The sequence below is a fragment of the Cervus canadensis genome, chromosome X (assembly GCF_019320065.1).
Source record: "Cervus canadensis isolate Bull #8, Minnesota chromosome X, ASM1932006v1, whole genome shotgun sequence".
NCBI lineage: Eukaryota > Metazoa > Chordata > Mammalia > Artiodactyla > Cervidae > Cervus > Cervus canadensis.
The window spans coordinates 45,398,831-45,470,289 of record NC_057419.1 but is presented as its reverse complement, the minus strand read 5'-3'; the positions used below and the strand labels follow the sequence as shown (position 1 = coordinate 45,470,289).

Below are 71,459 nucleotides of genomic sequence, written 5' to 3'. Positions count from 1 at the left end.
CAGAGAAAATAACCCAAGACTCTCTTCCCTCCAAGCCTCCACTCTCCTTGTTGAAAAGCTGAACTATACTTTCTCAGGCCATGCAGGCTCACAGGCTTCCTCAGCCCTAGAGAATTCCACTGTTGGTGACCCTGTCTGGTCACCCCACAGCATCTTCCACCACTCCCTGCCTCAATTGGCTCATCGAGGGCCTACCCCATTTTCTCCCTATATGTGTGTGCTAGGTTGCTTCAGTCATGTCTGACTCTCTGCAGATCCATGGACCATAGCCCACAAGGCTCCTTTGTCCATGGAATTCTCCAGGCAAGAATACTGGAGTGGGTGGCCATGCCCTCCTCCAGGGGATCTTCCTAACCCAGGGATCGAACTTGCATCTCTTAAGTCTCCTGCATTGGCAGGTGGGTTTTTTTGTTTTTTGTTTTTTGTTTTTTTACCACTAGTGTCACTTGAGAAGCCTTTCCTCCCTGTATGAGTTTCTTATTGCGGCTGTAACAAGTGATGACAAACTTACTGACTTAAAACAACACCCATTTATCATCTTACAGTTTGGAAGGTTAGAAGTCTGGACATCAGGGTGCTGGCTACATTCCTTCAGGAGGCTCTAGAGGAGAATGGATTTCCTTGCCTTTTTCAGCTATAGGCTGCCTACATTCTTTGGCTCATGGCCCCTCCTTCCATCTTCAAAGCCTTGAATGTAGCATCTTTCAATCTCTCTCTCTCCCATCTGAGCAACAAACACTTTCACTTTTCTGCTTCCATCATCTCTGCAGATGGTAATTGCAGCCATGAAATTAAAAGACGCTTGCTCATAGGAAGAAAAGTTATGACCAACCTGACAGCATATTAAAAAGCAGAGACATTACTTTGCCAACAAAGGTCCGTCTAGTCAAAGCTATGGTTTTTCCAGTAGTCATGTATGGATGTGAGAGTTGGACTATAAAGAAAGCTGAGTGCTGAAGAATTGATGCTTTTGAACTGTGGTGTTGGAGAAGACTCTTTGAGAGTCCCTTGGACAGCAAGGAGATCCAACCAGTCCATCCTAAAGGAAATAGTCCTGAATATTCACTGGAAGGACTAATGCTGAAGCTGAAACTCCAATACTTTGGCCAAAGACCCTGATGCTGGGAAAGATTGAAGGTGGGAGGAGAAGGGAACGACAGAGGATGAGATGGTTGGATGGCATCACCGACTCGATGGACATGAGTTTGAGTAAGCTCTGGGAGTTGATGATGGACAGGGAGGCCTGGCGTGCTGCAGTCCATGGGGTCACAAAGAGTCAGATACAACTGAGCGACTGAACTAAACTGAACATCACATATCACCACCTCCAGCTCTGACCCTCTTGCCTCTCTCCTAGAAGGACCCTTGTGATCACACTGGGTCCAGCTGGATAAACTATGCTGATTTCCTCATCACCAGATCCTGAACTTGATGATCATGTCTACAAAGTCCTTTTTGCCACATAAGGTGACATAGTCACAGGTTCTGGGGATTATGATACCTCCCACCAGAATAGCCTACCAACTACAGATAGGAAGCAGAACACAGGGGAGGAAGTAGTGGGTTGTGGCAGAGACCTTGCTAGGTCGTGTTAATATGTTCTGTGGAAAAAGGAGGTGGATCAGGAGCACCTGAGGAAACCTGTTTTACTTCCCAGGAAAACACCAAAGTCTTTCCTTAGACAGATTTGAAGCAGCTTGATTCTTCCTTGCCCTACTCAGCTGCCTGGGAGGTGGGGGAGGGTGGATGGCAGAGAGAGGGGGCCGCCCATAAACTAGGTCATCTTAGCATCCCCCATAAGATGGATGGTTAGCAAGGAAAGCCACTGCTCCTGCACATATCCCTACTCCTGTCCTGCCCTCTGCCCATGCCCCTGTTCTACCTCTGCTTCTAACCTGGAAACTTGCCTGCTCACCTTACTTTCCCATCCTTGGCCCCAATGGCAAGCCCACCCTCTGGCTTCTCCTACTTCAGTAGAAATCTACCATCTTTGGTCCCTGGATGCCAACTGCTGTACCTCATGGAGGTGGACATGTCTCAGAGAACCGTTCCTTTGTTTACCCTGGCCCCTTGCCCACTGGCATTCTGACCAGAAATGCACCACACACACCATCTTCCCTCAACGGAATGTGGATCACTGTGAGTTCAACTTTGCGAATGATTGTGAGGTGGGTTTTTTTTTTTTTTTCAGCTCTACTATCTCAAAAAATGTTTAATGGCTTGCTTCATGTATAATTCATCAAGATCCTGGAATTTAGGGGGAAATGATGATTTGCAATGACATGCAGACAGACTATTTAAAATCAGGATTGTCCAAGAATAGCCAGAACATATGATCAACATCTGGAAAACATCTGCATGAATGGTGTGGCTGCAACAGATACCAGAGATTGGAAATTTTAAGAACTGTACTGAGGGTTTCTGGGTCCTAAGAACAGCAAAATGAAGTCCTTGTAGATTATATAGCAAACTGTTTTTTTTTTTTTTTTTGGCAGTGGGGGATGCACTCTGTGGTGTGCAATACTTCCTTGACCATGTATTGAACCCATGTCCCATGTAGTGGAAGTGTGGAGTTTCAACCACTGGACCACTGGTGAAGTCTGTTTGTTTGTTTTTGAAACTTTTTTTTTTATTAAAAAAATACCCTCTTTATTATAAAATAAAACACAGACACAAGCAAAACAAATGTAAGACTTAATGAATTATTTTAGGCCAAACATCCTTTTAACTACCACCCAGCTCAAGAAACAGAGCTTTGCCAGGCACTCTAGAAACCTTTTCATGTTTCTCATTCAAATCATAGCCTCTTCCCTTGCCCAGAAGTAACCATGATCCTGACTTTTCTGCTAGTCACACACACACACACACCCACACACACACACACACACACACACACACACACACACACCCAAAAAAAAAAACCCAAGAGTTTATCACCTACTTTTGCATCCCTACACAAGGTTAGCTTCCCTTTAAAAAAATTGTTTTTGGAGTGTAGTTGATTTACAATGTTGTATTATTTTCAGGTGTACAGCAAAGCGATTCGGTTGTACATATGTATACACATCTATTCTTTTTCAAATTCTTTTCCCAATCAGGTTGTTACGTAACACTGAGCAGAGTTCCCTGTGCTATACAGTAGGTCCTTGTTTGTTATCCATTTTAAATATAGACTGGAAGTTCTTTTATTTTTTTGGTCACAGTCTTTTACTGCCCCAGGCAGCAAGTTCAGTTCAGTTGCTCAGTCATGTTCGATTCTTTGCGACTCCCATGGACTGCAGCACGCCAGGCTTCCCTGTCCAACACCAACTCCTGGAGTTTGCTCAAACTCATGTCCATCAAGTCGGTGATGCCATCCAACCATTTCATCCTCTGTCATCCCCTTCTCCTCCTACCTTCAATCCTTCCCAGCATCAGGGTCTTTTCCACTGAGTCAGTTTTTCACAGCAGGTGGACAAAGCATTGGAGTTTCAGCCTCAGCATCAGTCCTCCCAATGAATATTCAGGACTGATTTCCTTTAGGATGGACTGGTTTGATCTCCTTGGCCCCAGGCAGCAAAGGGAGGTCCTAACCCAATATTGCCCTGGGACGTGGGCAAGAGGATCCAGCCCTGGGCTCCATGCTTAGGAGGGTGCCATATACCGTGAGATCTCGGAGAATACACATGGTAGAGATTGCCTTGGGATCCAGTGGTCAGTGCCGCCAGAGCCCTGAGCCCAGAGTTCTGCCCTTTGCGGGACAGCCCCTGGTGTGATTCAAGGACTGTTCAGACCCCAGGGAAATAAATCTGTGCTGTAGCTCACACTGTATTTTTAAAACAAAAGGCAACTATTTATGGACACCATGAGGGTTTGTGGGCTGTGCCTCCTCTGCTCTTGGAGAGGCCACTGCTTCAGAGGGCTGGGAGGACTTGAGCTGCAGAAAGTTGAGGTGAAAGAAAAGGCAAATTGACTTGTCACACCCTTTCTTCTAGAGAGCATGAATGCAAGATTCACATATAACCAAGTATCATTTCCCACTGATGCTGCGTGTCCATATTCTTGCTTATCTTCATGGTTCCAGAGGTATCTCATGGTGACTAGGAACACCATGAGACATTACAAAATTTGCATTATTCTTAAATCTATAATACACATGATAGCTACACACACACACACTCTTTTAATGTGAAGGAAGCACAATGTTAGCTCTACTACAGAGCCCAGGATGGGCATGGAACACTAATCATGCAAAAAGTTATGTATTTAATAAATGTATTTACCAAGACTTAAACTTTCAAATTAATAAAATTTCAGCATAATTTAAATCATTTTGACTTTAAATTTTGATGTATACATTTTAAGTAGACATGTGCTATGGGGCCTGTGGTCTTCTTACCTCGGGGCCAGACCTTGTCCTGGCCCCAGGCTACCAGGCAGTTCAGAGGAATATCCCAGCAGCCCTGCTAACTGCAAACTGCTTTCTTTAAAAGTTCAGCACCTGAGCCATTCTCCTTTGAGAATGCTACAGTTTCCTCCCTCTTCCCTTTTTGCTCTATCTCTAATATTTCAATTATGAACACAGATTACTTGATTAATTATGTTCCTGCCACTGCATGTGCTAAGTCACTTCAGTCATGTCCGACTCTTTGCAACCCCATGGACTGTGGCCCACCAGGCTCCTCTGTCCATGGGACTTTCCAGGCAAGAATACTGGAGTGGGTTGCCACTTCCTCCTCCAGGGGATCTTCCCAATCCAGGGATCCAACCCACGTCTCTTAAGTCTCCTGCATTGGCAGGTGGTTTCTTTACCACTATTGCCAAAACCTAAAACCATATGTTTTGTGGTAGCCTGGAGTAGTAAGATATCAGAGAATTTCTTCTCTTCATAACTTTTCTGCTGCTGCCAAATTCTCTACTTTTCTAAACTTTTCACGTTTTCCAAATGACTTTTATCATCTAAAAAAAGAATTATAAAGGGGAAAAAAAAGAGAAACTTCTGTTGTTGAGCAGGATGTAACTCTTCCTGATCAGAAATCTGATTCCAATACACTTTCAGAGAATCAGTTCAGTCATTCAGTGACTGTTGGCTGAGCGCCTACTTTGTGTCAGGCACCATTCTGGAAGCTGGAGAGAGAGCAGAACAGCTTTATTCTTTGGGACAGGGTGGGGGGTGGGTGGGTGGGTGGGTAGGGAAGCCACAGGATGAAGTCAAATGGATGATGGTTGAGAATGAGGAAAGGAAGGAACAGAAGGTAGATTTAACTCTGAATTGGTTTGGGATTAGTTTGTTTCGTCCTCCACCTAAGTCTCCCAACCTATGAAATAATTTCAATACTCTATACATAAGCTTATGCCACACACCCTATTTTATTTATTTTCTTTTCTTCCAGTTTTACTGAGGTATGATTGACACATAGCACTGCATAAGTTTAAGGTGTACAGCATGATGATTTGACTTAAATACTTCATGACATGATTACTATGATAAGTTTAGTGAACATCCATCATGTCATATAGATACAAAATAAAAGAAAAAAATTTTTTTTCCTTGTGATGAGAACTCTTTGGATTTACTCTCTGAACAACTCTCATATATAGCATACAGCAGTGTTAATTATATTAATCATATTGTATGTTACATCCCTAGTATTTACTTATAACTGGAAGTGTTACCTTTTGACTGCCTTCATCCAGTTCCCCCTCCCACCATTCCCCTGGGAACCACAAATCTGTTCAATTTTTTTTCCTATGAGTTTGTTTGGTTTTGAAATATAATCGACCTGCAACACTATGTTAGTTCCTGGTACACAACATAGTGATTCAAAGTTTCTACACATTAGAGAATGACCATCATGGTAAGTCTACTTACCATCTGTCACTATACAAAGATATTCCATAGCTGTTGACTGTATTCCCCGTGCTGTACATTTCATACTGGTGACTCACTGATTTATTTTTATTTATTTATACCTGGCTGTTCTGGGTCTTTGTGCTGCACAGGCTTTTCTCTAGTTGTGGCGAGCAGAGGCTCCTCTCCAGTTGTGATGCACAGGCTTCTCATTGCAGTGGCTTCTCTTGGTGCAGAGCATGGGCTCTAGGCTTCAGTAGGGTACGCAGGTTTCAGTAGTCACGGTTCTCGGGCTCTAGAGCACAGGTTCCATAATTGTGGCACATTGGCTTAGCTGCTCCACAGCATGTAGGATCTTCCTGGACCAGGGATCGAACCAATGTCTCCTGCATTGGCAGGCAGATTCTTTACCACTGAGCCACCAGGGAAGCCACTGCTGACTCATTTATTAACAAACCCTTTTAAAATGGGTGATTAGTCATTATTCCAATGAAATGGAATAATTTTTATATGTTAAATATATTCATTTACATGTTTCTTAATTCTCTGTGTGATAAGTCACTTTAGTCATGTCCATTTCTTTGGGACCCCATGGACTGTAGCCTGCCAGGCTCCTCTGGCCATGGGATTCTCCAGGCAAGAATAGTGGGGTGGGTTGCCGTGCCCTCCTCCAAGGGATCTTCCTGACCCAGGGATCGAACCCAGGTCTCTTATGTCTCCTGCATTGGCAGGCGGGTTCTTTACCACTGTGCCACCTGGGAAGCCCTATTAATTCTCTAGGTTAGAGTAGCTGCCCACTTGCTCCTTTGAAAGACAAGACAGAGACACTGACAGCCACCCAGGGGGATTCAGAGGAGAGCTGGGACCAGAATTGGGGGAGACAGAATTGAATCACTGATGAACTAAGGTGCTCTGCTGAGTCATCTGGGACAATTCCTCTAACCTTTTGAGGTGACTTTGCTAAGCTGTCTTTAGTGTTCTGCCTTACCTTAAACCCCTCAGTTTCCCTCTGTCTCCTGACTTCCTGGGGTTAAATCTGCAGTCTGCAAACCTGAGGTCTGATTCTGCCACGAAACTCTAATTTCCGCCCCCTCAGCTAACTACTCTTCTCAACAACTCTGCTTCTCTCCTTGTGACATCACATAAGTCCTAGGAGTTGTCCTTCCCAGTCACAGAATCTCCGTGTCTGTGGGAATATAAATGCATGACTTTGTTTTGGCCCCAAATTTTATCTGACTGATAGACACAGATGATAGATGCGCTTGTATCCCAGACTTCTCCTTGGAGCTTCAACTGAAATCTCCAGTCACCTGTTAGCCATTTCACCACATCCAGGGGCTCTGCCGCCTCACATGTGTCAAACCAGCCTCCTCACTTTCCCATCCACGTTATTTTTTTTCTTCTGTGTTCTCTCTCTCTTTTAATATTTATTTATTTATTTCTATTTATCTGATTGTGTCACATCTTAGCTGTAGCACATGAGATCTTGGATCTTTGTTGCATCATGCAGGATCTAGGCATGTGGGATCTAGTTTCCTGACCAGGGATCAAACCCAGGCCCCCTGTGTTGTAAGCATGCAGTCTTAGCCACTGGACACCAGGAAAGTTCCTCCTCCTGTGTTCTCTTAACTTACGGCAACTCCATCTAACTAACCTAGTGAGCTCTAAAATGGAATCATTCATTTAATCATTATTTTGGCTGCAGCTTGTGGAATCTTTAGTTGCAGCCTGTGAACGCTTAGTTGGGGCATGTGGGATCTAGTTCCCTGACCAGGGACTGAACCTGGGCCCCTGTGTTGGGAGCACGGAGACCACCAGGGAAGTCCCTGCAGTCATTTTTGAGATTTTTGTGTGTGTATGTGTGACATATGAATGTGCCATGTGTGTGCTTAGACACTCAGTCATGTCCAACTCTTTGTGACCCTACGGACTGGCCTGTCAGGCTCCTCTGTCCATGGGATTCTCCAGGCAACAGTACTGGAGTGGGTTGCCATGCCCTCCTCCAGGGGATCTTCCCAAACCAGGGATCAAATCCAGGTCTCCAGCATTGCAGGCAGATTCTTCACCCATTGAGCCACCAGGGAATCCCAGGGAAGACATATGAATGCTTATGTTTAAAAATTCATGAAAAAAAGCCTCAATGAGAATGCATAATGATGAAAATCAGCCTCTTTAATGGAGTCATGGGGTAGAAGACTAGCAGCTGCCTCCCCAGGTGAGAAGTCGACTACAGATTTTTCTTTGGTTGAAGATTTCAGCTTCTTGCTCAAAGGAATAGGAGAGAGGGTTCTTTTTGTGTGTTTTTAAAAAAATTTATTGAAGTATAGTTGATTTACAATGTTATATTACTTTCTGGTGTATAGCAAGGTGATTCGGATATATATATTCTTTTTCAGATTATTTTCCATTATAGTTGATTGTAAGATATTGAATATAGTTTCCTGTGCTATACAGTAGGACCTTATTGTCTATTTTATATATAGCAGTGTGTATATTGCTAATCAAACTTCTAATTTGTCCCTCCCTTACCCTCCCTTTTCCCCTTTGGTAGCTGTAAGTTTGTTTTCTATGTCTGTGAGTCTGTTTCTGTTTTGTAAGTAAGTTCATTTGTAGCATTTTTTGGATTCCACATGTAAGTGAAATCATATGGTATTCATCTTTCTGTCTGACTTCCTTCGCTTCACATGATAATATCTAGGTCCATTCATGTTGCTGCAAATTGCATTAATTCATTCTTTTTATGGTTGAGTAATATTCCACTGTATATCTATATACCCTATCTTCTTTATCCATTCATCTCTTTATGGACATTTAGGTTGCTTCTATGTCTTGGCTATTGTAAATAATGCTGCTATGAACATTGGGATGCATGTATCTGTTTTGAATTAGAGTTTTCTCTAGATACATGCAGGGGTGGGATTGCTAGATCATATAGTAACTCTATTTTTTTAGAAACCTCTCAACTGTTTTCTGTAGTGGCTGTACCAATTGACACTCCCACCAACAGTGTAGGAGGGTTCCCCTTTGTCCACACTGGAACAACAGAGAAGGTTCTATAACTCCCCAGCCTGGGGGCGGGGCCCTGGTATGATGGGGCATGCCCAGATGAATCTGGGAACTTGCCAACTGCTGAAAAAGGCAGGCAGAATGGGAACCCTCAAGTTAGCTGGAAAGGCAAAGTCCAGGTCTCAAGCCCCTTCCTGGCCCATTGCCAAGCCCCAGAGCCTTGATATTTGAAATTTGAATATTTTGTAAATTGACCTCAAATTGAAGAGAGAAGATTACTTCCATTGGAGGGGGAAAATGGCATCCGTGGGGTTAGGGACTATAGAAGAGGTCCCCACTCTATCCCTACCTGGGGGAGGGAAGGAAACAGGGAAGGCCTCTGTGAGGGGCTTTCTTGTCACCTGTCTTCAGGCTTTGGGTGGATGTGGCCAAACCCCCACTTGCTATTGCCTGGTTGACATTTAACTTTAATCAAACTTTCTACAAAAGCATGGTTGTTTCCTTATGTTTGTAGAATGGGAGAAAAACCTGTCAAACTTACCCTTGCCAAGGGTCCGAATGATTACTTCCTTCTTGAATTCATTTTAATTTGTGGTACTCCCACAGCCAGTACCATCCTTGGATCTAGGGTAGTGGGGCCCCGGCTCTGTGCCCCTCATTTCAGAGAGCCCCATGGCAAGTCATGAAAACACACTTATTAACAAGCACATAAGCACCTCTTGGCTTAGGATCAGCTAGTGGGCACTGGCATAGGCTGGCCTGTGACCTTGAATATCCACTCCCAAGACTGACTGGTGTTTAGGAAACCCGTGGCCTTCAAACAAAAGGAGCCCAGAGGGGAATTCCCTGGTGGTCCAGTGGTTAGGACTCTGTGCTTTCATTGCTGAGGGCCTGGGTTCAAGCCCTGGTCAGGGAACTAAGATACCATAAGCCTCGAGGCCAAAAAATAAAAAGGTGACCAGAGCCATATGCTGTGGAGATTTGTGGGTTGGGCTGCTGAAGACTCCAGAGGTAGAGAGCGTTTCAGAACATGAGGAGGAAGGTTTGAAGGACTGAAGCACTTGGTAAGAGAAAGGACGTTGTCACTGAATATCACATGAGTATAACCCATTGCCCCAGTGATTGAGTGTCCATTTTCTTGCTTCTCTTAGAATCCCAATGCATGGCTCTGGACATACTCATGGAATGAAAGTGATTTTCACAATATAGCAGCTGAGGGACATCATCAGATATTGAACAATATTTTAAGATATAAGTAGTAATAAATAATTTTATTTTAAAATTATTTTTATATTTTAAAACATAATATAAAAAATTTATATTACTCAATTTGTTGTATATGTAGGTCTCAACCTAATGTGTGAAATTTTTTATATTGTTTTATTGTCAAATATGTAGTAATTAACCTTTCAAAAACAAATTAAAATGTCATCTTAAATAATTCAGATAAAAATTTGGTATCTGTTGATTATATTTCCCATTTCTTTAAAAATGTTTTTATTATGGTAAAACACATATAAAATTTACCACCGTAACTAGCTTTAAGTGTAGAGTTCAATAGTATTAAATATATTTATATTGTTTTGCAATCATCATCGATATCCCTCTCCAGAATTCTTTTCATCTTGCAAAACTGAAACTTGGTACCCATTAAACGCTAACTCCCCATTTCCTCCACCCCATCCCTTGGCAACCACTGCCATTGAATTTTAATACACAATTTTGAATATTTTATGAGAAAAATATTTTTGAAACATATAAAAATGTTTAAATATTTTGATTTTTGCTATGTGAAAGTGAAAGTGAAGTCACTCAGTCATGTCCGCCGCTTTGCAACCCCGTGGACTGTAACCTACCAGGCTCCTCCATCCATGGAATTTTCCAGGCAAGAGTACTGGAGTGGGTTGCCATTTCCTTCTCCAGGGTATCTTCCCAATCCAGGGACCGAACCCAGGTCTCCCACATTGTGGTCAGACACTTTACTGTCTGAGCCACCAGGAAAGCCCAATTTAAAAATTTGATGTAAATATATGAAAAATGTATATAATTTTAATGCAATTACATCTTGTGAGATAATAGAAAATACATATATTGGTCTTGGTGTCTGGTTTCTGGCACAAAGTTCCCCAAACGCTTGTCATTTCCTAAGTGATAAGAGCACTAGGAGCATCTTTGTTTCCATTATTTGATCTTTGGCCCCAGTTCCTGACATAGAGCTCTTAAATCTCTTGGAATTTCCTGGATGATACCAGGGTCCTTTGCTCTAATGAGATGTCTCTTGGTGGGGTCCAGAATGGGGACTGGATCACCAGAAAGACCAAAGCATGATTAAAAGCATGGAATTTTCAGTCCCATCCCCCATTCTCCAAAGCAGGGAGAGAGGTTGGAAATGGACCTAGTAATCAACCATGCCTATGTGAGGAAGCCTCCACAAAAATCCCCAAAATACTGGGTTTGGGAGAGTTCTGGGTTGGTGAACATATGGAGATTTGGGGAGAGTGACGCACCCAGACAGGGCTGGAAGCTCCAACCCCCTTCCCACATACTTTGCCCTACACCTCTCTTCCATCTGCCTGTTCATCTGTATCTTTTATCATATCCTTTTATAATAAATTGGTAAGCAGTACATAAACCGTTTCTCTGAGTTATATGAGTCACTCTAGCAAATGAATCAAATTTGAGGAAGGAGTCATGGGAACCTCTAATTTATAGCCAGATGGTCAGAAGTACCGGCAATAACCTGGGCTTGCAATTGGCATCTGAAGTTGAGGGTGGGGCAGTCTTGTGGGACTGAGCCCTTAACTTGTGGGATCTGTAGATGGTGTCAGAATTGAGTTGAATTGTAGGACACCCGCCCAACTGGTGTCACAGAGAATTGCTTGGTAGGGAAACCCTTGGAAGGAGAAATTCAGGTGTCAGAAGTGTTGTGAGTGAGGTAATAGTGTAGGCATCAAAGACACACATAGGAGGGAGACTAAATCTTTTCTAAAACACATCTTCATTAAAATCCTTTAGATAATTACTATCCACAGAATACTAGTTTTGTGAAATTTTTAATTATAGTAGCATAATTTGTGACTTTGTAAACTAAGGCAAAAAAATGAAACTTAAGCTGTATATATTTATGTTAATATATGAATTATGAACACCTTTATTTTATTACTCCCCTAAACTCACAAATGGACATCACCTAAACTCTACTCATGGACGTCACCAGATGGTCAATACCGAAATCAGATTGATTATATTCTTTGCAGCCGAAGACAGAGACGCTCTATACAGTCAGCAAAAACAAGACCGGGAGCTGCCTATGACTCAGATCATGAATTCCTTATTGCCCAATTCAGACTTAAATTGAAGAAAGTAGGGAAAACCACTAGACCATTCAGGTATGACCTAAATCAAATCCCTTATGATTATACAGTGGAAGTGAGAAATAGATTCAAGGGATTAGATCTGATAGACAGAGTGCCTGATGAACTATGGATGGTGTTTCATAACATTGTACAGGAGGCAATGTCATCACCAAGAAAAAGAAATGCAAAAAAGCAAAATGGCTGTCTGAGGAGGCCTTACAAATAAGTGTGAAACAAAGAGAAGCTAAAAGCAAAGGTGAAAAGGAAAGATATACCCATTTGAATGCAGAGTTCCAAAGAAGAGCAAGGAGAGATAAGAGCCTTCCTTAGTGATCAGTGCAAAGAAACAGAGGAAAACAATAGAATGGGAAAGACTAGAGATCTCTTCAAGAAAATCAGAGATACCAAGAGAACATTTCATGCAAAGATGGACGCAATAGAGGACAGAAATGATATGGACCTAACAGTAGCAGAAGATATTAAGAAGAGTGGCAAGAATGCACAGAAGAACTATACAAAAAAGATCTTCACGACCCAGATAATCACAATGGTATGATCACTCACCTAGAGTCAGACATCCTGGAATGTGAAGTCAAGTGCACCTTAGGAAGCATCACTATGAATAAAGCTAGTGGAGGTGATGGAATTCCAGTTGAGCTATTTCAAATCCTAAAAGATGATGCTATGCAAGTGCTACACTCAGTATGCCAGCAAATTTGGAAAACTCAGCAGTGGCCACAGGACTGGAAAAGGTCAGTTTTCGTTCCAATCCCAAAGAAAGCCAATGCCAAAGAATGTTCAAACTACCGCACAATTGCACTCATCTCGCACACTAGTAAAGTAATGCTCAAAATGCTCCAAGCCAGGATTCAACAATATGTGAACCATGAACTTCCAGATGTTCAAGCTGGATTTAGAAAAGGCAGAGGAACCAGAGATCAAATTGCCAACATCCGTTGGATCATCGATAAAGCAAGAGAGTTCCAGAAAAACATCTACTTCTGCTTTATTGACTACACCAAAGCCTTTGACCGTGTGGATCACAACAAACTGGAAAATTCTTAAAGAGATGGGAATACCAGACCGCCTGACCTGCCTCTTGAGAAATCTGTATGCAGGTCAGGAAGCAACAGTTAGAACTGGACATGGAACAATAGACTGGTTTCAGATTGGGAAAGGAATACATCAAGGCTGTATATTACTACCCTGCTTATTTAACTTATATGCAGAGTACATCATGAGAAATGCTGAGCTGGATGAAGCACAAACTGGAATCAAGATTGCTGGGGAAAATATCAATAACTTCAGATATGCAGATGACACCACCCTTATGGCAGAAAGTGAAAAAGAACTAAAGAGTCTCTTGATGAAAGTGAAAGAGGAGAGTGAAAAAGTTGGCTTAAAACTCAGCGTTCAGAAAACTAATATCATGGCATCTGGTCCCATCACTTCATGGCAAATAGATGGGGAAACAGTGGAAACAGTGACAGACTTTATTTTTTGGGGCTCCAAAATCACTGCAGACGGTGACTGCAGCCATGAAATTAAGAGACGCTTACTCCTTGGAAGAAAAGTTATGACCACCTAGACAGCATATTAAAAAGCAGAGACATTACTTTGCCAACAAAGGTCCATCTAGTCAAAGCTATAGTTTTTCAAATAGTCATGTATGGATGTGAGAGTTGGACTATAAAGAAAGCTGAGTGCTGAAGAATTGATGCTTTTGAACTGTGGTGTTAGAGAAGACTCTTGAGAGTCCCTTGGACAGAAAGGAGATCCAACCAGTCCATCCTAAAGGAAATCAGTCCTAAATATTCATTGGAAGGACTGATGCTGAATCTGAAACTCCAATACTTTGGCCACCTGATGTAAAGAACTGACTCATTTGAAAAGACCCTGATGCTGGGAAAGATTGAAGGTGGGAGGAGAAGACGATGAGATGGTTGGATGGCATCACCAACTCAATGGACATGAGTTTGATTAAGCTCTGGGAGTTGGTGATGGACAGGGAAGCCTGGCGTGCTGCAGTCCATGGGGTCGCAAAGAGTTGGATATGACTGAGCGACTGAACTGAACTGAACTGAAACTCAGAAAATACACAGACATACCTAAACATAACTAATTTCAGTAGTTTTTGATATTTTATTGACTTTCATTCATACAAAAAATATCATAGCTTTACATATATATTTATCAACTCTGTCATTGTGAGGGTGTTTTTGTCAAGAGAGGAGAATAGAACATATTTTATTGAACAGTTTGCTAGTTGGGTGTATAACTTAGTCTTTAGACATATAGTGTAGGGGCCTCCTTTTGTACTCTGGTCCTTGGCAGTATACTTGGCCAAATTTAGCAAATAAAAATACAAAAGGCAGTTAAATTTGAATTTCAAATAAACAATGAATAAAGTTTTTAGGATAAGCACATTCTATGAGGTATTTTTTAATTGAAGTATAGTTGATTTATAATATTTCAGGTGTATAGCAAAGTGATTCAGTTATGCATATACATATATATTCTTTTTCAGGTTCTTTTCCACTATATAGGTTATTATAAGATGTTGAATATAGTTCCCCATGTTATACAGTAGATCCTTGTTGGTTATCTACTAATATTTTATATTTAGCAATGTGTACACATTAATCCCAAACACCTAATTTATCCCTCCCTTCCTTTCCCCTTTGGTAACCATAAATTTATGTTTGTGGGTCTGTTTCTGTTTTGTATATAAATTCATTTGTATCATTTTCTTTAGATTTTGCACATAAGTGATATCATATATTTGTCTTTTCCTGTTGACTTATTTCACTTAGTATGATAATTTCTAAGTCCATCCATGTTGCTGCATGAAATATTTGAAATATGCTAAAAAACTATGCACTGTTAACCTGAAATTTAAATTTATTGGGCAGCCGGCCTCTACTTTATCTGACAATTCTACTTGATTTCCTCAAATATAAGGCAGACACTTGGCCACAACCCATTCTAATCTGTGATTTTTTACTATAACTCAACTTTGTGTAACCTGCTAGGGTTTAAAAAAAATCTAGATAGGATTCATTGTGTGTATTGGAAGTCTGTGCTTAAGAGATAAATGAATGGAGGAGAAAAAGAAGAATCTTACCTAATTTGGTGAGCCAACTATTGCTGAACTTGAAGCCAGAAAGTTACATCATTTTTATGTACATGTGAGAATTGCTCCTTTTGCTTTAAATTTAGGTATCATAGGCGTTTAGTTTGTGGGTTTCTGAAGTTTTCAGTCCTAGGAAAAAGGGAATACAAAGTAGCCATCCTCAATTTTCTTGAGCTTCCTTTTATCTTGCCAGTTTTGTGGTTGTTCCATCAGCTCAACTCAGTCCTATAATTATGGTGTCTGTGTGCAGGAAACAAGATTTGGAAAGGAGGCAGGAACAGCTCCTGCTGACTCAGATCAATTTTTTCCAAGTGAAATATCTGTAATTAGGCCAGTAATGATATTTTCCTGGAGAAAGAATTGAGTGAATTTAGGAAGAGTTTCAGAGCCCAACATGCCTGTGGGGGTAGGGGGCAGTTGAAATGCAAAATAAGTGTTCAGTACAATATTCATCCACTCACTTTCTTCAAGAAACAGATTTTTAGTAACACCAATCCTGTCCTTTGAAGAGAGAGATCTCCAAGAATAAAAGAATATAAATGTTTTAGAAAGAAACATGGGTGGTTAAAACAAATATTTTCATTGGGAAAAACCTTTTAAAACAAGTTCCTAAACCCAGAATTCACAAAGCAAAAACTGGTAGTTTTGATCAATGTAAAATTTTAAATGTCTCTGTAAACAAAAATACCATACCTAAAGACAAAAAATAATTTTTGAGAGTTTGATATTGAAACTCCAACTAAAAATCTTAATTTAGCTAAAAAAATAATTTTAATATATAAAGGAACTATAGGTAACTTTGTTCTGTATTTTCCAACTCTCCTATAAATGTGTTATCATACTTTCATAATTTAAAAAAATGAAAAATCTCTTAAAAAGACAAAAAATAATACATACCCCCCAAAATCTTGAAATACACATGGCAGATTATAGGCAGATTTCCTGAATATATAAAGAGCTCTTACTAATCAATGAGAACAAAGACTAGTAACCCAATAGAAAATGAGCAAAGGTCAAGAATAGGTAATTTACAGAAAAAGAAATATCAGTGGCTAATAGGCATGCAATAAGATGCTGAATATAAATCCTAATTAAAGAAATACAAATTAAAATGACAATATTAGCCTATCTAATGGTCAAGGATTTAAAAGTTTGATAGAACCAGGACATGGCAGAAACAGAAATTCTCATTCTCTCTTGATCTGTGTGTAAATTGGCAACTCCTTCAGGAGATAATTTATTAAGATCTAACAATTAGGCAATATTTCTTCCCTGGTGGCTCAGTGGTAAAGAACCCACCTGCCAGTGCAGGGAGATGTGGGTTCAATCCCTGGGTCAGAAAGATGCCCTGGAAATAGAAATGGCAACCCACTCCAGTATTCTTGCCCAGGAAATCCCATGAATGGAGGAGCCTGGTGGGCTATGGTTCGTGGGATCGCAAACGAATCTGAGACGACTTAGTGACTAAACAATAAGCAACAACAACAACAACAAAGTACAGTTTAAAGATGCACAAACTGTTTGAGTCAGCAATTCTCCTTCAAGGAATTTAGCCTACTGATGTACTGAAACAAGTGAGTAAAGATAAATGTGAAAGAACATTTATTGTTGAATGGTTTATATTGCCCAATGAGAGGCATTGGTTAAGACATTTGCAGTACATGTTTACTGTGGTTGAATGAGGTAGATCTGTAGGTCCTGATGTGAAAAGATCTCCGTGGTAGTCACTAAAGATGTTCTGAGGGACTTCCCTCGCAGTTTAGTGGTTAGGTCTCTGCACTCTCACTGCCAAGGGCCTGGGTTTGATCCCTGGTTGGGAAACTTTGCCATGTGGCCAAAAAAAAAAAAAAAAGTTCCCTTCCCCTCACCCCGCTGTACACAGGGTAAGACTGTGACCAATGATATGTAAGCAAAAATGATATATGTCCCTTCTGGTGTGAACACCTTAAGTACTGGTGTATGATATCCCCTCTCCCTGCCCCAGTGATTGTGGACATGTTACTGAGTCCAAGCTCTGCTCGCCACATGACATGGTGTTTAGGCAAGGAGTCTGACTTTATTCAGAAAGCCAGCAGACCAAGAAGATGCCAGAATAATATCTTAACCATCTTATCGGGGTCTGGATGCCAGGTTCTTTTACAGAACAGAGATGCGGGGATGTGAGGAAGTAAAGTAAAATGGCCATTAATGTTGCAAATATCTCCTGGAATGGCGAGCCTCAGGAAGCAGATGTGTTAATTTCTTCCTTCCTGTAGCCATCCACAGGTAGACAGGGTCCTGAACAAAGGCACTTTGGTTTAACATTCAGGCAGAGGGGCAGGGTTCCCCAAGGAAGGCCTTATATATGGACAGTATCCTTTTAGTGAGCAAAAGCAATGGGAAGCAAACGTTAAAGTAACAGATCCAGCATGGAGTCAGAATTGACTCTTCCCTGTAACAGACACAAATGTTGGGATGGGTCTTGGGTCTCTGAGTGACTATGATGAGCATGAATCTCTTATCTCCCCAGCTTAGACATGTAGTAGGAGGGGGAAAATTTAAATCACCGAGATTGTGAATACTTTTCATTACTTCAGCATATTCCAGCACATCATGACTCATACAATCTCCAAGATAATTGTTCATGGAAAAAAAAAAAACAACCCAAGTGCCAAAAGAGTGATCTCATTTGTATGCATAAGTATTTAGATGCTCAAGATATTTCTGAAAGGAGAAACTTAATAAGGCTTACAAAAAAAGCATTGAAAGGAGGCAGAGATGAGAAAGGCAATTTCTGCTTTTCACATTATAACCTGTACTGTTTGGTTTAAAAAAAGAAAAACATGGTAAGTTTACATTTAAAACTAGCTAATGTTTCCACAAAAAGATTCCTACAGGATTGTTCATGGGTGCCTTATTCACAGTAGCCCCAAACTGGAAATAGCCCAGATATCCTCAGAGAATGTATAAACAATTGCAGTATAGTCATACAATGGAATACTCACTATCCCGCAGTGGAAATGAATGAACTACACTGAATGTCATAACATGGATACTTATAAGACCCCGAGCAAAAGAAGCCACACACAAAAGAATAGATACAGTTGATTCTGTTTATAGAAATCAGCAAAACGAATTTATGGTGTTAGAAGTTAGGAGAGTGGCAGGCTTCCCTGGTGGCTCAGTGGTAAAGAATCTGCCTGCCTATGCACGAGACATGGGTTTGATACCTGATCTGGGAAGATCCCACGTGCTGTGGAACAAGTAAGCCTGTGTGCCACAAGTCTTGAGCCTGTGCTCTAGACCCTGGAAGCCACAACTACTGAAGCCTGAGAGCCCCAGAACCTGTGCGTGGTAATAGGAGAAGCCACCCCAATGAGAAGCCTGTGCATTGAAACTAGAGAAAAGCCCTTGCAGCATGAAAGACCCAATAGAGCCAAAAATCAATAAAATAAAATAAAACCTGATTGGAAAAAAAAAAAAGAAATTAGGAAAGTAGCTAATCCTGCAAGATTTACTGCCTGAGGATGGCTGGGGGTGGGGGGTGGGGGGCCCAGGCTTCTGGGGTAAGGGCTGCAGGGCTGTGCTCAGTTTGTGGAAATGCATGAAACTGTATCTTATCATAGGTGTACTTTCCCATATCCAGGCTATACTTCAATAAAAAGTACAAAATCACATCTACTTGATATAAAAGAAGAAACCAATAGAAAAAAGGCAGCTTTGGGCAGGCAGTGCTGGCCAGAGGTACCCTGTTGACAGTGTGGTGTGCAAGCCCGAGCATGCCTGTGTACTGCATCCCTGAGAGACAAGGGCTTTGGTGTGAGCCCCCCCAAAAAACCTGAGCAGGCTGCACCCTTCCCCCCATGCATGACCTCGGCCCCAGCCAGTTAGCATGGCATTAAAAAACCCTGCATGGACATCTGCTGGAGCCAATGTGGTGATCAGGGTTTTCCAGCTGGGACAGCGTGTCCTTGGCAACCAGGGCAGGAGCCTCCGTTCTGTTGCAGGAAAGATGCAGAAACACAAGCTCAAACGGGAGCTGCGGGCCTCTTGGCAGCGATGGCTTAATTATTAATTGCTTCCTGCAGGAGACTTGGTTTTTAACATAAAAAAATATCTAATTGAAGCAGTTTTATTGAACAAGGAATCTTACCATTTAATCCATTCCTATATAGCGCAGTACAGGAATCCCACCTGTTTAAATAAAACTACTTTCATAATAATACTAAGGCATTGTTTGCATTTGTCACTGTTATTCTCTCCCTAAAGTACAGCAGCATTTTCCAAGCGATATGTTTGCTAACACAAAAGAGTGAAGGGAGAAGTGCTTGGAGAATCCACTGTCCTCTATGCAATAGCTGAGAGATTTGCAAACATGTAAAACAATGCCACTCCTCTGGTTAATTTTGTTTGTTTGTTTTGGAAAATATAGTTTTTTTCATAAAAGAATACGATTTATGTTAATACGTAATAGGTTTCTTATTTTAAATGAATTGATGGATACTTTTTTTTCATGTTTATTTATTTATTTGGCTGCATCAGGACTTAGCTGCGGCACTCAGGTCCTGCAGGATCTTTCCTTTGTGGCTTGGGTGGGATCTTAATTCCCCCACCAGGGATCAAATCTGTGTCCCCTGCATTGCAAGGCAGATTCTAAACTACTGGACCACCAGGGAAGTCCCATGAATATTTATTTTTAAATTTTCTGTTTTAATTTCTATACAGTAAATATTGATAGATATAACCCACACACACACAAAAAAAAACCCACACAAGCCACAGCTCTTTGGGGGTCCTCAATAAATGTTAAGAGTGTAAAGGCATCCCGAGACCAAAACATTTGCGAACTGTTGCTAGCTCTATAGTTTTTCCAAAAACTATTTTTTCTTTTGAGATAAATTTAGATTTACAGAAAAGTTGTAAAGCTGGTATAGAATTCCCATGTACCCCTCACCAAGTTTGCCCTAACGTTAGCATCTTCCATAATGTACATGGTACCTTAGGAACCAACAACATTGGCACATTACTTTTGTGTGTGTTCGTGTGGCTGTGCTAAGATTGTGGGATCTTAGTTTCCCGACCAGAGATGGAACCTGTACCCCCTGCAGTGGATGCACAGAGTCTTCACCTCTGGACTGTCAGGGAAGTCCAAGTACATTACTATTAACTGAACTACAGATTTGGTTTGGATTTCCCCAGTTTTTTTGCTGTCATTTTTTGTTCCGGGATCCAATCTGAGATAGTATCAGTACATTCAGTGCATGTAATTTATTTTTAATTGGAGGATAATTGCTTTACAATATTATTAGTTTCTGCCATACATCAACATGAATCAGTCATTGGTATACATGTGTCCCCTCCCTCTTGAGCCTCCCTCCCACCTCCCACCCCATCCCACCTATCTAGGTTGTCACAGAGTACTGGTGTGAGCTCCCTGAGTCATATAGCAAATTCACACTGGCTATCTATTTTAAATATGGTAATGTATATGTTTCAGTGTTACTCTTTCAAATTGTCCCTCCCTCTCCTTCCCCCACTGTGTCCACAAGTCTCTTCGCTATGTCTGCGTCTCCGTTGCTGCCCTGCAGATAGGTTCATCAGTACCATCTTTCTAGATTCCATATATATGCGTTAATATACAATGTTTGTTTTTCTCTTTCTGACTTACTTCACTCTGTATAATAGGTTCTAGGTTCATCCACCTCATTAGAACTGACTCAAATGTGTTCCTTTTATGGCTGAGTAACATTCCATTGTATATATGTACCACAACTTCTTTATCCGTTGATCTGTTGATGGACATCAAAACAACCTAGTGCATGTAGTTTTTCCTAATTTTTCAAATTTCAGTAATGGTCTTTTTATACTTTTAAAATTTATGCTGGTGAAAGCATAATATAAACCCAGCTTTGTACTTAATATATTATAAAAAGCTCGTAAATCATAAGTGCAGAGGTGGAAGAATATTCACAAACAGCATCTAGAACAAGAAACAGAACATGACCGTAGCCCCAGAAGCCCCCTTCATGCCCTATTTCAGATACTACCTCCCCAGAGATAATCACCGTCCTGATTGCTAACAGTGTAAGAGTTTTGCCTGATTTTGTACCTTATGTAAATGGAATCAACCAACTACAGTGTGTGCTCTTTTGGGTCTTGTTTTTTTTTTTTTTGCTCAACAGTCTGTGAGATTCATTCGTTGTGTGTACTTGCAGTTCATTCCCATTGCTATAGAGCCAAATTTTTCTGTGTAGGGGCAGAGAGTAAATAAAGATTTTAAGCCTGTGAGCCATATATTAATAATTTCTATCACAACTACTCAACTCTGCTGATAAGAAAAGCCTTAGACAGAATATAAACAAATGAGCATGGCTGTGTCCAGGTAAAATTTTATTTACAAAAACAGGCAGCAGGCTGGATTTGACTTGCAGGTTATAGATTGCAGATCCCTACATATAGTATCCCATTGTGTGAATATCCACAACTTACGGATCCATTGTATTCCTGAGGTGTGTTCTAATAGTTTGCAGTTTGGTCTTGTTAGGAATGATGCTGCTCTGAACATTCTAGTATGTGAATTTCTTTTGGGCATACATCCAGGAGTAGAATGAATTCTGCCAAACAGTTTTCCAATTTGATACACTCCCAGCAACAGTGTATGAAAGTTCAGTTATTCTATGTCCTTACCAATGCTTGGTATTGTCTTTTGAGCCATTCTGGTAGGTGTGAAGCGGTATGGTTTTCATGATGTAATTATCATGTCATATTATGGTTATCATTTGTAATAATTTCCTGGTAATTAATGAAGTTGAACAACTTTACATGGGCTTTTGGGAAGTGTGTATTCAAGTCTTCCATCCCTTTACACTTACCAAATATGCATGCCTGCTATTTCTTTCTTTCTTTCTTTTTTTTCCTTTTGGCCATACACGGTTTGTGGGATGTTAGTTTCTCGACCAGGGATTGAACCCAGGCCACCTGCAGTGGAAGCATGGAGTCGTAACCACTATACCACCAGGGAAGTCCCGTGCCTGCTGTTTTGATTGCTTTTTCCATTTCAGATTACTTTATGTGAACATTTTCATGTTTTCACGTGGTGCGCATGTTATTAAAATTTTGCTTAGTTGTCACTCATATTGCTGTATACCGTGTTGTTTTCATAATTCACTATTATCACTTGCTTGAGGGCTTTTGTTTAAAATAGTTTTTTTTTTGTGTGTGTGTATCTCTGTGTGTGTGTGTGTGTGTGTGTGTGTGTAGCAAAGGGTTCTTTGGGTTACATTCCCCAGAATAAAATTACTGTGTCAAAGAGTTTGAATACTTTTACAGTTCTTGTTGTATGTGACAATTGTATATTTTGTGTTATGTTTTCATCGCTTAAAAAGTATTTGCTTACAGAGTTGTATTAGTCAACTCTTTTGGTTAAAAGCTACAGGAATTTAACTCAAAACAGCTTAAACCTCAAAGGAAATTTATTGGGGGGGGAGCGGAGAAAGGGAGTTGTTATTTAATGTTGTCATTTAATGGGTATAGAATTTCAGTTTGGGATGATGGAAAAGTTCTAGAGAAAGATAGTGCTGGATGGTTGCACAACAACGTGAGTGTACTTAATACCACTCAACTGTGCTCTTAAAAAGGGTTAAAATGGTAACTTTCAAAATAAATTTTCCATTTGCATAGTATTTTATTTATTTTCAATTAAAAAATCATTTGTTTTTAACTGAAGGATAGTTGCTTTACAATATTGTGTTGGTTTCTGCTATACATCAACATGAAATAGCCACGGGTATATATATGTCCCCTTTCTCTTTAATCTCCCTCCCACCTCCCACCCTATCCTACCCTTCTAGGTAAAATGGCAAATTTTATGTTCTATATATTTTGCCACAATTTTTTTTAAAGAGGAGAGAGAATTTCTTGGCTCTAGCAACTGGACTTGCTTCAGGCATGGCTGGATTCAGGGGTCCAAGCGCTATCATTAGGCTTCTTGCCCTCTTGCTCCCATATCTTTGTGTTTTTCTTTGTGTAGATTTCATCTTCAGGTAGACTCTCTACAGAAAGCAACTGAGATGGTCACCAGCATCATAAGGTTTATGTTCTCCTTAACCCTCAGAGTTCTGGAGAATTTACCATGATTCTTTCTCCCCCAGTGTCCTTATCAGTCTTTGAAAAGGGCTCTTGATTGGCCTGTGTGGATCACATGCCCATTGGGACAATCACTATTTTCAGAAGAATGAGTTACTCTGGCCACTTGGGTCACCTCTCTTTTGCAGATCCAGGGGATTGACAGTTCCGCCAAAGTCATGCAGAGTAGGGGAAGGGACGTTCCCCAGAGAACGATATGACCTCTGTTACCAGAAGGGAGAAGAAATGGGGCCGGGCAAAAACAACAGATGTCCACTACATATGTTCTGGATTTCCTGTGTAACTCAAGCACTTCCTGAGAGAGAGCATTTAACTGTGTCAAAACATTCCTATGTGATCGGCATTTTGTTTTTGTTATTTTTAAAAACTGTAGTGCCTTGTGGTTTGACCATTTGGTGGGCAGTCTTTTCTGCCTTTCTGCAAATACCAAACCTAGTAAGTTGTATTAACTCATTAATGTGTGCTCAATCAGAGGAAGAGTCTTTGTGATCCAATATAGGGTCATAGTTTTTCATATGTGTGTTTGCAAATGATATAACCTATGAACATTTGTGAGAAGACTATATGAATTTGTCCCATCTTTCATTTCCCCACATGTTTGTTAAACTCATGCTGTTTATGGAATCGTCTTCTAGCATGTAGCACAGAGGTCCTGGAACATAGTGAGAACCAGCATCCCCATCCCACACCGCCCTGGCTGCCAAGATTTTTGAATGAGTTATTCAATCATGTAGTATTTTCAAATATATTCTTTGTCTATTATTTCCTGAAATGGAATGTTGAGAGTTCCAATTAAAATAATGTTTGTTTCTAATTTTTCTTGACTTTTTGTGCCTTTTTGTCTCTCTTCTTTTCCTGACTTTGTTGCAATGGTTTCTGTAACACACACATTCAGTATTTTTCAATTTTCATAATTTAATGTATATTCAGCCATTATATAACAACCTTATTCATTCATTGTACTGCCTTTTGCTGTTACACCTGTTTTATCTGCTACCAAAAAGTAATCCCAGCTTTTCTTCTGTTCACACAGAAATATCCTCTTACAGTGCCAGTCTGTTGATTTTTTTGGTTTGTGCATCTCTTATAGGCAACAAATTGTTACAGTTTGTTCTTTTAACAATCAGTGAGCTGCCTTTTAAATTTTTATTTTAATTTTTTTTAGTTTGCTAAATTTTTATTGACTTAAGAAAAAAAATTCCTGGCCTCAGAGAGGAGGGCAATATAATCCCCAAATATTAGCTAAGACAGTCTAGTGCTTCTAAAGCCCCAGTCTTAAGCTGCAATGCAACATTCTCAATACCTCTTATTGTTGTTCACTCAGTCATGTGTAACTCTTTGCAACCGCATGGACTGTAGCATGCCAGGCTTCCCTGTCCTTCACTATCTCCCAGAGTTTGCTCAGATTCATGTCCATTGAGTCAGTGATGTCATCCAACCATCTCACCCTCTGCTGCCCCCTTCTCCTCCTGCCCTCAATCTTTCCTAATATGTCCTCCCAATGCAGGACACACTAGAGATGCAGGTTTGATCCCTGGGTCGGGAAGATCCCCTAGAGTAGAAAATGCAACCCATTCCAGTATTCTTGCCTGGGAAATCCCATGGACAGAGGAGCCTGGCAGGCTACAGTCCATGGGATTGCAGAAGAGTCAGACATGACTGAGCGACTGACCATACACACAGACATATGTATATATGTGTGAGCCTGAGGACAATATTTTCCTTAGAAAGAGTAAAGTTGTATAAATCATCACATTTCTATCATTGATGGGACTGCTGACAGTTGTGTCAAATTTTAAAGTCACCTCTAAAAGCAGTATGTAACCTTATATCATGAATTTTAGGCATTAACTGTAGCTTCAGTTTATTTTTTATGTTCTCTTTTCCTTCCTGTGGAATTTCTTCACTTTGGTTAGAAAAAAATGAGGAAGAAAGATTCTCATTGTTGAAACCCAATTTATTTTATTGTGTTGTACGCTACTAGAATGAGATGAGTTTAAAAAAAAATTAATAATTTCCTTTTAAAAATTACTTATTTGGCTGTGATGGTTTTTTGTTTTGGCACTCATGAGCTTTGTTGCTTCATGTGTAATCTAGTTCCCTGACTAGGGATTGAACCTGGCCCCCTGCATTGAGAACTCAGAGTCTTAGCTATTGGACCATCAGGGAAGTCCCAATAATATTCTTATTTATATGTTCCAAGTCTATTTAACGGATATTTCCCAAAAGATTGGCTAGCATCTCCAAATTTGTGGCTCATCACCTGTGGACACCCTTCAATTAGAATTACTTGGGGCCGTAGCTTTGCTTGATAATCCACTTAAGTGAAAGAATACTCTTCAATCTTTATGCTAATATTTAGTGTGGAGTTCTGTTGTTTCCAGAAAAATCTTACATTCCAGGAAACCACAAGAGATTCTGATATGATATTCATAAACTGACTTTAGAGATGGCCTCGGGTATCTATGTGATGAAGGATTTTCATGTCCAATTTAACATCCACTTTACTGTTTGAAAAATAACAAAGCCTTTCTGCACTTTGGGGCTCCAAAATCACTGCAGATGGTGACTGCAGCCATGAAATTAAAGAACGGTTGCTCCTTGGAAGAAAAGCTATGACCAACCTAGACAGCATATTAAAAAGCAGACATTACTTTGCCAACAAAGGTCAATCTAGTCAAAGCTATGGTTTTTCTGGTAGTCATGTATGGATGTGAGAGTTGGACTATAAAGAAAGCTGAGTGCCAAAGAACTGATGCTTTTGAACTGTGGTGCTGGAGAAGACTCTTGAGAGTCCCTTGGACAGCAAGGAGATCCAACCAGTCCCTCCTAAAGGAAATCAGTCCTGAATATTCATTGGAAGGACTGATGCTGAAGCTGAAACTCCAATACTTGGCCACCTGATGTGAAGAACTGATTCATTGAAAAAGACCCTGATGCTGGAAAAGATTAAAGGTGGGAGGAGAAGGGGATGACAGAGGATGAGATGGTTGGATGGCATCACTGACGCGATGGACATGAGTTTGCATGGGCTCTGGGAGTTGGTGATGGACAGGGAAGCCTGGTGTGCTGCCGTCCATGGGGTCGCAAAGAGTCGGACACAATTGAGTGACTGAACAGAACTGAACTTCTGCGCCTTTACCCAATTTGGTAGCTCAAGTTAACCAGAGACTCCCATGAGACCATTTTTACTAGAAATCCAAGCCTTGTAGTTGAGTCTGTCAACTACAAGTTGGCACTTGGCATGGGTACTTGCCATCTACCTCTACAATGATTAAGTCATGTGCTGCTGCAGCTGCTGACCTTCAAAACCCCCTGAAAGTCAGAGTTCAGAGTGGAGAGCAGACTTGAGGCACTCTGTGCTGGAGGAAAAAATGGCAAGACAGGTCCTCAAATAGTCAGATATTTTCAGGACTGATTTTATGAGCCCAATTCTTTTATCTCCTCCTATGCAGAAAAGCACTAAAGTCCTTCATGGTGATGACTGTTCCTTGTGACTAGTAAAGGTGTCATGAGACTAGTAGAAACTGTAAGGTGAGTGCAGAGCAAAAGAGAGCGAGCTGGGCAGTCAGGCAAGAAAAAGGAAATTTATTAGAGGGAAAAGAGAGGGTGACTGGCTCTTAAGGAGAACCAGCATTCTCCCTTTCTGATGGAGTCCTTCTTCTACCCCACCAATGAAAAATTCTCTGAAGGTGAAGGGATGGTCACATAGCCAGAGGTCTGGAATCTGGTGGTCTTGCAGCTTTGAGAAGATAAGCGCCAGTGAGATAACAGGATGCCATTTGGACAATTTGATCAGTCTCACAGATCACTGTGATTTTATTCTTCATTTGCAAGGTCGACATAATGAGCCATCTTATCAATGAGACCCCATGTGGGCCCTATCAGAAACCTTCTGGAAAAATATGTCCTTGGGTGAATGTATTCCCCCTTCATCAAAATCTTTTATGTACTGATCTTTCCCTCTGCCTCTTTGGAGCAGTTTCTCAGCTATCTGAGGGGCTGTGTCCCGGGCTGCAGCCCTCATTTTGCCCCAAATAAAACTTAACTTGCAACTCTCACGTTGTGCTTTTTTTTTTTTTTTTAAGTTGACAAGTCTCTGCCAATAGTATTGGGTCCACTGCATATTTTACTTCCTTATTCCGGATAAAGATATAGTGGGAGAAATATTATTAGTTTAAGAGTGAGTGGTAGCACTGTTTTGTGCTTATCATGCAGCCATTTCCCCATCTAATTGCTAACAGTACTCTGATTTTGTTTTGGGCTTACCAGGTGGCGCTAGTGGTAAAGAACCCATCTGCCAATGCAGGAGACATAAGAGATGTGGGTTCAATCCCTGGGTTAGGAAGATTCCCCTGGAGGAGGGTATGGCAACCCACTCCAGTATTCTTGCCTGGAGAATCCCATGGACAGAGGAGCCTGGCGGGCTATAGTCCATGCGGTTGCACAGAGTTGGACACAAGTGAAGCGACTTAGCAAGCACGCATGCGCCTAGCCTCAGGGGACAAGGAGTCTTGAGTTTAGCTTATCATAGCCCTCTTATGCCCTATCTCCAGAGACTCACTCTCCCATCTTCCTTTGCGGTTAAGAATAGCCATGCGAAGGAGCATGGGCGCTTTCTGGCAAAAAAATTTCCTCTTGGTAAGAAATAGAGATGAGGAGAAGGTGGTGACTTCCCTGGGTGCACTGCCCTGCTTCCTTCCTTTGAAAAGTACATGAAGTTAATGTCTGGAGCCGCAGCTGCTATCTTGCAACAAGCCTGAAGGTGAGAAGCCAAGATGCCACAGTGGGGGGAATGGAAGGTAGGAAGGCACCAGGGCTTTCGGTGGTGTTACCTGTTCAACCAACCCAGAGCCCACTACCTCAGATCTCTTATTAAGTAAACAATAAATGTCTTTACATTTTTAATATTGTGGTTCTCAAAGTGTGTTCTGGGGAGCCTTAAAACCCTTTAAAAGGTCCCATGAGAACAAAATTTTAACTAAGCGGGGTCCTATAAGGCCTTCCTGGGACAGACCCCCTCCCCCCCCCCCCACCACCATGTCCTCCAACCTGCCTCTTGTTTGTAGAAAAACTTTAGCCTCTTAGACCTTCCCCAAGTTCCACTAAGAATAAATTTAACCAGAGAAGTGAGAAAATGCAGAAACAAAGAAAAACAGTCAAGCGAGACAAAAGAATAATAGTTTAGCCATTAAGCAAAGTCAAGGACCTTTAGTTCCTCCTTCAGGGCTTTGGTAATCTTCTGAGCCAAATCCTTTGAGCTTTTTGCAGATACTGAACCACTCACCAGGTGCTTGCATGCTAGGTTGCTTTAGTCACGCCCAACTCTTTGCAACCCCATGGACTGTAACATGCCAGGCTCCCCTGTCCATGGGATGCTCCAGGCAATAATACTGGAGTGGGTTGCCATGCCCTTCTCTAGGGGATCTTCCCGACCCAGGGACCAAACCCACATCTCTTACATCTAACCTGCACTGGCAGGCAGCTTCTTTACCACTAGCGCCACCTGGGAAGCCCAAAAGATCACAAAAAGTCCTTTGAGCCGGAATTGAACCAGCAACTTATGGATTGCCATTGCTCACTCCCTCCAGTTCTCTGCTCTACCAACTGAACTAAGAAGTTAACTGTAAGCTGCCCAGAAGCCCGCAGACCCCAGACCAACCAGCTGGTCACATCCCCAGCAACTGTCTCCCTCATCTTTAAAAGTCTTCCCCTGAAAGCCACCAGGAGTCCAGACCTTTTGAGCATTATGTGCCTGGGCTCCTTGCTTTGCGCCTTGTCTAAATGCTACATTTTCCTTCACAACCTGGTGTCAGTAACTGGCTTTACTGTGTGAGAGAGTGGAGCCAAGCTTGGTTTGGTAACAGTTGTTAAGACGTTATTTACCTTTTTCACCCTCATTCTTTCACGAGCATACAGTGGGGTTTTCCAGAGGGTCCATGTTGTTTAATATCAGAACAGATTGAAGGGAGAAGCTGCTAGAAAATCCAGCTGCCTTCTATTATATCAGACGTGAAAGATTTGCAAAAATGTATCAGTCATTCTCACTCATTTTTTGCTTTTGTTTTGGAGAATAGAGCTATTTTTCATTAAAATGTACTATTTATGTTAACATGCAGTGGGGTTTGTAACTTATTTTTTAATGAATACAAATCTTGCAAGTTTCTCAGTTTTAACTTCGAATGCAGTAAATATTGACAGATCTAATCCACATGAACAAAGGCTTTTGGGGATCCTCAATAATTTAAGAGTGTAAAGGAGTCCTGAAAACCAAAAGTGTGTGAGAGCTGCTGACCAAAGGGAGTGGATTTTTTTTTGTTAATTGCTGCAGAAATTGTTAATTTCTGAAAAGCATTCCTGAATGACTTGGGGTAGAATTCTTGGGGGGAGAACTGTCTTTGTTTAGAAAAGCAAACTAATGGGCCATTGTAGTTATAAAAAGATAGCAGGGCTGGGACCACCTGGGAATGAGACAAAGAGAAAGCCAGACTGCTCAGCATAAGAAAAGCCTGAGAATCTGGGGTGAGTTTGCTCTGGAGAGGAACAAAGAAGGGGGAGATGGCCCGCAAAGTGACTGGAGGTGAAGCTAAGTGGGAGAGAGGCCCAGGGAAGGGAAAGGGCCCTTGGTGGGGAAAGGGGTGTGGAGTGAAGGGAAGATGTATTAGCGGAACCATTGACTAAAACCGCTGCCCTTGCCAGGCAGCATGAAAGTGAAAGGGGGCTTCCCTGTTGGCTCAGATGATAAAGAATCTGCCTGCAGTGCAGGAGACCTGGGTTTGATCCCTGGGTCGGGAAGATCCCCTGGAGAAGGGAATGGCAGCTCACTCCAATATTCTTGCCTGGAGAATTCCATGGACAGAGGAGCCTGGTGGGCTACAGTCCACGGGGTCGCCAACAGTTGGCCAGGCACCATAGTAACCACTTGCATGAATTATCTTAAACTGGAGGCCCTGGTAAGGAATGCGGAACTAACAAGCTACCACCAACCGGAAGAACTGAGGAAAGGTCAAAAGGAGAGACGAGATGCTAGTCCATACGTCCTACGAACTTCCCAGAATCCTTCTTGCTGGAATCCATCTTGGCCGAGCAATGCATGCACCACCAGGAAGGACCCTGAGTCAGAATGACTGGCCAGAGACAACCCAGAAACTAACCCCATCATAAAACCTGAGTCTGCAAGCGATAGTGGCAGAGCAGTTCTCCTGAGTTCCCTTACCCCGCTGCTCTCCACCTGGGCGCTCCTTCCCAATAAAGTCTCTTGCTTTGTCAGCACGTGTATCTCCTTGGACAACTCATTTCCGAGTGTTAGACAAGAGCCCACTCTCAGGCCCTGGACGGGATCCCTCTTCCTTCTACAAGTGTATGAATGAGAGCCACCTACATTCTGTCTTAAACTCTCCAAGTCCTCAGCCAAAATCTGCTACACATTCACAACAGCCTTGATGAGTGGTGTTTTGGGGACATCAAAGACAAGGGGCTGTATCCCATGTTAGGGTTGACAGGAAGTGGAGAGAAAACAAGAGGTGAAGTGTGGGTGACAGAATTCTGAGCAAACCAGAAATCAGAACCAGAAGTCACTAGGTAAAATGTACCCATCTTCACCTCACTAATCCCATGAATCCCTGTAGGTATTGGAAAAGAACATGGGGCTTCCTATCACAGGAGAATTTGAGACCATTATATTAGAATTTCAAAGAGCTGCATCACTGTAGCTGGTGTCTGCATTAGCAAAGCGCTTGTCAGCTGTTTCCTAGAGGCTTTGGCATTTAATGGCTGAAAAGTTGCCCTCATCTCTTTCTAGGTGCCAAAAGACAGGACTCGGGTAGCTCTCCACCTCCTGGTGAAGACTTAAAAAATTAGGTACAGGTCTCCGGAGATCTCTTGGGAAGCAGTCAAGTTGATTTTTCCAAACTTGCAATCTCAGCATTTGATTTTATTACTGCTGCCCTCTGGGTTTTGGCAGGCTTACCTAAAAAGATGGCTACTTTCAATGTTCATTTACTCTGTTTACAAAGAAAAAGGTTTCTGTTGCCAGCATGCTTTCGCTCAGATTTGGGGACTCTGTACTTATTTAATATGTTTTAAAAGTCTAATGAGGAGTTAGTAAGCATTTGGAAACTTTGCAGCTTTCAGGATGAAAGCAGCCATCTGTGGTTATGACATCATCGCTGTTAATTACCCCTTTGCAAAAATCTGCCTGAATGGAGAAGAGGTGGGTGTGTCTATGTGGGTATTTAACGTGATGATTAAAATATATTAATGATAGTTTTCACTTCTCAAGCACCGTACATCTTAGGATCTTTAAAAGTGCTTCCACAGGCTTTAATTAGCCCTTATAACTCTACTAGGAAGAAGTAAAACAGCTCCATTTTACAAAAGAGGAAAGTGAAACACAAGGAGAAAGGTCCTGTTTGAGGGTAGAATAAAGCTGCCTCCTTGCAATTCAGCAGTGAAGCTCAACCTTTCTCCTTTGCTTGACCAAGAATTGACACCCACGAGCTTTAGGTGAGAAGCACAAATTGGTTCCCATCTTGACGCGCTAGACACTTGAACCAAAACAGAACATTTGGGAGTTCAATATTTCTTATTATAAGCTGCCTCCTAAGGTTATCTAAACAAACAAAAAAACCCAAGAAAACCAAAAATCAAAAGGATTATACAGTTCAGAAGTTCTGATTCTCAGTTTCCTCCAGAGTTTAACCATTTTGAATTCTGGGTTATGTATGAAACTGTGCTAGATCAGAAAAGGAAGCCATAATTGCCAATTATTCCACGTTTTATAGATTGTTTTCATTTTCAATGAAGGAAATGTAGGAAAGTTGATAGGAATGCATAGAAAGAAATGTATAGAAAAATGCAAAATTTTCTTCCCACCAGATATATTTATCTGTATATCTGAAAAGGGCCAAATGAAAAGCATACTTTTTAAAAGCTATTATGAAAAAATTTCAAACACATGCAAAAGTAGAGACACCCCAATGTATTCATCACTCAGTTTCCACACTTATCAACTTTCTGTTATTTTTGTTTCAATTCTCCCCTGCCACTTGTTTTGTGGGAGTATTTCAAAGCAAATCCCAGATATCCTATTTCACCATAAATACTTCTATATTTTTTTCCTAATGTATAAGAATTTAACATAAATAGAACCATAATGCCATTATCATACCCAACAGAAAAGTAATTCTTCAATATTATATAATAGTCTGTATTCAGTTTCTACTGATTGTTTCAAAATTGTCCCAAAATTGCATTGACTACTATCTCCTTCTTTTCCTTTTTGGCTGTACCCCACAGCTTGGGGGATCTCAGTTCCCCAACCAGGGATTGAACCCCAGGCCATGGCAGTGAAAGCCCAGAATCCTAACCACTAGACCACCAGGGAACTCCCATTGACTATTATCTCTTAAGACTCTTTTACTTAACAGGTCTCCCTTCTTTTCCTTTGTTCCCCCCCCACCCCACCATTAATTTATTGGGAAAACTGGCTCATTTCTCCTGTAGAACTTTCCGCAGTCTATATATTTAGTTTATTGTATCTTTGGAGTCTTTTAACATATTTCTCCATCCTTCACATTTCTTTAAATGGTAGCTAGAGCTGAAGGCTTGATTAGCTTCAGGTTCTTTTTTTCTGTTCCAAACTTCAGTGGTAGAGCTGTATATTTTCTATTATATCACATCAAAAGGTACCTAATGTCTGGGGGGCATTTGGGGGCATGTTTAAGAAGGATCGGTAGGATGCATGATTTCATTGCAATATAGTGATTTCCTCCTTCTATCACTTCTGCATTTATTAGCTGTGATTCTTTTATAAAGAAAAAATATTCCCCCATCAACTAGCATATTTGGTTATCCTGAAATACAGCCCATAAAAGAAAAGGCAAGATAAATGCTTGATTCTTTCCCTTTAGTTATCACCTTGGAGAAAAACGCCCTAGTAACCTCCAAAGTCATGGATTTAACAAAGCTGTTTATTTCATTTTATAGTCTCTATTCCTATTGGCCCATCTTTGGCCAGTGGAACCACTCAACTTTCCTTCTACTCAAATATCTCTGATGCCTTGTCTTCTGAAACAATAAGATGTTCCAGGATCATGTACTTTGCCTGCCCCAGACCTGCAAACAGACTTCAATGAGCTCTGGCCCCTTTTACTGGGCAATGAAGAGACCTACTTTTTGATGCAATGTGAAAGAGGCTCCAAGGAGGTGTATCTCTGGGCAGTGGGCAGCGTTTGCTGAGTGATACAGCAGGAAGGGACCCTGAGCCAGCTCTTATTTACAGATGAGCAAACACGGTACCAGGCGGGGTCAGGAGGGCAAGGCTCTGGGAGACCTTCCTCAGGGTGTGACCTTTGACAAGTCAAGCCCTCGCCCTGGCATCCCTTCCAGCCGGATATTCTGCGGCTCCAGGTGCGTGACTAACGTTTCCGGCACAGACGCGCCCTGGGACTTTCCCGGGCCCCCACCCCGCCTCGCCGAGCTGGTGAGAGTGGCCCGCGGGGGCGCGGGGCCGAGCGGGTGGGAGCCGCCCTGCCCGGAACTGGAGCCTCAGCGCCTCCTGGTGACTGCAGTGGGTGGGGCGGGGCTTGGCGAGGGCGGGGCTCAGCCCCCGGCGGCTCCGCCTCTTCGTTCCCGGAGGGGTGGGGGCTGGGCCGGTGCATGCGTGCAGGAGCTGTAGAGGTTTCGCAAGGACGTGACCTTAAGGGGAAAAAACCCCCACCGTGTCACGAGTGGCTGCTAACCGAGGTTAGCGAGCTGAACTAGTTCTCCAACGCCCGGGGAGGGAGGGATGGAAGGAGGGACTAGGCCGAAACGTCCAGACATGTGACTCGCTGTCTACTCGCCCCTCCATTAGCGCGGTGGCACGCCCTCCGCCCTGGGGAGGATGGAAAGGCGTGCAAGCACCGTGTGTCAGGGCCTGCGGTTGGGGCGACGTCACTCCACCGGCAGTCAGCAGAATGAAGGCACAGTTTCCTCTGCCCCTCCCCTCCCCCCAGTTCCAGAACCGAGGCCCCTGAGCACAGGCTGATCTAACCAGGCCCCTAGGAGCTGAGTTTCCATTGGAAAATTGGAAGTGAGAGGAAGTAGGCTGATTTGCTGAGAGAGAACAAAGGAGTTAAGTGCTGGAGCCGCAGAAAGGTTTCAGCGGAGGTAGTTTAGAGGTGCCTGGCGAGAAGGGGAGGGGCTCCCTCCTCTTTTCCCCCTTCTCCGAGCGGAGTGGCCACGGGGATGGGGATCCACGGTATTCCAGTCTCACTAGGGTGCCAGAATAACCCAGGGACTGGGAGGCAGGAGGACTGGATCCTAGCTCCACCTCCACTTAACTGTCACCCCGGGGAGCAGGTCACTTAACCTTTGTGGGCCTCAGTTTCCTTACTTGAAGAAGAATGGTCTGGACTAGATTATGGAATAGTTTCAAGTACTGTAAGGCATAGGAAGCGGGGGTATCTGTCCTGAGACCACAGAGTAAGTCAGAGAAAAAGCTGGGGCCAGGGGCCAAGGCTGTCATGTGCCCCGGTGTTTTTCTATAGTTGTCGTGTTCCCCCAATTCTCACATGGGCTTTATTAGCAAACATTTGTGCATCACTCTCTGGGATGTGGTGGCAGAGAGAGTGCCCCTGCTCAAGAGCTGTGGCATGGCTTCCCTCTCTTCCTTGCCTGTGTCCATTGCACACCACAAGGCCCTTTCTCACACATTAAGTGTCCATTAGGTCCATTAAGTGAAAGTTGCTCAGTTGTGTCCGACTGTTTGCAACCCTATGGACTATACAGTGCATGGAATTCTCTAGGCCGGAATACTGGAGTGGGTGGCCTTTCCCTTCTCCAGGGGATCTTCCCAACCCAGGAATCGAATCCAGGTCTCCTGAATTGCAGGTGGATTCTTTACCAGCTGAGCCACAAGAGAAGCCCTATCTCACACATGTCCTCAAGTAAACGGCTGCTGTTTAAGGGGTCACTTCTCAAGTGTGTACAGTGGTGGCACAGATTACCCCCAGGAGGATAGACTAACAAAATCGAGTTCAGAATCTGATGGACATGGAGTCCTGAGGTCCCAGATACCCAGACTCTTGTGCGCATGTCCTTGGCACCTTGACTCCTGGTCCTTCATCTTGCCCAGTCTGAGGGTGGTAACTGTCAGACTTTACGGCGGCGGGACCACACCACAGCCCTGGACCATTGAAACAGTACAAAGGGCAGGGCTGATGCCTATGGGCAAGGAGGGAGGGTGCCAAGAGGGTCTCATCTCTTAGAGGAGGTAGCAACTTGTGCTAAGCCCGAAGGCTGGGGTTTCAGCGGGTGGAGAAGTGCGGAAAGAAAAGAGCAAAGGTCATGAGGACCAGCCATCCAGGGTCGGAATGTCTGTGAATTGTGACCATGATGTAGAAAAGCGGGAGGTGAATCTGTGTTCTCAGAACAACAGGCTTCACCTCCAAGTATTGCTGCACAATGGAGGGTGAGGCCACCAGCTGTTGAGTCCCTGAGGGGCAGCCTCACCCATTAGAGGAGGATGAGACCTTACAGCCCATCCCAGGGCAGCTCTGCATACAGCAAAAGTCCTGATACCCCTCCCTGTACCATGCCTCCTTGGTCATCAGCATTTCTTTCCTTTTTTTAATTTAAAGATTTTTTTTAAAAAAATGTGGACCATTTTAAAAGTCTTTATTGAATTTGATACAATATTGCTTCTGTTTTATGGGTTTTTTTTGGCTGTAAGGCATGTGGGATCTTAGCTCCCTGACCAGGATTGAATCTGCACCTCCAGCTTTGGAAGGCGAAGTCTTAACCACTGGACTGCCAGAGAAGTCCCAGTCGGCATTTCTTTATCAATGACAAATTGGGGAAGGGATTCCAAGGTGGCTCAGTGGTCAAGAATCTGCCTGCCAACGCAGGAGACGCTGGTCCAATCCCTGGGTTGGGAAGATGCCCTGGAGGAGGAAATGGCAACCCACTCCAGTATTAAAAAAAATTTTTTTTTTTTTTTAAAAATTTATGGCCGGTTAGGTCTTAGTTGTAGACTTAGGCTTAGTTGCTCTGCGGCATGTGGGATTTCAGTTCCCGGACTAGGGATCGAACCCGTGTCCCCTGAATTGGCAGGTGGATTCTTAAACCACTGGATCACCAAGGAAGTCCCTGCTCCAGTATTCTTGCCTGGAAAATCCCATGAACAGAGGAGCCTGGTAGGCTACAGTTCATGGGGTTGCAGAGTCGGATAAGACTGTGCACACACAACAAACAACTAAATTGGGGAAGCTTAGTTACCCCCCCAGCCCCCTGATTTGTTACAAGAGATAAAAGCCTGGAAAGACGTTTTCTTTAGGAATCAGCGCATCACCATCATTTAGCGTGCTAACCAGAGGCTGCTGGAAGAGGAGTGGCTCCCCATCTCCTCTGGGAGCAGCCTCTACCAAGGGTGGGAGTGGGTGGACAAAAGCCCCAGCTCCCTGCCCTGCGGAGGAGATCGTTCTGAGACGTGTGCTCACTCTTGTCTCGCAGAGTTTGCTAGGGTATTAGGCTCCGCATTCGACTCCGCGATGTTAGGCTCTGCTGGCTCCCAGCACCAGCTTGTTTGATAACACCATTGATTTCTACCTTCCCCAGGCTCCTGCTGGGGCTTCCACAGTCGCTTCACATATCCAGTACTTTCATTTGTATCCTTGTCCCAGGATCTGTCTCTGGGGGGATCCGAACTAAGCATAACGCCATTTCATGTTGCAGTTGGGCCCGGGGGTTGCTCATCAGGAAATAAAAGCGTGGAAGGAAGCGATCTCCGACTTCCTTCCGGGGCTCGGCTGGGAGTTTGCCTCATCGGCCCGCCTCCTATCAAATGGAAAGGGGCACCTTGCCTTGTTTCACTAGGTACCAGGCTGAACATGCCCGCGCGCGCTGACCCTGCAGAATGGTCTCCGTCTCCCTGCGGTGTGTGTGTGTACACGGGGGCCAGCAGGAGTCGGGAGCAGAGAAATGGAAAGAATCTGGTTTAGTATCCAGCACCGCCCCCTTCCTCCCCGAGGATGCCCATTTGAGGCCGCTGAAGTCTGAACCCCTGAACCTGTGGAGGAATTTTGTCTTTTCATTAGCGGCCCCGTGCTGAGTCCTGCTGGCGGCTTCCAAACCAAAGCAGCAGGAATGACAAAGAAACGCTAGAGCTCCCCCCTCCCCCACTGCTGATGGAAGCTTTTCTAGAAGGCCACCTGCAAAGGCAAAGCCCCGCATCCCGGGCGCCTCTATATCACGTGCTCATTTAGCCCACCCCTCCTCCCTTTTCCTGCCCCTCTCATCAGCCACCAGCTGCATCAAGACCGAGAACCAGAGCCAGCAGCCCCCACCTCCGAGTGGCGGTGTGTGTGTGTGTGTGTCGCGAGGCGCTGTCTTGCCTGAACACAGGATCCAGTCTGATGTTTCTCCTCAGGGGCTTGGCAGTCCATCGCACTTCCCGTGACACCCCCTCCCCTCTTGCTTTTTTTTTTTTTAAACCCCCTGGGAACTAGTCTTTGATGACTAGGCTCCTTGTCCCCCAGTCGGTCAGTGTGACTAGCTGGTGCGATGAATGGGCCCTCCTTCGTCTCTCCCCTGATAGGCTTCTCATTGCTCCTTACTTTGCACTCAGGAGAAATGTCTGATTTCACAGGCAGAGGCAGTCTTCCTCAGGGAGATCCTTGGCCCAGAACCCCAGGCCCACAAGCCTGCTGAAGACTGAAGGTGAGGTGGACCTGGTAAGTGCAGCCCATGGTCATAGGTGTTAACAGACTGGTCTCAGGGCTGTGTTTTATTTTATTTATTTATTTATTTATTTCAGGGCCGTGTTTTAGCCTGTGGCCTGCTGGAGGCGGAGCAGAGGCTTCATGGGGCCAAGGTTTGGAAAGAAGTCTGCAAGGATGCCCCCAACATGAGTGGTCACCAGGGGAGTGCTGCCCACTGCTCCCACCTGAGCAGGGAGGGCCCACTCCTGGGGATAGGGACTTCATTTTTCGGGGGTGAGGGGATCCTCCAGCATAGTTTCTTTCCTAGCAGAGGTTATGACAAGTGCAGCCATATTTTGACTTTCAAGACCCAAATGGAAGAAAACAAACAATTCCCCAAGGCACAGCAGTCTCTGTTGCCTGGTTCCAGGCCAGGACAGCCAGGATGTGGCAGGTTGCCATGGATACCTGGTGAGCAGAGGAACTTGCTGAGTACAGGATCAGACCCTGCAGCCAGGCCTGGTGGATCTGATGGGGCCAGAAGAATGTAGGAACACCTAAACTGCTGTCATCACCTTGAGCAGAGCCCGTCCACCACTCCCCTGAACCAGGGCTTTCCACTTTAGGGCTCATAGTTGTTGTTGTTCAGTTGCTAAGTCCTGTCTGACTCTTTGTGACCCCCGTGGACTGCAGCACACCAGGCTTCCCTGTCCGTCACCAACTCCCGGAGCTTGCGCAAACGCATGTCCATTGAGTCGAAGATGCCAGCCAACCATCTCATCCTCTTTTGTCTCCTTCTCCTCCTGTCTTCAGTCTTTCCCAGCATCTGTCTTTTCCAACAAGTCGGCTCTTCACATCAGGTGGCCAAGGTATTGGAGCTTCAGCTTCAGCATCAGTCCTTCTAATGAATATTCAGGGTTGATTTCCTTTAGGATGGATTGGTTTGATCTCCTTGGTGTCCAAGGGTCTCTCAAGAGTCTTCTCCATGCATAGGAATCGTGTTAAAATGCAGTTGCTGGCTCTAGGGGCCTGGGGTGGGGGTGCTGAGACTTCTCCGTTCCTTACCAGTTCCCAGATGCTTCTTTTGATCTGAGGCCACACTCTGAGTTCTGGTGGATTTGGGAAATCTCAGCCAGGTTCTGAAAATGGCCACGGACCTGCTGCCTTGGGTGGGGGCGGGCAAGCATCACCTCGACCTCAACGATGGGACTCTAGCCTTGGTGATAGACCCACTCCAGTCTGCTTTGGATCATCTGCCATCAGCTTCTCAACAGAGAAAGGAAAGCAGCAGCCTGCATTTTGAGAAAACATCATTATTTTAACCTGTTCTGCCCCTTCCCCATCTCTCCAAGTTCTATGACACGTCCTTATTGAAAATGCTGATAATGCTATCTGAGTGGCGAGAAGCCAATTTCTGGCTGTTCATTGCTTGAGGCTGGGGCTGGGGTCAGGGCAGGAGGCGGGGTCTGTGGAGGGTTTAAGGAGAGAAAGGGGCCAGGCAGATGGAGAAGCCAAGGCCTGGGAATAAAGCTGATTGGTGTGTCAGCAAAATCTGTCACTGGCTTTGGTGATTCGAAAGGCAGACACATTCTTTCATCTCTGTTAATCCTCATCTGATACAGGATTTCCCTGCCATTAAATCTGGAGAAAGAAAAATAGGTACTCAAACCTGCACCAGCAACTATTTCTCCTCTCCCCCCTGCTCACCATCCTCCCTGCCCCCACTTTACTTCTCTGTTGAATCATTTTTAACCTCTGTGGCTGCTTGATTCAGGGAGATGGATGGGCTGGGGGAGCCGAAGGGCACCTCAGAGGAGGAGCGGGATCAAGCAGACCCCCAGGATGGTAAGTGACATTTGGGGACCATGTGGGAACACCAGGTTTCCTCTCTGTCCATTTCCTTGCTGGGTTGTCAGTGAGTCCGACTGAGTTGCTGTCAGGTTTTAGCCTGGCGGAAGGGTTTCCAAACAGATCCAAGCTGTCAGTTTGGGGGGGGGGCACCTCTGATTGGCTGTTGTTACTGGTTTCTCTTAAGGCAACATCAAGATGATGGGGAGAGAGGTGTACGGTGAAGAGGGGGGAGAGGCAGGGCATTCTGGAGGAAGTGGAGGAATAGGGAGGGCCTGAGTGACCTGGTTCTCCAGTGACCCCTCCTGGGCACCCGGTGACCTGTGTTCTCTCCCCTCAGATAGGGATTCCACAGCTGGGTGGTTCTAAGCCAGCAGGCGCGTGAAAAGCTGCGGGATGCTGAGCCTGCTGCTACATGGTGAGTTCCGGGGCCCCCTCCTTCCGTCCCCTAGCAGACACCTGCCAGTGGGTGCAAGGGCTGGGGAGCCGGTAGAAGATGCTAGAAGATGCATGGAAACCACAGGGCTTCCGCCCAAGAAGTATGGGCTTCAGGTGGCTTCCATGAACGCTGAACCTGGGCACCAGTTCTTCTGAGTAGGCTCCACTGAATGTGTGATCATGGGGGTGGGGATGGAGTAGGAGAGGAAAGAGCAGGTGGGGGGGTTGTTTTTTTCTCATTGTTGTTTCCCGAGCCAAATATATGAAATAACCTCTTGGTGGTTTTCTTATTCTAATTTCAGATATGAATTCACTGGTGTAATTACCAAAAAACTACAGTGGTTTTCTAATTCCATTATTTTAAGCTCATTTAGTTTAAAAAGAAAAAAACAAACTCAATTCCTTAAGAAAATCATCTTCCTAAAGAAAGAATATGACATGAAACATATCACGTTAGAATTATGTGATTACGGATGTTTAGAAATTTTTTTCTAAGTTTTTTTGGTCCTATTGTTACATGGATTTTAAGACAACAAGAAGACTCAGCCCCAATTTTTTGCCACATCTCTACAGCTCCGGCTGTTCCAACCTAACCCAGATAGCCCAAGGAAAAATCCCTTGTTAAGTTATGCAGCAAATGATTTAGACAACGGATCTGTTTTCCTGACCCTTGAGTGAATGTAATTATTTGAGGTTATAATGACCCATGTAATAGGCCTCTGCCATGCCGACAGAAAATGTTACCAGATAATTCTAGAATTCAGTAATAGAATTTTCTCCCTCTTTAATTCTACCTTTTCAAAAAGTAGAGCTTGCTCTATTCGAGGAATCAACAGGTACACACTGTACCTTTAATACACTCTAGGGATATCAGGAGAGAGATAATTGCATAGCCTTTGTCCTTGAGAAATGTACATTCTTTAATGGCTGACTCAATAAGTAAATGAGAAAAAAAAATTGGAACAAGGCACAGGGAACAGTATGATAAATAGGACATGACTTCCTAGCTGGAGGAGACTCCAAAGGACAGAGGTTGACATTTATATAATTACAAACAGCCAGCTCCTTGCCATTTCTCTTACCTAGAAAGGATATGAAATTTGATTGACTCACTGGGACAGAATGTTTGCTTCTAAGAGCCAACATGATTTTCAATCTGTACCCAAAGCTCTCCTGTTCCTCACAGAAAGCAGACAGTATTCATAGCCGGTATGCTGCCAAACAGGAACTGTCCCTGCTGCAGAGACCCGAAATACAGCCAGACTTCTTGTGACAAGTTGGAGAGCTGAGCGGTGACATCATTTGCTAACAATAGACGCACTTAAAATTAATGACTGTCTTCCACATCCCCTGGCGCTTTCATTTAAAACGCACTCAGCAGCGCAGACGATATTACTCTGACTACAAGGCACCAGGATTACAGATGACATGTTCCCGAAGAAGCAGGCAGGGATAGGACTCCACCTCCCCAGCTAGAGAAAAATGGCTGAATCAGCCTGACAAAACAAGGTCATGGTAGAATCAGAGGTGGCTCATAGCAGGGTAAATGTGGAGCAAAATGGAAAGAGAAATTCTCTGGACATGAGGTCTCCTGGCCTCTCCTCTCCCCCGACCCCATGGCAACCCTTGCAGGGTCTTCCTGCTGTCCACAGCACAATATCCCTCTTCCTTATCCTGCTTTACAGGGGTCTCCACCAAAGGCTTGCTTTAAACCATGAGTGTTTAATGAGGGCCAGGGTTTCTGCTTTATTTGCCTCCTGTCTTCAGAGTGCTTGATAAGGGTTAGGTTGTTGAATGAGTGAAGCTGCTAAGATTCAAATCATGACAATATCTGATAAAAGTCTTGCATTTATACACACACACACACACACACACACACACATAGTGGTTTAGTCACTAAGTCATGTCCTACTCTTTGCCATCCCATGGACAGTAGCCAGCCAGGCTCCTCTGTCCATGGGATTCTCCAGGCAAGAATACTGGAGTGGGTTGCCATTTCCCTCTCAGAGGATCTTCCCAACCCAGGGATCAAACCTGGGTCTCCTGCATTGCAGGGGGACTCTTTACCAACTGAGCCACCAGGAAAGCCCATATATAACACACATATAAAATGAAATTCTTCAAATCAGTTAATAAGGCAACCCAATTTTTAAAAATTGGCAAATATTTTAAAATATCTATTTCTTCAAGGAAGATATACAAAATGCTAATAAGCGTATGAAAAGATGCTCCATGTCAGTAGTCATTGGGGAAATGCAAACCCAAACCACAATGAGATGCCACCTCACACCCACCAGGATGGCTGGAATCAAAAAGACCGTTGCAAGTGTTGGTAGGGATGTGGAGCAACTGGGATTCTCAAAGTCTGCTGGTGGGAATGCGAAATGGTTCAGCCACTGTGGAGAACTGTTAGGCAGTTTCTTGGGTGGTAACTCAACAATTTACCATATGGGCCGGCAATCCCATTCCTATATAAAAAGGAAATGAAAACACATGTCCACAAAAAGACTTGCACCTGAGTCCTTACCTCAGCTTTAGTCACAAGAGTTGAAAACTGGAAGCAATCCAAATGTCCATCACCAGGTGACCGAATACACAAATGGCAATACATTCATACAATGGAACACTGTGTAGCAATAACAAAGAATTGTCAACTGGTATTTGGAACAACAGAGCTGAATTTCACAAACATAATGTTGATTGAAAGAACCATTTGATTTTGTTTACACGAAATTCTAGAACAGGCGAGGCTGTGCTTTGAAAACCATATCAGTGGTTACCTGGAAAAGAGGATGGGAAGGGAAAATTTCTGGGAGACAGGAATGTTCTAAACTGTGATTAGGATGGGGGTTACACAGGTGTCTATGTTTGTCATACTTGCTGAACTACATACACTTAAAATGGAGACATTTTATTGTAAGTAAATTATACCTGAATCAACTTGACTTAAAAAAAGGAAGGTTGTATGTAGAGAAAGAGAGCAGCTGCACCCCAGAACAAATCCTTCGTTATCGACCAGGTGCTGTGGGGGGCCGGGCAGTATGTGTGTGAGATTTGATGTCATTACATAGAGAAATAGCTCCTTCCTTTTGATTGCCAAGTAATTTTCCCTTGTTGGGGTGTACTGGTTTGTTTATCCATTGCCCTAGTGTTGAGCATTTAAGTTGTTTCCAGTTTGGGCCAAGTATCTTTAGGCCTGGAGGACTTTCTGAGGCCTAGTGTTTGCCTCAGATGGGACAGCTCGCCACCTCGAGATCCACAGGGCCTGTGAGGCCGTCAGTAGACCATCTCTCTGATGACCAACTGATTTCTCCACCCACCATGATTCACACTGGCCAGCAAAGCTGCAGTGTGAATCCTTGAGCCTTTCTTTTCTGTCACAGACAATCTCTGCATGATGTGAGAAGCAAGTTATGGGGTCCCTGTGAGAAGAGAGGCCATGGGATGGTCTCCCTCCTTGCATTTCTGCTTCTCTCAGCCTATTTGGTCCTGAACATCCAGCCCTGGGGCTTGGTCTCTGGAGTAGTTGGGATCGTATTTTCCAGGAGAGGGGAATGACTTGTACAGCCAAAGTGGCTGAAGAGATTTTGCTGAAATCAGAAAACGGACCGTATTTTCCCTTGCTATTTTGGTTTCATGAGACACAATTTCTTTGAAAACAATGAGGATGAAGAAACACTTCAAACTCATTCTGTGGTTGGAAACTCCATGAGTAACTGTTTTCCTAGCAAACCTCAAGAGGCCAAAGCACATACTTGAAAAGCCGAGGACCTGCGGAGAAATCCCTCAGCTGGTCTGCATTAAGACATCATTCAAAAAAATTAAAAAAGAGACATCATTCTGTGGGCATCTGAGCTTGGCCATCGCCGCCTCCCTGCAGCTTGGGGGCTGGACCAGAACACAGAGGCAGAGACCCATTTCCGGTCTTTTCCCCAATCCAGGGACAGCTTGTAACATTTTGTTGTTGTTTGAAGTAAAATTCACGTAATAGAAGATGAACTATTAACAAGTTGAAAGTGTAGAATTCGATGGCAGTTAGTACATTCACAATGTTGTGAAACTCTCCTCTCTGTCCAGTTGCAAAACATTATCACATCCTGAAAGGGAACCCAGTACCTATTTAGCAGTCACTCCTCACTCTTTTCTTCCCCTAAGCCCCTGGCAACAACTAATCCACGTTCTTTCTCCATAGATTTGCCTATTCTGGATATTTAATATAAATGAAATCATATGTGGTCTTGTGTGTCTGGCTGCTTTCACTTAGCACAATATTTTTGAGGTTCAGCCATGTTGTAGCATGGTTCAGTACTTCATTCCTTTCTATGGCAGATTAACATTCCACCGTGTGGCTAGACTATGTTTTGTTTGTCCATTTACCTGTTGATGAACATTTGTTACTTCCATCTTTGGGCTATTGTGGGAGATTTGTGTACAAGTATTTGTTAGAACACCTACTTTCACTGAGGAGTGAAACTGCTGGGGCATATGGTAACTTTGATGTTTAAAGTGAGTGAAAGTGTTAGTTGCTCAGTTGTGTCCAACTCTGCAACCCCATGGACTGTAGCCAGCCAGGCTCCTCTGTCCATGGAATTCTCCAGGCAAGAATACTGGGGTGGGTAGCCATTCCCTTCTCCAGGGGATTTTCCCAACCCAGGGATTGAACCTGGGTCTCCTGCATTGTATGCAGATTCTTTACCGTCTGAGCCACCAGGGAAGCCCAACTTTATGTTACACCCTGTGACATTTTGTACCACACAGGTGAATCCCATCTTTATAAAGTTGGTCCACCTAGACCCCTGGTTTTTGACTTGGGCTTTATATTGGAATTCCCTATGGAGCTTTAAGAGTACTGATACCTGGTTCCACTCTGGAAAATTCTGATGTAATAAAAACTCCATAGGTGCTTTTAATGTGCAGCCCAGGTAGCGAACCATTCTAAATTCTTCCTTTGCAGTCTAACTTGTAGTAATAACTTCAATATTCTGATGCTTGGTATTTTGCATTCCACCCTTGGGCAGACATTCACCTGGTCCTTGAAGTACTGATCCTTTGGTGAGATTTAATCTTGTGACAACAGTGCTCACGGAACCTGCTGTTGGCTTGGCTCAGTGCTTTCATAGCTATTTTCAAGCATTACCAGTCATCTGTTCCTCACAACTGTCAACCTGTTAACAGGTGAGGAAACTGAGATACAAAACAAAAACCAAAAAAGGCAGTGTCATCAGAGTTTATGAGAGACCTAGAGTGACAGGTGGCTGCCTCTGGGTGAGTGTTTCCAGACTGAATGCTCTGGAAAACCCCCACATGGGAATACCGGAGCTATGACAGAGGCAGGCTGAGCCAAGGCTGGTTCTGCTGAATTTCTCATCTTCCCCTCCTTACCTCAGGCTGGTAAGTAAAAGCATTGAAGACTTTTCAGATTTCCACATGGATCCTTCCCCAAAATTCCAATGGGTGAAAATAAATTGCTAAGCAACTGCCAGTGAGTTTGACTTTCTCTTCTCACACACTGTGATCTTTATTTTAATTTGGCAAATGTATTTTTGGCCAAGGTATTCCCATGGAACTCAGCTCTGGACAGCCAAGGAGATTTGTCTTTGGAATGACCACTTCTGATTCCAGGAGAGACCACTTTTCATTTGAATTTCAAAAAAAATCAGGGATGGCGTAAACAATTTTTTATTCCATTTTCGATATTTCCTGGTGATGAATGGCATGGAGCTTTGTTTTGGTTGACAGGCGCTGCCTGGTCTCAAGTTTGAGTTGTTTTTTCTCTTTCAAGGTGAAGAATTCAAGAGGTTCTGGGAGAGGGGGAGGGGAAGGGGCCAGAAGGAGGCGATGGTACTTGAGAGAACCTGTCTCACTTAGGATGTTGCTCAGGAATGGCACTGCAAGCCTTAGAACCCACTCCAGGTCACTGAAGATGAGAAGGGGTTTATTCAGAGATGCTAGGTGTTCCCAGACTTCCTGGTTGGAGGTCCACCCCCCTGAAGCAATGCCTAAATTAGGTAGGGGGGCAGTTCCAGCAAGATCCCATGGCCACCACATGCTGGGTGCCGGATGCCAGAAATTCCACCATGGGAGCCATGGGAACCATCTTGGTCAGAAAATGGTTTCTGCCTGGCACCAAGTTCTGAAGTCAAGCCTTGCTGGGTGTGTGGGACTGGCAGAGCTACGTCACATGCCTGGGGCCTAACTGCAAGGGAAGTTGAGAAAAGAGTTTCTGGTTTCTATCTTGAGGAGGCAGGACTTAAAATGTAGGAAATTCCCTAAATGTACGAACAGTACTTAAAAGGTTGTGGGAGGCCAGAAAAGGGCACTGGTCTGTGCAGATGGTTTGAGTAGGTTTCTGAAATGGAAACAGGGCAATGTCTCAGAAATAGCTATAGCAGGGCCTTATGCTAAAGGGCTGGCCTGGAGCTTTCCACTCTCCCTGGTCTCCTTTTCTGTGATCCTCAGGGCCGATTTAGTTCTCTGCACACTAGTTTCCTCAGCTTGTCTTTGGCTCTTGCTCTGATTGACTCTGCCTAGGTCAGATGTTCACCTGCAGTCCAAACAGCTGTGACTCGGAGAAGGCTGCAGAGACACATAGGACTCTACGTGGGGTATTTTTTCTTAGACGTGGTGCTTGGCAACAGCTGTTGTCCAGCTGTGGAAATGAGAGCCAGAAGGGCCCTCCAAGGTCAGGAAGTGCAGGCTTTTCAGTTCACAGTTACAGAAAGGGAAGCTCAGAAAGGTTGGTGGTGTTTAATTACCCTGGACCAGTTTCCTTTTTTGTGAGAAGAGAATAATAATTACCTTACAGGGTTGTCATATTAAATTAAATGATATAGCAAGCTTCAGTTCAGTTCAGTTGCTCAGTCATGTCCGACTCTTTGCGACCCCATGAATTGCAGCACGCCAGGCCTCCCTGTCCATCAACTCCCAGAGTTTACTCAAACTCATGTCCATTGAGTCGGTGATGCCATCCAACCATCTCATCCTCTGTTGTCCCCTTCTCCTCCTGCCCCCAGTCCCTCCCAGTATCAGGGTCTTTTCCAATGAGTCAACTCGTCACATGAGGTGGCCAAAGTATTGGAGTTTCAGCTTCAGCATCAGTCCTTCCAATGAACACCCAGGACTGATCTCCTTTAGGATGGACTGGTTGAATCTCTGCCCTGAGCAAATACTTATTAAAAGTTGGTTCTTGTAAGAGCAAAAGAAACCCATAAATGATGATTAATTTGAAAAGCAGTAGACATGCTTATATCACCTGGACAACATAGGGTGCCATACGTCCCAAACTGTGTCCTTTGCATATCAGCAGTCTTTGGGGGTGGAATACATCTGCAGGTCATGTGCTGTTGAGCTCCTAGAACCACTTCAAGCAGCTCTGTTCTGGGACTGCATATATGTGTAATCGTGTAGAACGTATTCTTATGTCAGCTCTCTTTTGCTCACCATAATGTTTTTGTTGTGTCAGTAGTTTGTTCCTTTTTATTGCTGAGTTGTATTCCACTGAATGACTATGTTGTAATTAATTTCTCTGCTGTTGAGTAATTTCCTGTTTTGTTCTATTCTGAATAAGCCACAATGAACTTTCTTGTACAGTCTTTATGTGGACATTATTTTTTCGTTTCTCTTGGGTAAATACCTAGGAAAGGAATTGCTGAATCACAGTCATATGTTTAGCTTTAATAGATACTGTCAAAATTTTCCTAAGTCATTGAACTATATTTTCGATTCTCATCAATGATGTAAGAGAATCCCATTGCTCTACATCCTTACCAGTATTTAGGGTTGTCACCCATTCTAGTGAGTGTGTAGGGAATCTGATTGTAATTTTCATTTGCACTTCCCTAATGGCTAATGAGGTACAGCACCTTTTCATGTGCTTAATGGCTACTTAATAAATTCTTTTGTAAAGTGTTCAGGTCTTTTACTCATTTTCATTTAGTTTGTCTTCTCATTCTTCATTCATAGGAGTAGTTGTTATATTCTGTATACAAGTCATACACACACAAACGGTATCTTTTTAAAAAAAATAGCTTTATTGAGGTATAGTTGATATATAACAAATTAAACATATTTAAGGTATATCCTTGTGAAACTATCAAGACAATTGAGACAATGAATATATCCCACATCCATCACCCCCCAAATTCATGCCCCTTTATAATCCTTCCCTTCTGCCCCTCCGTGCCTGCCCACCGATCCCCAGGCAACCACTAATCTTTCTGTTACTATATGCCAATTTATAGTTTCTAAAATTTTTTGTAAATGGAATCATATAGTACGTGCTCATTTTTGTCTGGCTTCTTTCATTCAGCAGAATTATCTCGAGGATCATCCATGTTGCATATATCAATAATCTATTCCTTTTAAACACTGAGTAGTATTCCATTGTATGCATATATCATAATTTATTTACTCATTCAACTTTTGATGGGTGTTTGTGTTGTTTCCAGCTTTGGGTTATTATGAATAAAGTTGCTGTGAACATTCATGCTCAAGCCTTTTGTATGAACATGTGCTTTTATTTCTCTACAAGTCGAATGAACTGATCATAAGGCAGGTGTATGTCTAACTTTTAAAAAAACTGCCACATTGTTTCCAATGTGGTTACACCATTTGACATTCCCACCAGCAGTATAAGAGAGTTATATATGCTTTCCAACACTTTGTATGGTCAGTCTTTCTAATTTTAGTCATTCTAATAGGTAACTTTTCTTCCCCTGAGTTTTATGGTTTTATTAGCAGAAACAAAATGTGCACACCAGCTGTCTATTCATTTTCTTCATTGTGCAGGCTGGTGTTGGGATTGGTGATTCTGATGGCCAGCTGGGCTGCTCTTTTCACAATGGCCTTGTGGTTCCTGGAGGAGACATTGTGAGCAGTCTCAGCACAGTAAGATTTTTTGTCCATCAGCAGTACTTCAAGCTCCTTGACATTGTGGATGAGGTACTTCCCGAAGCCGCTGGGCAGCATATACCTTGTTTTCTTGTTCCTCTCGTAACTGATGCTGGGCATCAAGATCTGGCTTTTGAATCTCCCGCACACCCTGTCATCATTGCCTCTCGGTTTCCGCCAGTTCTGCTTAATTTTGACATATTGTTCTGACTGGTGCTGGATTAACCTTTTGGTCCCCTTTTGGGTGATCTTGGGCTTCAGGTGGGGTCTGAAGGTGGCCATGATGCTGAGTAAGAGCTACCTGCCACCTCTATAGGCAGCACACTGAGGAAGAGAGAGCAATAGGTGACTATTTTAACTTGCAATTCCCTAACAACTAATGATGTTGACCATCTTTTCATGTCTTTGTCTCCTGTATATCTTTTTTTGGTAGTGTTTCTTCTAATATTTTGCCCATTTATTAATTGGGTGATTTGTTTCTTATACTTTATTATTTAATATTATTTATAAAATTATATTTAGTTTAATATTATTTAATAAATTATTATAATTTATTGCCTATTTTCTTATTGAGTTTTTAGAGTTCTCTACAAATGCTGAATACAGGTCATTTATGAAATATATACAAAGGATATATATATAAATATACCTTAAATATCTTTTCTCACAGTCTGTGCTTTTTTTTTTTTAAAGATTTACTTATTTATTTATTAAAAAAATTTTTTTTCCATTTATTTTTATCAGTTGGAGGCTATTTACTTTACAATATTGTAGTGGTTTTTGCCATACATTGACATGAATCAGCCATGGATTTACAAGTATTCCCCATCCTGAACCCCCCTCCCACCTCCCTCCTCATCCCATCCCTCTGGGTCATCCCAGTGCACCAGCCCCGAGCACTTGTCTCATGCATCCAACCTGGACTGGCGATCTGTTTCACACTTGACAATATACATGTTTCAATGCTATTCTCTCAGATCATCCCACCCTCGCCTTCTCCCATAGAGTCCAAAAGTCTGTTCTATACATCTGTGTCTCTTTTTCTGTCTTGCATATAGGGTTATCATTACCATCTTTCTAAATTCCATATATATGCGTTAGTATACTGTATTGGTGTTTATCTTTCTGGCTTACTTCACTCTGTATAATGGGCTCTAGTTTCATCCATCTCATTAGAACTGATTCAAATGAATTCTTTTTAATGGCTGAGTAATATTCCATGGTGTATATGTACCACAGCTTCCTTATCCATTCATCTGCTGATGGGCATCTAGGTTGCTTCCATGTCCTGGCTATTATAAACAGTGCTGCGATGAACATTGGGGTGCACGTGTCTCTTTCAGATCTGGTTTCCTCGGTGTGTATGCCCAGGAGTGGGATTGCTGGGTCATATGGCAGTTCTATTTCCAGTTTTTTAAGGAATCTCCACACTGTTCTCCATAGTGGCTGTTTATGAGATATATACAAAGAGATATATACAATGAGATATATACATTTATGAGATATATACAAAGGATATATATAAATATACCTTAAATATCTTTTCTCACAGTCTGTGCTTGTTTTTCTGTTTTCTTGACAGTGTCTTTCAAAGAGCAGAAGTTTTAAATTTTGATGTCTCTAATTTATTACTTTTTTCTTTTATGGTTAATGCTTTTTTTTTTTCCTAAGAAATCTTTACCTATGACGAGGTCACAAAGACATTCTCCTGTGTTATCTTCAAGAAGCTTTATAATTTTAGCTTTTATATTGAGATCTATGGTCCATCTAAAATGAGTTTTTGTGTATGCTGTGAGGTAGGAGTCAGTATTCTTTTTTATTTTCTAGGAGTTGCAATATGCATCTTTAATTTATCATGCTCTACTGTCCCTACCTCCTCCTGGCATGGAAAAACTCTCTTGTCTATTTGATTAAACAAAAATAAAATAAGCTACATGGGAACAATTTTAAAGTCCAAAGAGATACCAACTTTAAGGCTGCAGTAGCTGATACAGCATCCCCTAGCTATCTTCTTCAGCCTTCTCTATGGACCACAGACATACATTCAGATGCCTGTGAGCTAACATGGGAGTTTTTGAACACTTTTCCATTGGTTCTTCACCAGCTCATTTCCACAGGTTCTTCACCAGGCCTGTTAAGCCTGAGGCCTGCAGTATATCATTTAAGATTTAAAAGTAAAACTCCAGAGCTGGGGAAAAAACCCACCCCAAACAAAAACCCACATTAAAGGTTTTTGGGGAAACCTTTGCTTCCCCATTCTCCATTTAATTGATGGAATCCACACCACCGTTGCAAAGTCCATTTTTAAAAGTGTCAAAAGGCAGTCAGCACCCAGGTGGGCTTGCAGCATGGTTTCTGTGACCCAGGCAGGTATTTTGGTGGTGCTATCCCTTACATCATGTCTGTATCACGGTCTCCTTTGAATAAATCTTTTACAGTTTCATGTCTAACGTAAGATCCTTATGAGAGTACAATTTAGTGTACCTCCTGTCTCATTCTTTATGCTATGGTCATATTTTTCATTTACATATGAAACATATGTAAATGTTTCATTTCATATTTCATTACATATTATTACATTGTTATTTTTGTTTTCAACAGTCACTTGTCTGTTAAGCAATTAAGGTGAGAGGACAGTAGTCTTTCATATTTAGTGGCATATTTGCCATTTCCATGGCTCTTCATTCCTTCCTGTGGATCTCACTTTCATCTAGTGTCATTTTCCCTCAAGCTAAAGAATGTCTTCATTTCTTGGTCTGCAGAAGATCTGCTGGAGATGCATTTGCTCAGATTTTGTTAACCTGAAAGCATCTCTATTTTACTTCATTTTTGAAGATATTTCCATTGGATATAGAATTCTAGGTTGCCAGATTTTGCTTTTCTTTCAGCAGTTTAAAAGATATTTTATGTTTGGGCACAAGAGTATATATAGCCATTTCAGAAAAGGTTTTATTTTAAGATACTTCCTTTAAGGAACATTTGTCTAGACACGTCTTCCTTGCCTTGTGTGAAATTAATAGCTTAAAAAGAACTCTGTGAATGGTTCCAAATGCAAACTTTGAAATTGTTGAATAACTTAATTAAGATGCATTTCATTCCTGGTTTATGAAAAAAAGGATATCATGTTATTGTCTTATGGCTCCTTTGTTGCTGATAAGTCAGGCATCATTTTTAAATTGATATTTCTGTATGTAATGTGTTTTTTTTCTCTGGATGTCTTGAAGAATTTTCTCTTTACTTTGGTTTTCAGCAGTTTGACTGTGATGTGCCTAGATAAATGTGTTTGTGTGTGTTTGATATTAGTTGGGAGTTTGCTGAGCTTTGTGATTTTAATCAAATTTTGGAAACTGTCTTCAATTATTTTTCTGCCATATTCTCTCTCTTTTCTCCTCTGGGACTCCAAATACATGCATGTTAGTCTAATTGCTTAATATTGTCCCAGAGGTCATCGAGGCTGTGATATTTTTTCCAATCTTTTTTTTTTGTCTCTGAGCTTCATTTTGGGTAATTTATTTTGACTTCTTTCAAATTCATGAATATTCTGTGTTTAGTCTGCTATTTTTCTTATTCAATGATTTAAAAAAAATTTTAGATATGGAATTATTTCAGTACTAAGATTTCTATTAGGTTCATTTTCATAGTTTCCATACCTCTTTTTTAAAGATATATAATTGATCCATACCTCTTCTAAAATTCACATTCCTCATGTCTTCATCCATTATACCCATCTTTTCCTATAAATTCCTTAACATTTATAATAAATCCTTGTTTTGTAATTTCAATGTCTGGGCTGTCACTGTGTCTGCTGCTGTTGACTATATTTTTTCCTCTTGAGAAATGTCATGTTTTGCTGCTTCTTCACATCTTGTTTTAACAATCTTGTTTAGTCAGTAAGTCCTGTCCGACTCTTTTGCAACCCCATGGACTGTGGCCTGCCAGGCTCCTGAGAATCTAGTTTCTATAACTACTATCTACAATATCTGCTATACATCAAATACTACTAGATTTGTCCATTTTGGACAGAGGAGCTTCTTCACATATCTAGTAGTATTTGATGTACAGCAGATATTGTAGATAGTAGTTATAGAAACTCAACATTCTCTTATCTTCCTTTGAAGCATGCTGAATTTTCTTCTGGCATTTGGTTAAACTACCAGCAGATTCCCTTGATCCATGGGAAGCTTGGTTTCAGTCTTTGTTAGGGAAGGCCTAGTTTAGTTTTACCCTTTGCCCTGGGAAATGGTCTTTATTCCTAAGGTGTGACCCTCTGGGGTTTCAATGGAAAGCTCGAAGTATTTTATAAGCCCTTCTAACTTGGTGGACTTTGAACTCTTAATCTGTTTCCCATTACCGGGAAATTGCTGAAATCTCTGTTTAATGCTTTTGGCCTTCTATTCTTGGCTCCTTGGAGTCATCCCTTCCCCACACACTTGAGGACTCAAACAAGGATCTAAGTGAGGCAAGTTTGTGTGCCAATTTTCTGGCACCTCTTTTGTGGCTCCCTCTTTCTCATGGTTTCCCTCCTCAGGCCACTGCTGCTGCTATACACTCTGACCTCTTAATTTCTCAGCCCAGTAAGACTCTTGCTTTCTGCTTGAGCTCTACTGCCCATGGACTTAGCAAGTGGTGCTAGTGGTAAAGAACCTGCCTGCGAATGCAGGAGACATAAGAGGTGAGGGTTCGATCCCTGGGTTAGGAAGATCCCCTGGAGGAGGGCATGGCAACCCACTTTGATATTCTTGCCTGGAGAATCCATGGACAGAGGAGCCTGATGGGCTTTCCATCATGTCACAAAGAGTTGGACACGACTGAAGTGACTTAGCATGCATGCCCAGGTGCAGGGTGGACTTGAAAATGCCCTGCGAGGAAAAGCCAGTTAGATGTGCCTCTCACCCAGTTTGCTTCTCTTCACTTAAGGGTCCTATCTCCTCTGGCCACCTGTTTAGGTTTGTTTCCAAAAGTGCCTTCAAATGATTTTTCTTTTTCAATTCAAGTATAGTTGATTTCCATTTCAAATGATTTCTTAAAAATATTTTTCCAGAGTTGACACTAGCAATCAGCAGGAATGTTAGTCTGATACAAGCTACCCTGCCATTATTGCAAGCAAAACTTGCTCAACTATGTTACTATTTTTGTTGTTGTTGTGTAGTTGCTAAGTTGTTTCTGATTCTTTTGAGACCCCATGGCCTGTGGCCTGCCACGCTCCTCTGTCCATGGGATTCTCCAGGCAAGAAAACTGGATCAGGTTGCCATTTCCTCCTCCAGGGATCTTCCCAACCCAGGGATGGAACCCACGTCTCCTGCATTGGCTATTATTTTTAATAATTAATTGATTGGCTGCACTGTGCATCATCCGGGGATCTTAGTTCCCTAACCAGGGATCAAACCCAAGCCCCCAGTAGTGGAAGCATAGGGTCTTTACCATTGGACCATGAGGGAAGTTCCTATGTTACTATTTTATAAAGTTTTGTTTTGGTGCCCTGTTTTTCTGGATCATTAGGCACACACTTAGCCTTCATGTTGGGTAAACCCATACTGGAGTTTGGTTGTCTGTTCTAAGAATTTACTTGATTTAGTTTAAACTTCACTAAATAATCCAGTAAATCAGTTATTGTTCATCAGTTCAGTTGCTCAGTCGTGTCCGACTCTTTGCGACCCCATGAATCGCAGCACGCCAGGCCTCCCTGTCCATCACCAACTCCCGGAGGTTACTCAAACCCATGTCCATCGAGTTGGTGATGCCATCCAACCATCTCATTATTGTTCATAATGGCTATTGTTATTGTTCATAATGGCTATCAAAGTTTCAGAGGTTGAAAACAGCTCTTTAATAGTGACAACATCTAAAAAAAACATAGTGACAACATCTTGAGTGTTTAAAGTTAAAAAAAATTTTTTTATTTTGTGAAATAGGTAATACATTCACATGGCTCAAAATATACAAGGTAAAAAGGATATATAATAAAATGCTTCACCTCCACCTTTTGCATGTATTAAAAAAAAAAACTGGCAGCGAAACAGCCAAAAATTTGATCTCTTGCATTATACAAACAAATTGAATATATCCTGTCTGTCATAATCCAATGAATTCTTTGACAAAGTTTTAAAAATAAATGACATTCCCAAGCAGGAATTGTTACAGAGGAAGGCATCAATTCCATTTAATTCTGCAAATATTTACTGAGCCATATAGTGTGCTTAAAACAATATTATCTATTGTGGAGTAGAAACATGAGTCATATGGTTGAGAGTGCACTTCCCTTAATTAGAAAGGAGAAGAGAGTAGAATGAAGGACTCTTTGTAAGGAAACCTGATGCCTCTGCTTGACCCAGTTGGAAGAGTTAATAGAAAAAGGTTCGGCCTCTGTGCAGCCAACGCCTGGTTAAGGTTGTATTCTTGGCCCTGTCTCTCTAACAGGGTGTCTGTCCCGCCCAGCTGCTGCCCTCTTTACAGCCAAGTCCAGCACAGGGTCCAAGAACCTTGCTGGAACTTTGGTGTCTAGTTCACACTTCTTTGGGAGAAGGGAAAGCAAAGTCTCTGGAACATTAGAATGTTGAACTAGCTACAGGGTACAACTCAAGGGCTGCTCAAAGGGCTGAGTGTTCTCTAGCCAAGTCTCACAGGGCTGAATCCCCTTCCTGGCAGCTGAGAAAAACATGAGTGTCCATAACAGATGTACTGAAAAGACAACTGGACGCTGAGCAAAGCTACAGAGGCAGCAGCAAGCAGATCGACAGACTCCTTGTGTGGCCACAACTTCAGGTTCCCACAAAGGCTTGGTTAGGCAAAGCAGGGTAATGTGTACACAGTGGCAGAGACTGTGTGGTAAGTCAGGGTGTTTGCTAGGAATTGGGGAGCGCTGCTGAGGACATGTAGAAATTCTGAATAACAGTGGTCAGGTTTTACATCTGGGTACCTTTGTTCCTCTTGCAAGAATTTCAGGTGGAGCAGAGCCCACTTGCCAGCTGGTCCTGTCCAGAGAATAAAACTTGTGCATCCTCCATGCTGCCTTTTCCGCTGGAACTCAAGATGAGGCTTGGGACTTCTGGCTACCACACAGAAGCAGGCCATGCCACTCTGCTTTCCTGCAGGGGGCGAGCCACCTGGAGGGCTTTGGAAGTCTGTAGCTGATCTTCCATTCAAATGCTCAGAACAAAATTAATTTATAAGCGCCAGTCCTTTCCTGTAATGTGCAAAAAAGGCTCTAGAGAACAAAGGCTGGTGAATGGAAGTTAACCACACAATGTCCATAAGTACTTTTTCAGATGTGTGAGATGATAATTTATTTAGTGTGCTGTCCTTATGGCTTACTTATAGTGACTGTTAGAGAAAAAAAAAAGATTGATAGGTTTTCCCAACCTATTCCCCAATTGCCCACCCCCCTTTTGTGACCTTGCTGTATCACATGTGGGATCTTAGTTCCCCCACCAGGGATCAAACCCATGCCCCCTGCAGTGGGAACACCAGGGAAGTCCCTAATTCTCCCTTCTTCATGAGACTTAATTTACTCAGTAGGGGTTTTCAGGAATTGAATTCTTATGATGGGAGGGACTATAGCAGCACCAATAGAAATATAATGCAAGCCACACATGTTTAAATTCTCTAAGCAGGCCAATAAAAAAGGTAAAAAAGAAAACACTGCTATTGATTTTTAATATTTTAGCTAAGCCAATATATCTAAAATATCATTTTAACATGTAATCAATATAAAAATTGATGAGATATTTAAAATAATTTTTTTGGACTTCCCTGGTGGTCTAGTGGTTAAGACTCCATGCTTCCAGTTGCAGGGAGCACAGATCAGTCCTTGGTCAAGGAACAGAGATCCTTCATGTCTCCCAGTGTGGCCAAAAAGAAAAAAAAATGTTTAAAATACCTTCTTTTGCTACTAAGTCTTTGGGATCTGGTGTGTATTTTTCACTTTGAGCACACCTCAGTTCGGGCTAGTCACATTTTATTTTTTTTTTTGATAAAAACAGTCACACAGCATTTATTGTCATCTGGTAATAACATAAGGGTGAGCAGAACAATATGAATACAAGTTTTAGAACTATATCTCTAACAAAAGACACCTAAAAAACCAAACGGTATTGCCAAACAGTTTCTCACTTCATCTATCACTTCTAGTTGGAGACACTTTGGAGCAGAGTAATGTTATCTCCTTTTAGCATGATCCGACCCAGTTGTTTTCTTGATTTTGTTTTAGAATGAATCTCTTCTGCATCATCTAATACGAGGTTCATATACTCATCAAAACCAATGATACAGCCCTCTATCCGCATATTCACTTGCTCATAAAGCCACACCTGAATCCGCGATCTATTTTGCAAGTATCTGAAGATGAGATTGATGGGCTGCACCATCACCTTCTGCACCTTCTGGCCCTGGCCCCGGTACGCCATGCTGGACACTCACAAGCACCACACTACTCCACACTCTCCCTAGTCACATTTTAAATGCTCAACAGCCAAGTGTGGCTGGGGGCTAGGGACTGCGCAGCACAAGGCTAGAGCAGAGGCCACAGTGATGCTCTTCAGGTCCGTCTATGCATGCAGACAACGAGCCTTCTGGGCCCCATTCTAGGAGAGCACAAGCGATGATACAGGCAGGAGAAGGGTGGTTAGGATGGGGTCAGGTGCCGGATTCCAGCTGAGTTTTGCTGATGAACAGAACTGGAAAGCCAAGGGAAAGGACACGGTGGGTGGGAAAACCTGAGTAAGGTCTGGAAGGTGGAACGAGTGCCGCGCGGGACGTTTGAGAACTTGATGGATGGCCGCATCCCGCCACGCGGAGGACTAGGATCCAACCTGGGGAGATCCTGTGGCTGACAGTTGCCTTTTCTGTCTTTTCTCCCCCTTCCCCGCCCGGTCCCCATCAGCGATGATCCTCGGCCTGCCCAGCGCCCGGGCCGCCGAGGACACCTGCGTGAACGCCTGCCCGGCCGCCTGCGTCTGCAGCAGTGTGGAGCGCCGCTGCGCCGTGCGCTGCGACCGCGCGGGCCTCCTGCGGGTGCCGGCCGAGTTCCCATGCGAGGCGGCCTCCATCGACCTGGACCGCAACGGCCTGCGCTTCCTGGGCGAGCGGGCCTTCGGCACGCTGCCGTCGCTGCGCCGCCTGTCGCTGCGTCACAACAACCTGTCCTTCATCACGCCCGGCGCCTTCAAGGGCCTGCCGCGCCTGGCCGAGCTGAGCCTGGCGCACAACGGCGACCTGCGCTACCTGCACGCGCGCACCTTCACCGCTCTCGGCCGCCTGCGCCGCCTCGACCTGACAGTCTGCCGCCTCTTCAGCGTGCCCGAGCGCCTTCTGGCCGAGCTGCCCGCCCTGCGCGAGCTCGCCGCCTTCGACAACCTGTTCCGCCGCGTGCCCGGCGCGCTGCGCGGCCTGGCCAACCTGACGCATGCGCACCTGGAACGCAGCCGCATCGAGGCCGTGGCCTCCAGCTCGCTGCTGGGCCTGCGCCGCCTGCGCTCGCTCAGCCTACAGGGCAACCGCGTGCGCGCCGTGCACGGCGGCGCCTTCCGCGACTGCGGCGCCCTGGAGCACCTGCTGCTCAACGACAACCTGCTGGCCGCGCTGCCGGCCGATGCCTTCGTCGGCCTCCGCCGCCTGCGCACGCTCAACCTGGGCGGCAACGCGCTGGGCCGCGTGGTGCGCGCCTGGTTCGCCGAGCTGGCCGAGCTCGAGCTGCTCTACCTGGACCGCAACCGCATTGCCTTCGTGGAGGAGGGCGCCTTCCAGAACCTCTCGGGCCTCCTGGCCCTGCATCTCAACGGCAACCAACTCACCGTGCTTGCCTGGGCCGCCTTCCAGCCCGGCTTCTTCCTGGGCCACCTCTTCCTCTTCCGCAACCCGTGGCGCTGCGACTGCCGCCTGGAGTGGCTGCGGGACTGGATGGAGAGCTTCGGGCGCACCGCCGACGTGCCCTGTGCCTCCCCGGGCTCCGTGGCTGGCCTCGACCTCCGCCAGGTGGCCTTCGGGCGCTCGTCCGCAGGCTTCTGTGTGGACCCCGACGAGCTGAACCTCACGGCTTCCAGTCCCGGCCCATCCCCAGAGCCGGCGGCCACCACAGTGAGCAGGTTCAGCAGCCTCCTCTCCAAGCTGTTGGCCCCGAGGGCCCCGGTGGTGGAGACGGCCAATACCACCAAGGAGGGGCCGGTCAACACCTCGCTGTCCGACAGCCTTCCCTCCCTCGGGGTAGGCGGCTCGGGCCACAAGACCCCGTTTGTCGTGGGCTCTGGTCTCCTGCTCAGCGTGGCCCAGCACGTGCTGTTTGTCCTCTAGAGGGACCGACTGTGCCCCACTGGGGTGGCCCCGACTACCCTGGTGGGGCGGAGGGGAGGTTGTTAACTGGGCTGGATGGTGGTTGGTGGGGAGAGGGGCACAGGATGGGGGCAGGGAGTGAAAGTTTCCGCGAAGGATGGAAGGACCAGGCTGCCATCAGAGGTGACCTGGGAAGAGGAGGACCTTGGGAAATACCCTGTGCGGGAGGGTGGGGTTTATGGATTTCTGCCCTTGTCACATGAGCATCAATTGCAAAAGAGAAGCAACAATGAATAGGTGCCCTCTGGTGAGAAGACTAGGAATTGGAAGTTTCTGTGGCTACAGAACTCCATCCCTGCTCCTCCCCACCCCCATCTTCTAGGAAACTGGGTCTGCATGCCTGAATTGGAGTTAATCCATTCAGTTCAGTTCAGTCGCTCAGTCGTGTCTGGCTCTTTGCGACCCCATGGACTGCAGCACGCCAGTTAATCCATTCGCTAAGTACTAAAAACGGTGCCAATTCTCCTGGTGGGGCAACCATTAAGGCCAATCCCTTTGTTTTCTAGTACAACCCTCCTCCCCCTCCCCCAGGAGCCTGGGGACACTAGGGTCCAGGAAGATGGGTAGGACAGAAGGCCAGTGGGAAAGGGACTTAGACCCAAGGTAGTGGAGGTGGTTCCTGTGGTCCCAGATGTGTCAGTTTAAACAAAGATTCATTTCACATACTCCGCACTTATTCCCAAGGGTGGCCTTAGCTGCAAAAGAACTTTAGGGCAGGGTAGGGAAAAAAAGAGGAGGGGTATTGTCTGTGGACAAATATATTTGTAAAATCTTAAGGTTAAAAAAAAGATTAAACAGGTTTCTCTTCTGCAGGACTTTTTTCAAGGGTCTTTCGAATGCAAACATGCATTACGACTCTCCCGAGGAGGCCACAAAATCCTCTTTGCTTTGTGTTTTGGAAAGACACAGAGATGCTATATTAGCGGAGCAGGGAGTCTCTAGCTTGGACGATCCCATTAGGTGTGGGAATTATCATGAGCTTCGCACTTCCGGGCTAAGAGAAAAGGTGGCAGCCAGTAGCTGGGAAGGGAGTGCTGAGAGGGTTTCCAGGGTGCAAGGTGGCTAACTGTAAGCTCCTAGGCCTGAATGCCAGAGCAGGGGCTGTGTGTCTGCTCTGTATGTGCTCAAGTCATCCTCCACACATGTGTAGTGATGACTGCCTTTGTGACACTCTGGCGGTCTCTAATCTTAATGTCCTCTCTCTGTATTTGAAGGGCTGGGTTTTCAAAGTCCACATGGATTCAAGGTGCACAGAACTGTGTTCTTCAAGGCCATAGTGCTTCTTCTGTATCTCTAGGTATCGCTAAGTGTTAGAAATGTTGCAGAAAGCACCACTGAGGGCAGGAGTGTTCAGATGGATTGTGACCGTTAGTGGTCATCAGCTCAATGGGTCTCAGCTGGCATTTAAAAAAAAATAAGGTATAACCAAAAAGTCACAGAGCATCATGTGTAATAAGTATTATTTTGTGGAACTTTTTATTTAATCTGTATGCATTTGTTCAGATTTTGTATATGTGTGTGTGTGTGTCTGGATTGCTGCATACAATTTATATTGTGGTTTATTGTTAAAAAAGTTGAAAGTCACTAATGTGGAACACACATGGTTCTTTTTAAACGTTTTCTTTGGAAAACTCTCAAACCTACAGAAAAGTTGCAAGAATAATAGAATGAACACTTTGGCCTTTCACCTAGGTTTCTCATTTGCTAACGTTATTGTATTTGTTTTTTCTCTCTTTCTATGTTATTATCGTTTCTCAGAAACAGTTTGAGTTAGTTGTAAACATCATGCCTCTTTACCTATACATACTTCAATGTGTATTTCCTAAAAACAAGGACTTTCTCTTATCCACAATGGTACTATCACAGTCAGGAACTTTATCACTGGTAGAATACTATTTAAAATATACTCTATATCGAAATTTCAGAAGTTTTCAAAATGATTTTTTAGGCCGTCATTTTTCACGTGGGTGGAAAATGAGGTTCCTAGGTCATGGCTTGTATTCATTTGATCACAGTACTCAAAATTCTTAATTCATCAGTTGATTTTTAAGGTTTCAAAATAAATTCGTTCTCCAAATGTCTTACTTTTCAAATGTGAGAACCAGATGAGGTCAGAAATTTTGTTTGTTCAAACCGTGTGTTGTGGCCATGGTAACTGAGTGAGGATCACGAGAATCCTGGAGGCGAGATCTCTGCATTGGGTAACCATGGGCATCCACAGCAGCCTGCGTTTCTGAGGAACAAGGTGCTGCCCTGGGAGGAATGTTCATCCTTTCATTCGGAGTGGGTTCCTGAGAGTCAGCTTCAAAATGCTGCTCCAATTCTGCCTGGTGGTTAGGTAGTGAGCTGTTTAATGAACATTTGTTTGGCTGAATGTTTCTGAACAAGTATAAGCGCTGAAATAGCCTCCAGGGAGACAGATTTTTATAGAGCTACCCAGCCCAGTAGAATTCTGGGAACGTGGGAGTTCCTTACTGCCAAACAGATCCAGAGCTGCCTGGAACGAGTTCCCAGCGAATTGTGGCCATTATGAGCTCTCATGAGAGAAAGGAGAGTGGAGAGTTCCCAGTTTGGAGTTCAGTAAGTTTCTCACCCCATCATTGGCTAATTAGTACCTTGAGAAATGTTAAGGTCCTGTGGGTTATGCTAAGCAAATCCATGTGCCCGTCAGGATGGACCACGCTATGCTATGGTAACAAACAACCCCCGACCTTAGTGGCTGACTGAGGGTTTTTTCTTGCTCATGCTACGTGTCCAACATGGACTTATTAGGGGGATTCTGTGCATTGTAGCCACTCAGGGACCAAGGCTGAAGAAGGATCTGCCATTTGAGGACATTGTCATCCAGACTTGGGCCCTGGGATTTGCTGCAATGGAGAAAGCAAGCTTGGGAATATCTTTGCTCCAAAGTGCTTCCACCCAGATGTGACACCTGTTGTTTCTCACTTTTTACTGGCCAAAAAGGTCACACAACTGCACTTTAGCAAGGCAGGGAAGTATGGTTTCCCCATGTGCCCAGAAGGAAGGGGAGAACTGGGAATATTGGTGAACACTGGCAATGCTCCAAAGCAGTAGAGACTCCAGGCAGCTCCCCTGATAGAATCAAGTCTGGACTGCTCAGAATTGTCAGAAGCAATAGAGGCTTGAGGGGGCAATCTGGTGAATGAGCCACTAGCCCCAGGCTTTCTCTCCTTCCAGTACCCTAACTAGGCTTTGAAGACAGTGTTTGCTTTAGCCTATAGGAATGTTGTGGCCTCACTGTATTGGTTCTTTCAAGAAAGGGGAGAGAAAATATAGACAGGAGGTTCATATTTACCCCTTAAACAAATGTTTTCTATACCAGTATTAAAACCCCCAGAAGCTTGATCTTTGGAATTTCCAGGGGTCCATCAGAGCCAAAGGGGTCAGTCAAGTTCGATCCTCAGCCTGCTTGCTGGGTGGTCCCTTCCTTACCCCGGCTCCATAGGTCCTGAAAACTGCTGTTCAGAGTTCCAAATGAACAAACACTTCCGGGAACACCAGTTAGCCTAAACTTGCACAAAATACCGCAAGTATTTTTTCTTTCTTGGCCATACCACATGGCATGTGGGATATGAGCTTTTACTTCCCCAACCAGGAATTGAACCCATGCCTCCTTCCATGGAAGCATGGAGTCTTAACCACTGGACCACCAGGGAAGTCCCCAAAGTTGCACAAAATAAAGTCATACTTCCCTCCAAAGAACACCAACATTGGGGAGATGGGGTGACACAGCTGAGAAAAAAATACAGAAATCACCCTCCTTTTAAAGAGTTACATGTATAACCAAAGTTTCTTTTATCTTGAAAGATACTCCCTTTTTCTGTTATCAAACAAGGACTCTTCATTTCCTGCTCTGAGACTGTTCAGGTTTCCCCCAAGAGCGAGGAGTGCGTCCTGCCTTTCCATTTGTACTTGGCCCCATAGCTTCATAGAGCAGAGGAAGATTATCCCAGAGGCAACAACTCAATCTCCGCTCCCTGTCCTCCACGCGTGCACACACTCACAGGGGATGAGCTGATTGGAGGAGTCACAGGCCACCTCTTGTCTTAGAGCTCTTTGGTGTCTGTCTACCTGAGGCCTGGGGTATAAAGCTGGAGTGAAACACGGCCCCTCCACAGAGAGCCTGGACAACTTCAGTGGCTGAATGAATGTTGCTTATGTTCCTTCTATTTGTGTTCCAGGCACAGAAAATTTAGAAGCACTTAGACAAACATTTGCACTTTTCAAGGGAGTTCCCTTGAAATGTTGCTGATTTTTACTACTGTGCTCCTGAGAGGAGAAAGAGAGTTTTTGTTCACAACCAGACTGAGTGAAACACCAACCTGCAGGGAGGCCCATGGAGGGCCACCACTGTGGTTCCCAGTGGCCTAGCGGGAGTTCTGTCTGCCATATATGACCTTGAGGCCGAGGCCCACTTGTGGCTTGCTCACGATCCATTAGTAGGTCATGGCAATGGTAGTGGCAACCAGCATTAAAAAATAATAGTGACATGGGACTTCCCTGTTGGTCCAGTGGTTAAGAATCTGCCTTGCAATGCAGGGGATGTGGGAACTAAGGGTGGGGGAACTAAGATCCCACATGCTACAGGGCAACTAAGCCGGTGCCCTGCAACTGCTGAGCCTGAGCGCCACAACTAGAGAATCTCTGTGCCATAAGGAAAGAGCCCGCATTATGTGATAAACACCCTGAGTGCTGCAACTAAGACCCTACACAGCCAAATAAGTAAATATTAGAAAAAATAATAGTGACAAGGTATTTGGGGAAATTTCAGCAAGCATCACAGATATTAAGAAAGGCATTATTTCATTAAATTTTTGCTTCAGTTATATATGTGTATGTGTATACTGGAGCCCAGTATAAAAATGTCCTCTCATTGGGGGTCACAATCGTGAATATTTGAAAGCCACTGTCATAGATCACTTTGATTCCTTGTATGTTTTCAAAGAGCATGGGGTTGAAAGTAAAGCACAGGACTATTTTGTTGATTAATTTTCTCAGCCAATTTATTTTCTTGCATCATCACTAAAAAGTAGACTAACCTTATTTATTCCCTGTTTAAAGACTTAGTTAGATCAAAAGAAGCAAGGTTGGGCATTTCGAAGAGCACCTGGGCAATTAGAAGGTAGAATTGAGGTGCTCTTTGATGGACTTGAAGAGGCAGGGTGAAGTGGTATGTGCAAACAAGATGGCTAATGGGTGTGCGGTCCTGCAGTGAGGTTCTGTAGAGGCCCACAGAGCGCTAATGGTTGTTTCATTTAATAAGTTAATAACTAATAATGTGAATGTCTTTGAAGGACCCTCTTGGTGTCTCACAGTGATATCTATTATTAAAGCATCCAATAAGATGAAAAGCAACCCCAAGGGTAAAAGATTGAGATCATGATCATTTAGGGAAATCCTGCAATGTCACCTCAATGTCCTAGTCCTAATATTATATATAACTTCCTTTATAAGCTGTTTCTAATTCTATTCCAAATGCTTGTTGCTGTGGAATTCAAATGGGTACCATTATTGACTATCTATTATGGGTCAGAGTCAGTGTCTGATCATCAAATTCTCTCATTCAGGCACTCTTATCCCCATTTTACAGATGTATTTAGAAACTGAGGTTTAGATAATGTTAGAAGTTAGAAGTAACTTGGAAAAGTTTTGAATCCAGATCTGTATACTCCAGACCCACAGTAAACTCTGCTGCCTGTAGATTTGATGTGACATTTTTCACCTGTGGAAACTTTTCTCTTCTGGAGTTAATCATTGAAGTTCAGAGGAAATGACTTAAAAAAAGATTCCAAAAGAATTGTATGCCGTGACCAAGCGGAATTTACTCCAGGCTGCCTGAACCTTTGAAAATCAATGTAATCTAACATATCAACAAACTGAAGAAAATCATATAATCATGCTAGTTGGCACAGAAAAAGCATTTGGAAAAATCCAATACCCATTGATGATAAAAACACTCAGCAAGTTAGAAATAGAGGAGAGTGATCTGAACTTGAGAAAGAAGCATTTAGAAGAAATCTGCAGCTAATATCATACTTACTGGTGAAGGACTGAATGTTTTCCCATAAAGTCAGCAACACAGGGAGATGTCTACTCTCGCCACTTTTATTCACCATAATACTGGAAATTCTAGCTAGTCATGAGTTAAGAAAAAGAAATAAAAGACCTACATATTTGAAAGAAATAAAACTGCCCTTATTTGCAAATGATATAATTTTCTACATAGCAAATTCCAAATAATATATCCCAAATTCCTAGAACTAAAAAGTATATTCAGTAAGACCACAGGGAACAAGATCAACACACAAAAATCATTCATATTTCTTTTTTTTTTTTTTTTGCCACACCGAGTGGCATGTGGGATCTTAGTTCCCCGACCAAGGATCAAACCTGTGGCCCCTGCAGTGGAGGCACAGAGTCTTAACCATCGGACTGCCAGGGAAGTCCCCATAAGCAATGAACACATGGAAACAGAAATTAAAAAAAAAAATACCATTTACAATCACTCCAAATGCTTAACATATACATGTAACAAAACATGTACAGCACCTGTATGAAATGCTGATGAAAGGACCGAAGATCTAAACAAGACACACTGCTCATGGATTGGAAGAGTCAACATTTAAAGGTCTTAGTTCTCCAGAAAAAGAATTCAGAATAATGACAGTGAAGATGATCCAGGATTTCAGAAAAAGAATGGAGAAGATGCAAGAAATGTTTACCAAAGACCTAGAAGAACTAAAGAACAAGCAAACAGAAATGAACAGTACACTAGAAATAGATTAATGGCAGAAAATCAAACAAATGTTTGGCAAACATGGATACATGGGAGAGACCCCAGAGAACTGAATAACTCACCAAAATGGCCAAAGCCCTCACCTTAAATACCGTCTTCAGCTAAAGACAAAAGAGGATGTTGGTGCTGGGGGACATCAGTTGTGGAGGTGACCAGGAAAAAGCACAGTGAGACAAAGGTAAGGTGGTTGTGCAGGTTTAAGTCCTTACCTTCTCCATTGATAAGAGTTTCTAGAAGTAAGGTTATCTGCCTCTTCCTGGTACTGTGGGAGACACCCTTATAAAGGTTTCCCTTCTTCAGTAAAGATCACTTATAAACATGTAACTTCTGCTTGGATTTCAGAGTACCTCCCAGGTCTACTGTTCCTTAAAAAATAACCATCCTAAAGTAATCCTTATGCCAGAGAGACACATTTTGGGGCAGCAAATGTTGCCCTCCTACAGAGTAATGCGATTTCTGTCACAATCTCAGCAAAGTCCTTGGTAGACTTAAGACAAGCATCTTTAAAGTTTATATAGAAAGACAGAGGCCATAGAATAGTTAAGCTAATCCTGACAGAAGATGGTAAAGGGGGAGGAATCACTCTATGTGAAGACTTAAGTCTTACTGTATAGTTACACTAATCAAGACAGTGTGGTATTGTCAGAGAGAGGAGCATAGAAACATAGGATCAATGAACAGAACAGAGAACCCAGAAATGTACCCACGCAAATAGGCTCAGCTCATTTTTTTTTCTTATTAATCCTCTTTTGATTTGGATTTTTCTCAGTTCCCCATCCTGTGTTTTCTTCTTTATTTTTGGCTACTCTGGATCTTTGTTGCTGCGTGCATGCTTTCTCTAGTTGCGGTGAGGCTACTCTTTTCTAGTTGCAGTGGCTTCTCTTGTTGCAGACCACAGACTCTAGGCTCACAGGTTTCAGTAATTGCAGCACTTGGCCTCAATAGTTGCAGCTCAAGGGCTCTGGAGCACAGGCTGAGTAGTTGTGGCTCATGGGCTCAGTTGCTCCATGGCATGTGGAATCTCCCTGGACCAGGGCTGGAACCCATATCCCCTGCATTGGCAGGCAGATTCCTATCCACTGTACCACCAGGGAAGTCCTCAGTGCCTTTTGCACAAAAGTGCAAAAGCATTTCAATGGAGGAAGGATTGCCTTGTCAACAAATGGTGCTGGAACAATTGAACATTTGTGTGCAAAAAAATAAAACTAGACTCAAGCCTCACACCAGAATCAAACATTAACTCAAAATGAATTTTGGCATTAAATGTCAAATACAAAATTATAAAACTTTTAGGAAAAGAAAAATTCTTGGGATTTACAAGGCTACGGAGTTCTTTGACCTGACATTGTCAGGGAGAAAGTCAAAAGAGGATATTAGGCGTAGTAGTTTGGGACTTCACAGGCAGTGGAGGCGGAGGGCAGGCAATTCACAAGAGATGGAAAAGCAAATGTTTGGTAAATAAATGTTTGCTGAGCCATGCACAGACAGTGAGACTCACTAATTTTAATAGACTTCCCTGTGTTCCTCCCTGTCGACTCACTAGTTCGTACTTTAGTTATCTATGGTGATAGCTCTCTTCCTCTAACTGCCTAAAGAGGCAGGTCAAAGGTCCTTCCTGAGTCTTTGGGGCCTTAAAAATAACCTACATTAATCTTCAGGCCAAAGGGACACAATTCAGGGCAGTGTAGTTCGCTTCCCTACAACATGGTTGCATTTCTTGGTTTTCCCTGGCTCCCACCAATAAATTTCTTTGCGGACCTTTTTTGCTTTCTCTAGTTTAAAATATGTTCTTCAGCAAAACAGAACACTGTCCATTATGCAGAACATCATCAAACCCTCCCCCTCCCCCTGGGGCTTTGAAGCTTCTCTCTGTGAAGCTGAGAAGTGGCATTGCGTGTTTCCCTGGCATGTGTTTTAGTCTTATAAACAAGCATCCTCTGGTCTGGGAGCTGGTTTCCAGACGGATGAACCCACCAGAGCACATCACTAATTTCAGGTTAAGGCTGACCAAGAACAACTTGTGCTTTTTGGTTTCCCTGGCACATGGCTGATATCACAGGGCTGACTCATTGTGATTAATCCAGTGACTGCAGGCACAGCCTTGTGGAAAGACAAAGCCAGCATCACTTGTTTCACTTCACCACTGAGTGCCGAAGCTTCCATTTCCTCATCGGGAAAAAGCTTTTTACCTCAAAGAGCTATTGTGAGGCTTGGAGAGTTGAACTAGCTGTGAAACGCTTGCGCCAGCCAAGGAAATGTGAGTCACCATTTTGAGTCTCAAATAGGATTGCATTCAGCTGTGAGTAACAGAAACCTCCAAATACTCGTGGTTTAAACAAGGTAGAAGTTTATGTCTCTCTCATGATCAAGACTCAGGGAAGTTGTAGGGGAGGAAAAATAATTTTTCTTCTACCCTCCTGAGTTCTTAGCTGAGACCACTGTAATAAAAGATGGATTAACAGAGAAAGGGGACTTCCCTGATGGTCCAGGGTTAAGACTCTGCACTTTCAGTGCAGGCGGTTCGGGTTCCATCCCTGGTCAGGGAAGTTCCACATACCATGAGATGTGGCCAAAAGGAAAAAAAAAAGCCTACAAGTTTTAATTAACGTGTATCTCCTGTATACCTGGGAGAGATCCAGGGAAACTGACTAAATCCCTGAGGTGGCCTAACCAGTTTCTATACCATCTTCAGTTAAAGATGAAAGAAGGTATGTGTGCTGGGCGTGGGGGACAGTTCTGGGGGGGGCAGTCACCAGGAAAATCATGGTAAACAAGGGTAAAGTTGTTATGTAGATTGAAGTTGGCACCTTCTTCACTGATCAGAGTTTCTTGTGATTTAGTCTTTCTTTCTGGTAAAGAGAGGGAGACACACTTACAAACGAAGATTTTCCTTATAAATGTAAGTGCCTCTTACAAAAGGGTAGCTTCTGTTTTCAGAGCTTCTCCTACGCCTCATTTCTCAAAATAATCAGCTGAAAATAATCCTTAGGGCTGTTAAAAAAAAAGACAATGGGCCCAAAATGGATTCACTTGGGCTAAACCCACGTTACCAAACCAAGACTTAACACCAAATTTAAATACAGTTTCAACCTCTCCCAGGAGTAGAATCTTAAGCCAGTCAGTTTGGAAGGTCAGCACTAATGAGGTAATCTGCCTGATGGACTCCTGCCATCTCCCAAAGGAGCATGACTTTGCCACAATCCTCTCTTTGCTAGAAACTTCCTTGTCCTGCCCTCTTCTGCCTATGGAAAAGCAAAATGAAAAGTCTTTGATTTTGTACAGCTCCTCAGAGCTCCTTTCTCTCTGCTGGATGGGATGCTACCCAGTTCATGAATCACTGAATAAAGCCAATAAGATCTTTACAATTGGGAATTCCCTGGTGATCCAGTGGTTAGGACTGATTCTGTTCTTCCATTGCTGGGGGTCTGAGTTCCATCCCTGGTTGGGGAACTACGATCCTGCAAGCTGCACAACATGGCCAAAAAAAAAAAAAAACAAAAAAAACCCCAAACAACAAAAAAAGAGACCTTTATAATTTACTTAGTTGAACTTCTTTTTTTTTTTTTTGCTTTGGCAAAGAGGTGTTTTTTGGAGTGATGCTACCCTCCAAAATCTAAAGCTCTTAAGGACCCAGATTCTGCCTATGTTATTGGTCGTCTGTGTGTGGTTTCTCTTCTCACAGTCACCTCTTTATCCAAAAGGGCTGCAGAGCATCATCCAACTCTGTCTCCTCTACATAATACTTCACTCCTGTCACTTCTGTTACCACATGAGTGGTATGTTTCTGACATTAAACAATTCTGTGACACCAGCTAAGTGTCCTACAATTTAACTCAATTCTGACACCATCTACCTGGAGATAGAATCAGGCCCTTCTCTGATGTCGAAAGCTCAGCTCTGTACATGGGTGCCGGGTCAAATCTCGGAGATAGAGTTTTGGGTGAAGTAGAGAAGAGTAGCTTTATTGCACACTTTATCCATACTTTGGGGTATGGATGGGGAGGCATTTTTTGTTCACCAACCAGGAAGCTCTCCAAACACTGTCCTTTTGGGTTTTTGTGGAGTCATAATTGATTAAATCCTTGACCGTTGGTGATTATTTCAGTTTCCAGCTGCTCCCAGGAGGCGGGGTTGGAGGTGGGGTGGGGCTGAAATTTCTAACCCTCTGCTCACAGAGTTGGTTCCCCTGGCAACCAGTTCCCATCCTGAGGCTAATCCAGGAGCTTGCCCCAAACACCTAATTAACATACCCACTGGTGCTTCAGAGGAACTTGTTAAGAGTAACAGAAGTCACCTTCATGGATTTTATCACTTAGGAAATTACAAGGGTTGTAGGAGCTCTATGCTAGAAACAAGACCAAATACATATTTCTTACTATAAATCACAGTATCGTGCCAACATATCCTCAGTCAAGCCAGAAGGAGGGAGAAAGAGGGTGAGGAAAACCACATCTTCTATCAAGAACACTCTCTGACAGTTGCACAAACCCCTCTGCTCCCATCCGGTTGGCCAAACCCAAGTCACATGACTAAACCAAAATGCAGAGGAGGCTGGGAAATGTCATTTTTCTCCCACTCAGTTATATAGCCGGCTAAACAATGAGGATTCTATTACTGCAGATAAAGGGAGACTGCCACAACTTGGTTGGTACCCTAGGAAAGTGGAGGACTGTTATGTAACTTCCCCCAGTCACCTGGGGAAAGGTTGTGCCATCTGTCAGCAGACTTTGATTAAAGCAATCAAAATATTCACAAGTGTACTTTCACGTCCAAACTTCTCTAGGGTCACATCTGGACTAAAAGTCAGAGCCCCAGCCCTACACTCCCATCCCCACCCCTGAGAGAACTCACCCGACTTCCCAATTTTGTAAACTATTGTATGGTCAGGCCATTCATGATGGTTGCCATCTTGAATGACTGTACATCCCCAGCCAGACCAGTGCCTGCTTCATCTACACCTAATCACACGACTGACCTTCCTACATATTTGCTCCAGGCTCCAGTGAGTGGCTT

General features: G+C 43.4%; 3 protein-coding genes, 2 long non-coding RNA genes and 1 other non-coding gene across 6 annotated transcripts in view; 4 read left to right on the top strand and 2 right to left on the bottom strand.

Moving 5' to 3' along the window:
- The first annotated feature begins 9,679 nt into the window (after window positions 1-9,679).
- Window positions 9,680-9,752, top strand: TRNAE-UUC. The gene has a single exon. It is a non-coding gene; the product is annotated as a tRNA-Glu (tRNA).
- A 24,021-nt stretch (window positions 9,753-33,773) lies between these two features.
- Window positions 33,774-38,341, top strand: LOC122434311. The gene is made up of 3 exons (XR_006267334.1): window positions 33,774-33,859; window positions 38,079-38,149; window positions 38,247-38,341. It is a non-coding gene; the product is annotated as an uncharacterized LOC122434311 (long non-coding RNA).
- Window positions 38,342-49,179: 10,838 nt separating this feature from the next.
- Window positions 49,180-49,587, bottom strand: LOC122435412 (60S ribosomal protein L32-like). The gene has a single exon (XM_043459568.1). It carries the CDS (start codon window positions 49,585-49,587, stop codon window positions 49,180-49,182), a length of 408 nt encoding a protein of 135 aa, XP_043315503.1.
- Window positions 49,588-57,413: 7,826 nt separating this feature from the next.
- On the bottom strand, window positions 57,414-57,744 carry LOC122435021 (small nuclear ribonucleoprotein E). Its single transcript, XM_043458859.1, has one exon. The coding sequence runs from the start codon at window positions 57,706-57,708 to the stop codon at window positions 57,430-57,432; it is 279 nt and encodes a 92-aa protein (XP_043314794.1). The 5' UTR covers window positions 57,709-57,744; the 3' UTR covers window positions 57,414-57,429.
- A 442-nt stretch (window positions 57,745-58,186) lies between these two features.
- Window positions 58,187-59,590, top strand: NYX (nyctalopin). Its single transcript, XM_043459723.1, has one exon. It carries the CDS (start codon window positions 58,187-58,189, stop codon window positions 59,588-59,590), a length of 1,404 nt encoding a protein of 467 aa, XP_043315658.1.
- Window positions 59,591-68,575: 8,985 nt separating this feature from the next.
- The window catches only part of LOC122435899, an 11,904-nt gene continuing 9,020 nt past the window's right edge, over window positions 68,576-71,459 (top strand). Inside the window, exon 1 of the long non-coding RNA XR_006267728.1 lies at window positions 68,576-68,703. This is a non-coding gene — a long non-coding RNA (uncharacterized LOC122435899). The remainder of the gene's footprint in view (window positions 68,704-71,459) is intronic.

Bases quoted from the DNA above. Each gene is read 5' to 3' on its own strand.
- LOC122435412 (XM_043459568.1), bottom strand. From the start codon at position 49,587: ATGGCCACCTTCAGACCCCACCTGAAGCCCAAGATCACCCAAAAGGGG.
- LOC122435021 (XM_043458859.1), bottom strand. From the start codon at position 57,708: ATGGCGTACCGGGGCCAGGGCCAGAAGGTGCAGAAGGTGATGGTGCAG.
- NYX (XM_043459723.1), top strand. From the start codon at position 58,187: ATGATCCTCGGCCTGCCCAGCGCCCGGGCCGCCGAGGACACCTGCGTG.